This window comes from Babylonia areolata, chromosome 33 (genome assembly GCF_041734735.1).
Source record: "Babylonia areolata isolate BAREFJ2019XMU chromosome 33, ASM4173473v1, whole genome shotgun sequence".
Lineage (NCBI taxonomy): Eukaryota > Metazoa > Mollusca > Gastropoda > Neogastropoda > Buccinidae > Babylonia > Babylonia areolata.
In genome coordinates, this window is record NC_134908.1 from 7,499,604 (window position 1) to 7,561,120 (window position 61,517).

The window sequence follows — 61,517 nt, forward strand, 5'->3', positions numbered from 1 at the left end:
TGTGTGTTGGCTAATTGTCTGGTTTTACCGCACCTAATGCAATTTCTCTTTATGAATTGGTAAAGTTATTCTTATCTTATCAATATCTTAAACTTGATTTTAAATACTACATGGACTGAGCTAGACAGGGCGAATTTAATCTGTTTAAATTGACCTTTCTACATTATTTTGATTTCAGTTCCCCTGTCCTCTTCTTCTTCTTCTGCGTTCGTGGGCTGCAACTCCCACGTTCACTCGTATATATGCGCAAGTGGGCTTTTACGTGTATGACCGTTTTTAACCTGCCATGTAGGCAGCCATACTCCGCTTTCGGGGGTGTGCATGCTGGGTATGTTCTTGTTTCCATAACCCACTGAACGCTGACATGGATTACAGGATCTTTAACGTGCGTATTTGATCTTCTGCTTGCGTATACACACGAAGGGGGTTCAGGCACTAGCATGTGTGCGCATATGTTGACCTGGGAGATCGTAAAAATCTCCACCCTTTACCCACCAGGCGCCATCACTGTGATTCGAACCGGACCCTCAGATTGAAAGTCCAACGCTTTAACCACTCGGCTATTGCGCCCGTCTTCCCCTGTCTTCAAAACGCTATTTAAATTGATTTTTCGTTTTTATTTCCATTGGTCGTAACGCTATTTAATTTGGCTTTTCAACAAAGTTTTGATTTCTGTAGGTAATTTTACAGTTATTTAAACGGAGTTATCAACTTAGTTTCGATTTACCTTGGTCTTCTTACCGCGATCTAAATCGGCTTTTCAACATTGTTCTGATTTCCGTTGGTCTTTTTAACGCTATTTTAACTGACTTTTCAACATTGCTTTGATTTCCGTTGGTCTTCTTACCGCTTTTTAAACGGACTTTTCAACATTGCTGTGATTTCCGTTGGACTTCTTACTGCTGTTTAAAATGGCTGTTCAACATTGTTTTGATTTCCCTTGATCTTCTTACCGTTATTTTGAATTGGTTTTCAACATTGTTTTCATTTCCGTTGGTCTTTTTAACGCTATTTTAACTGACTTTTCAACATTGCTTTGATTTCCGTTGGTCTTCTTACCGCTATTTAAACTGACTTTTCAACATTGCTTTGATTTCCCTTGATCTTTTTACCGCTATTTAAACTGACTTTTCAAAATGCATTGATTTCCGTTGGTCTTCTTACCACTATTCAAATTGACTTTTCAACTTTTTGTTCTGATTTCCCTTTGGTGGTTTAAGAACTGATATGTATTTGGTCCTGAAATGGCTGATTTGCAGTCAGCTGGGCTTTTGAAGCAACATAATTTTGTTTGATTCTTGATCGATGAAATCGTTTACAAGGCACACACACACTCTGTCTCTGTCATTTACAAAAAAAACACCACCCACCGCCCCACACACACACTCTCTCTATTTCTCATTGACAAGACACACTCCCTCACACACTCTCTAACATTTACAACACACACACACACACACACACACACACACACACTCTCTCTCTCTCTCTCTTCAGCATTTACAAGACACACACACAAACTCACTCAAACTCGATCATTTACAACACACATACACACACACACTCACTCACACTCAATCTCTCTCTCTTTCTCACTAAATAATAGTAACGATAAACAGCCAAAGAGCAGCCTGTGCATGTTTATTGGGGATGGCAGCTTCATTCCTTTTCCTCCATCATTTGCCAATAATAACCACACTTTATTTTTTTTGCAAATTGAAAAAAAAAAAGCAAAAAAAAAGCTGTCATCAGATGCAGAACAAAATATCAACAGTGTATGTAACAAGTCTGTTATCGAATCAATGGAACAGAAAATGGAAGGAAATAATGAAGGCTGCCTTTGTCATCACTTCCTTAAAAGAAAGAAGAAGAAGAAAAAAAAAATCCACCACTATTTTATGTAAAGCAGACTCAAAGGTCTTTGAGTAAAAAAACTTGTGACTGCAGTTAAGAAGTGTGCTTCATGTGAAACAGCGGTCACATGGTTTTTCTATCTCAACCTTTTACAATTTCAGCAAACATTTACAATTTAAAACAAAACAAAAACGTTTTACCAAAAGGTCCAACAGTCTTTAAAAAGAAAGCTTTAAACTTATCTCGTTTCCCAATACCTCTGACTAAAACTCATCTTCCCCAGAAACCAGCACTGCAAACACACACTGAAAACACTTTCCATTCTAGGTTTAAAATCATCTCTCCTGCAATGATTTACAATTTTTTGTTCTCCTTCGTTCTATTCCACCTCCCCCCCCCCCCTTTTCCATAGCTAAACAGGAATGGTAAGTACTGCCCTTCAACCAAATCCCAGATTAAAAATTTTATGGAATGGTACACTCCTTTTAACATCCCCCCCCCAACAATTCCCAGAACACACAAGGGAAAACATTTTCATGGAATGATAGCTCCACAAACGTCCAGTCGCTCCATGAAACAACTCCCATGGAATGACCAAGTTCATCCTCTGAGTTTTTTTTTTTTTTTTTCAAAGGCATCGTCCACAGGAATGGGTCCTACACTGCTCCCTTCCCACCCACCCCCAACACCCCCCTCCCCCCCACTGATTTCCCAGGCTTTAAATCACGCCTTCAGAATCCTGGGAATGATAGGCAACAAAGCTTTCTCATCATTCTGAGCAGCGACTCTTGAGAAGACAAGACTGTTTTATGATGTGCTTTCAGTTATAAATACAGAAGCATTCACTGTTGCTAAGTTTTAACCCAGCCGACCCCCTCACAGGGTCAACGTATCAGGGCTGAGAACACCATCAAAATGAATCCTGTAGGACGGGCGCAGTAACCGAGTGGTTACAGCGTTGGACTTTCAATCTGAGGGTCCCGGGTTCAAATCTCGGTGATGGCGCCTGGTGGGTAAAGGGTGGAGATTTTTCCAATCTCCCAGGTCAACATATGTGCAGACCTGCTAGTGCCTGAACTCCCTTCGTGTGTATACGCAAGCAGAAAATCAGATACGCACGTTAAAGATCCTGTAATCCATGACAGCGTTCGATGGGTTATGGAAACAAGAACATACGCAGCACGCACACCCCCAAAAGCAGATATGGCTGCCTACATGGCGCGGGAAAAAACGGTCATACACGTAAAAGCCCACTCGTGTACATACATGTGAACTTGGGAGTTGCAGCCCACGAACGCAGAAGAAGAAGAAGAAGGATCCTGTAGCATCTGACAAAAAACAAAATGAAAAAAACCCCAAAAAAACCCCCCAAACAAGCACACACACACACACACACACACACACACACTAAAAACAACCTGGAAATGAAAATCAGGTGAAAAGACAAGTCACATTCAAAGCACATAAACCTAAGACATGCCTCTGAAGTTGACCATTCCATCAATTCTTAAAAATTCTAGCCACAGGATTAAAATCAAACAAAAAAATCCCCCAACAACCCCAGTAACCTGAACACAAAACAGAACTAAAGATAATAAACAAAATTATATACACATATATAGTATCAGGCATATCCCCCCCCCGCCCCCGCCACCTTCCCCAAATACCAGCAGGCAATTGATTACCCCCCCCCCCACCACCAAAAAAAAATCAACAGAACATAGTACCAATATATATATATATATATATGTATACATATTTTTTAAAAACAACAGTTTTTTTTATCAAGTCCAGAAAAAGAGAACAAAACCCCACCAAAAAAAAAACATTTAACATTTTCTAGAAAAAAAAGAAAAGAAAAAATCAACAGATGAATAGACCAGCAAGGCACTCAATAAATAAAGGATGAGAAAACAAAAAAGACAAAGGAAAAAACTAAAAACAACGACAGTGATGGAATCGAAGAAATTTTTTTTTTTAGCAAAGAAGGTGGGAGTAACTGTTTAGGTTGAAAGAGACCCCTGGCCACCCTTCTTCCCGTACCTCATGTGACCAAACAAAAAAAAACTCTTGTGATAGACTTAACCTGAACGACACACTGGTGCTTTTTGGACATAACAAAATGAAAACTGATGAATGTTTCTCATATATCTTATTGATAGCTAAATTCTTTGTATACAAATGTGGAATCAACAAAGTAAAACCAACATTATAAATGTTCAAAAAAGACCTCAAACAGGCATATGAAGTAGACAAGTATGCCTTTAACATAACTATGGAATATAACAAGTCTGTGGAAAAATGGGCACTTTATAACTGTTTGATACAAGATTAAGCTTTTCAATGCTACCTTGGGACTTTGACATTGAACATATATTGTTTTGCTGTTATAGATTTGTCAGTACTTAGAACTTAATTATATGCTTACCCTATACTTTCTAATGCACAAAACATATAAATTCTGTATCTGTAAACCTTTGTCTGAATAAAAAATGTTGAAAAAACAACAACAAAAAAACAACAACAACTCTGTATGAATGGTGGGCATAATGTTCAATTTTCACTGCTTTTCTTTTATAATTTTTTTTTTCAAAAACTACTTTGATTGTTTTATGAAATGCATCAAGGTCTTTATTGAATCATACTGATAAAGGAATTTATACAATTTTTTTTTCTTTTTTTAATTCCAAAACTTTTCCAGACCCTGAAGTGAAAAAGATATTTTCCTCCAAGACTTTTTCAAGACCTGGAAATGGTTCTGTCACCATCTCACGAGATTCCCAGACTTCCATGACTATGTAGAAACCCTGCCTGAAGTATGACTACTACAACAACTACTACTACTACTGCTGCTGCTGCTACTACTACACATGCACATCCTGAGGTAGGACAACTGTTACTATTAACTGCCACTAATACACACCATGCATATCCTGAACTGGACACAAGAACAAGAACAAAATTTTATTCCATAGGCCTCTGGCCCCTAGAAACAAAAAGAACAATGTAGAATGCCTATTAAGGAAAAACGAAAACATGAAACAAGCCATGCATGCAAGAAAGTGGAATTTCCTAAACCTACAGATTTTCATTCAGTTATTTTCACAACTGACAGCCAGTAAAGAGGGCATTACTCATCTATATTACCTACAAAACTGTTTCGAATTTTCAATGCATAAAAGATAAAAATTCCTAGTTTTAAGCATGCTGTCACATTTTAGCAATTGTGGTAGAGACTGTATGCTACAATAGTCCAGGTATTTATCTCTAATTTCGGAATACAAAGGACAAACACAAATTACATGTTCCTCATCCTCGGTGACTGCACATAAGCTGCAAAGTTTATCCTGAGCTGGACACAGAGCTCGGATGATAACATAGACTCGACAGCGTTGACGAGTTTTGCCTCACCCCTTCAGTTCAGTTCAAACAACCTACAATCACCAGGAACGAAAACAGGTCATATAAACAAAACTACGGTAACGAAAAAAACACACCCTTGACCAATGTCCAAAACGCTCTGTCTAAATTTACAGGGTCAGGATGGGGAGGGGGTTGGGGGTTGGGGGGGTGGGGATGGGGGGGTGGGAGGTTAGGGAATCTCTGAAAGAGAAGACGGAGCATGATGACAGTCAACAATGCGACACTCCTACACCAAATATTCTACTCAGATAGTCAGGATAAAAAAAATATTTAAAAAAAAGAGAGAGAAAAAAACACAACAAAAAACAAAACAAAGAAATAAAACAACAACACAACCACACACACACACACTTACACCTGATAAGCATTAACTTAATAATTATAGACTGTGGCAAAAATACCCCCCTCCCCCCTTATCTCCCCTCCATTAAAAATGTATACACAACCAAAAACTGCTCATACATTCTGGGTACACACACACACACACACACACTCTCTCTCTCTCTCCTATTTTTTCTTTTTTTCCTTCTTTTTAATTCTTATTTATTTATTTATTTTTTATTATATTATTATTATTATTTTCATTGATGACTTGATGTAAAAAAAAAGCAATTGCTGCTTATTCAATTTACCATCATGAAATAAAATCTTGACTTGACTTGACTTGACAAAGTCATCATAACAGTGCACTTGTTATCAAATTCAAACAGAGACATCATGATGACAGTTCCAGAACAAATATAAGTGAATGAAACTGGAACCCAGGAACTGAAAAAAATAAAAACAAGAAGCCAGACTAGGAAAAAAACAACAACACCAACACACACACACACACACACAAAACACCATCCTAACAGAGTGACAAAAAAAAAAGGAGGAAATTTCCAGTACAGAACATCCAAACCAAAAACTAGCAAAGCACAGAAAAAACAAGAGAGGCAAGGCCTTCAAGACTCACTTGTGATACACTTAAAAAAAAAAAATAAAAAAAAAATCCAAGCTTTTTATGTATTGAGTATAATTTCAAAATGTAATGTTTAAGATGAGAAAGATCAGTTTAAAGCAAATTAAGTCCCCTAGCATTAATTACAGAGTAATTTCCCTTTTTTTTACTATCTGCACCAAAAACGTTTGCAAAAATAAATAAAACTTCCATGCTGAGCAAAAGAAGTTCCTGTTTGAACAGAAAATGATAATAATGACTGCTCTTGTTGTTGGGTCAGAATATCAGATCAAAGTGCCAAGTTTAGAGAATACAAAAAATATAAATATAACAGTAAATGCAGTTTGCATATAATTAGGCTTCATTTTTTATTTTTTTGTGCCCATACCAGAGGTGCAATATTGTTTTAAACAAGATGACTGGAAAGAACTGAATTTTTTCCTATTTTTATGCCAAATTTGGTGTCAACTGACAAAGTATTTGCAGAGAAAATGTCAATGTTAAAGTTTACCACAGACACACACACACACACAGACAACCGAACACCGGGTTAAAACATAGACTCACTTTGTTTACACAAGTGAGTCAAAAAGAAGAAGAAAATATTAAACACAGAACATCCAGAATGTGGGGATATCATTTACACGACAGTCCCCAAAGCCTAATGGAAGGAAGAAAGCCCCTGACTTATTTATAACACTAATAGTACCCCTTCAAATCAAACTGGAACAATAATACTGACTTGCAAAAAGAGGATGAAAACGATCACTGGCTTCACCAGCTTTTGACTAGTCGGCCAGAGCTCTTGACTTAACACGCACGCACCTCGGAATAATACTGACCCACACGGCACCAGAAATTGTACGCAGTGTTCCTGTCTTCAGCACAGTCGCAACAGTAGTTCTTAGGCCGATTGTTTGAAAAACAGCGACTGGACATATCCACAGTTTTTTACGCACTTGTTTGCAAACAGCGATTAGATGTATTCACAGTTTTTTTTAAGCACTCGTTTGCAACTGTGATTATACACAATCAGTTTTTAAACACTGTTTGTAACAGTGACTTTTCATGTTCAGTTTTTAAGCACCCATTTGCAACAGCAATCTGACATATTCACAAATTCTTTGTACTCATTCGCAACAGCTATCTGGCATATTCAATTCAAAGCATTTGTATGCAACAGTGCTTTGGCATATTTACAGTTTTTATAAGCACTCATCTGCAACAGCAATTTTACATAACCAGTTTTTAAGCACTCATTTGCAAACAGTAATTTGACAAAGTTCAAAGTTCTCTGGCAACAGTGATTTTACATATTCAGTTTTTAAGCACTCGTTTGCAAACCGCGATCCGACATATTCAGTTTTCCAGCACTTGTTTTGCAAACAGCGCTGTAATGTTTTTTCACAATCATTCCCATGACATGGAGGTTGTAAAAAAAGAAAAAAAAAAAAAAAGAAAAGAAAAGTACTTATGTACACTTTGTGACAAGGCTGAATATGAAAAAAAACCTGGCAAAACACACACAATATCATTGAACACATTCGCAGTTTAAAGGTTTTCAAAAAAGGAACTTGACCTCCTGTCTGTTCAAAAACTGAACAGAAGAGTCTTGCATAGTGCTAGTTTTTTTTGTTTTGGTTTTTTTTTTTTTAACTCATCTTGGCTTTCCACATGCATCGTTGATTCAACCCAGGGGAGGCAGTGAGGGAGGGAAGGGGGGTGGGGGGAAGGGGTGTATCATGTCTATTAAAACAGGCAGACACTCACTGCCTGAGGCATGCCTGTCAACTGGCTGCAAATCTCTTTTGTCTGGTCTAAAAAACACGTCTGTACAATTCTGCTTTAGGGTGTCTGGGTATTTACATTACGTGTGTGTGTGTGTGTGTACATGTGTGTGTGTGTGCACGCATGCGTGTGTGAGCATGTGCGTGTGTGTGTGTGTGTGTGTGTGTGTGTGTGTGTGTGTGTGTGTGTGTGCCTGTATTTGCGTTTGCTTGTGCGCGTGTGTGTTTTGTCATTGACACATTCCATTTGTCTTGCTAGTATTAAGCCTTGATTATAGAGCCCCAAGTTTTTATTTTTGTTAACCTCCATCCACCCCCCCACCACCCCCGCAGTCCCCCACTCGCCCCCCTCCCCCCATGAATGCCCCCCCCGCCCCCCATATTGACGTTATCTGTCAGCGCTTTGGGCCACAGTGCTCAGAGCTAAAGCATATTACAAATACCCGTCATTATCAAAATTACCAAAAAAAAAAAACCCCCAAAAAACACAACAGTGTCAGTCAGTCAATCACACAACAGATTTGTAACCTGGGCAATGAACCCTCACTCAAACTAACTCTGAAAATCAAAAGTGAAAAGAATAAGGAACCTACCCCCCCTCTCCCGTCCCCCCCTCAACTTTTCCATCCTTGGGTTTTAAGCCGTTGTTATTCCCACTCATGCTCAGGAACACAGAGGCATGCATTTTGAATTAAAACCCTGCCGTGTACAAAATTTCTTTTACAATTATAATATATAATAAACATTAAAAAATAAAATAAAATAAAAAAATCTTTGATTCGTTGCCGTTGTCAGCTCTCTCCTTATACAGTGTGATTAGGGATCAGATGTCTGCATGCACTTGCGTTAAAAAAAAAAAAAAAAAAAAAAATCACATACCCGTGCAATGGCTCACATGCGTGTACTTACTCGCATCACACACAGTTCATGTTTCAAGAATCAGTTAAAACTGAACCTCATTTTCTGTCTGTATGAATAAGGAAGGTCAGTCTGAAACTAATAAACACACAAAGTTGGCTGCAGGCACCACAAGAAAAACCACAACAAAAACAACAACAAAAATCCTGCAAAAGGGGGGCAGTAGACAAGTGGTCATGCGCCAAACTAGGAACTGAGTGTCCATAGGTTTGATTCCCACACAGACTGAGACTTTAACCCCCCACCCCCGCCCCCTCCCCCCCCCACTCCTGCCCCACATCCCCTCCAGTTCCAGAACAAATAAAAGTGAACGAAACACAGAAACCCAGAAACTGAGAAACCAAAAACAAGATGCCAGACATTCAAAAAATGAAAAAAAAAAGTCCCAACATTTCATTTCAAACATGCTCACATGCTTGCCTATACACACACACATTTTGATAAAGCTCTTGGCTGTCGGTCACTGGCTGTCGAAGATCAAAGCAATCACGGTTTTTGTATTTTTGACATCAGCTCAAATATAAGGCACTTTCAAAAAAAGATTATTAAAAAAACCAACAAGTTTATCAAATGTGCTGTACGAAGTTATACAATCATCAAATAGCACAACCAGCAAGGTAATCACCTTAAAGTGGAAGAAATTTCTGTTCAAAAATCATTTTTTAAAAGTGAAATCTTTGGCAAAAAAAAGAAAAAGAAAAAAAAGAAGATTAAATTCAGCAATACACAGACCCCCCCCCCCACCCTTCCCCCCCACTCCCCTCCAGAAGAACATCTAAGCAACATCACCACAGCTAAACAACCAACCAACCATATCTTTTCTGGGGGAAAAAAATCAACCAGAAACCAACAATATCAAGTTAAAAAACACAATTGTCAGAACCTTTTTATTTTGATGGGTTAGTCCAGGGAATGGATGACGCGTCAACAAAACAAAGAAATCAGTCCCCACAACGCACACACACACACACACACACACCCACCCTCTTAGAAAAGGCACACACACACACACACACCCTCTTAGAAAAGGCACACACACACACTCTCCCCTGGTCAACCTTGACTGTAAACGTTTTGTCAGAAAAACCAAACCACTCTTAACTCACTCAGTACGGCCAGTCCTCTCTTCTCCTCTACACAGACCCCTCGGATGTCCAGTGGGTGTCTGAATGACCCAACCTTTAGCTTCCGTCGTCAGAACTGTGGTATTCTTTGTCAACATTCACCTCTTCAGTATAAGAGCGTTCTGCTTGCAATATTTTGATGATGGTAATTGGGATGAATCGCTGTTAACGTCGTCTCTTTCGCCGTTCGTATGGAGAGAGTTAACCCCACTACTCTTGAAAAAAAAACCCAAAAAATGGGACCAAGACCAATAGTGGGTGGAAGTCATACCTGTACAATTTTTATCTCACAAAACAAAAGAAGAAAAAGAAAACCAAAAAAGGTAGACATTAAGTACACCAAACTCCACATCCAACGAAGTAAGTACCCAAACTTTACAAAAGGTCAACTTGGTGGGTGGGTGGGACTGAACGAACGAACAATGCGTATGACCTGACAGTCGCAAGTCTTTCACTTAGCACCATGCATTCAGCTTTTGCGAAAACTTTGTGAGGTATATGTAACAACTCAGCTGAGATCGACTGGGAAGGGGTAGGGGGGAATACGGAGGGGACGTGGGGTGTGGGGGGCGGGAGGGGGGAAGAGGGAAAAGTAAGATAAAAATCAGCCGTCAACAGGTGGGTTACTGGTGTATAGCACTGGACAAGAGGGAAGATGGGGGCAGCATCATTAAGACTTTTTGATTTGGAAAGATTGAAAAAAAAAAAAATCATGTCAGAACAGTAGTTTTGGTATGAAAAAGAAAAAAAAAGAAGAAATTATAAAAAACGAAAATCAACACAGGCTCATATACACTACCCCTCACCCAAAACCTGTCTCCTTTTTCTTTTTTTAAAGTGAGTAGGGCCCGGGACTAGTGATTGAATGGTCCGTTTAAAATCGTTTCAACTGCTCTCTCCTCCACCCAAGTCAAAAAAAAAAAGAAAAAAAAGAAGAAAAAAAACAAAACAACAAAAACACCAAAAACCCCACCCAACACCCCCTCACAAAACCCCCAACAAGAACTACATAAAAAAAACAACGCAAAATCACCCTCCCAACACAACCAAAAAACCCCCCCAAAACCATGTCAAATACTGCAGCAATGCCAAGGCCACTTGGGAACTGTGTCAAGGTCACTCGGAGAGGACAACATAGGGGAGGAGGGGGGGGGGAAACCTTTTTTCTCTTCCCCAACACCCACACCTTCCAAATCATTTACATGACACATGCACACTCTGACGCTGATGCTGCCTCTGGTGAGTGCACAGGTAAGGCCAAAAAAACAGGTCAAATACTGCAGCAACAGCACTGCCAAGGCCACTTGGGAACTGTGTCAAGGTCACTCGGAGAGGACAACAGGGGGGTGGGGGGGGGGGGGGGGGGAGGAGGAGGAGAAGGCGAAACCTTTTTCTCTTTACCTCCACCTCCCCCAATGTCATTTGCACAACACACCCACACTCTCATGATGCTGCAGCCTCAGATGAGCATGCAAGTAAGGAAAAAAAAAAACAAAAAAAAAACCCAGGTCAAATACTGCAGCAATGCCAAGGCCACTTGGGAACTGTGTCAAGGTCACTCGGAGAGGGAAACAGGATCTAGGGAAAACCTTTATGTGTCATTTACACAGCACACGCACACTCTCATGATGGTGCTGCCTCAGGTGAGCGCGCAGGTAAGGCAGGCGAGAGAACCGGCACCAGCAACGCCGACACGGAAAAGGCCACATCCCAGAATGCACCGCCGCCTTGGCATGCCGCTCACAGGCTTCGGGGCTCGGGAAACGGCGCCCGCACCGCCAGCAGTCTTTGGTGCGAAGGAGAGCCCTGCTGCTGCTGCTGCTGCTGTTGTATTGTTTGCTGCTGCCTGTTGTCGTTTGGCTGTTGTTGAGGGATGCCGCTTTCTTCGATGACGGCGGCGGCGGTGGTGGTGGTGGTGACTGCTGCTGCTGAGGTGGTGCTTGCCGATCGTTGAGGAGTGACTGGGAGGAGGCGGCCTTGAGATGCCCGGCAAACTTTCTGCCGAAGGAGCTGCCGTTGAAGAGATCTGCCCACACAGAGTCTCAGTGTCAGAAAAGTGTCAAAAAAGCGTGCTTGCTGACTGATTCTTCTTCTTCTTCTTCTGCGATCACTCGTATGCACACGAGTGGGCTTTTACGTGTATGACCGTTTTTACCCCGCCATGTAGGCAGCCATACTCCGTTTTCGGGGGTGTGCATGCTGGGTATGTTCTTGTTTCCATAACCCACCGAACGCTGACATGGATTACAGGATCTTTAATGTGCGTATTTGATCTTCTGCTTGCATATACACACGAAGGGGGTTCAGGCACTAGCAGGTCTGCACATATGTTGACCTGGGAGATGGTAAAAATCTCCACCCTTTACCCACCAGGCGCCGTCACCGTGATTCGAACCCGGGACCCTCAGATTGACAGTCCAACGCTTTAACCACTCGGCTATTGCGCCCGTCTGCTGACTGATTGGTACCTGCAACATTGCATCTGCCTAGCAGATGAATACCTGGCCAGCAGCGTTTACCCAGTTATGCCAGTCAGGCCTTGAGTGCATGCATATATATATATTTGTTTATCTATCAATGTAGACTTCATCTACAGTTTTTGCTATTTTGTGTACCTATCAAAGGAAATTTTCTATCTAAAATTACGTTTAAGTAACATACTTACCGTGACCCACTAGTGCAGACTCCGGCAGGGGTCTGACATTCCTGTCCTGTGCAAACTACTATCCGCCTATCGCCTGCGACGCCATTTTCGATACATATGCAGATTAGCTTGTCGTATGGGGCTCGCTGGCTCGCTGTGGAGTGTGTTGTTACAAAATCTCATGAAGAAACTTTCCATTCGACCCTTGACACGTTCGCAATGCCCGGTGCAGCTGCGATTATTATGCTACCCCATGAGGAAAATGTGGAAAAATTTTAATTGTTGAAACCGCTATAGCGTTCTGTCTTCCGGAACGCTACCTTACATCAGGAACGCTATAACGTTCCATCGTCTGGAGTGAGTTAAACACAAAACTCTGTCACAAAAAAACAACAAAAAACAAACAAATAAAAAAAACCCAACCACCAAAACAACACAGTTCAACGCAAATCATCTAAACCGTTACGTTCCTTCAGGCAAACAAGTCTAGGCTGTGCTGAAGATGTCAGGCCCTTCCACTCAATGCATCATCCACAAATTATTACAAAAAAAAAGTCAATAGCATGGAGCACAAATACAATGATGATGACAATAACAACAAGAGAGGCAAGGCCTTCAAGACTCACTTGTGATAAATTAAGTCCCCTAGCATTAAATACAGAGTAATTTCCCATTTTTACTATCTGCACCAAAACGTTTGCAAAATAAATAAAACTTCCATGCTTAGCAAAAGAAGTTCCTGTTTGAACAAAAAATGATAATAATGACTGCTCTTGTTGTTGTGTCAGAATAAGAGGTCAAAGTGCCAAGTTTAGAGAATACAAAAAATATAAATATAACAGTAAATGCAGTTTGCATATAATTAGGCTTCATTTTTTTTTTTTTTTTTGTGCCCATCCCAGAGGTGCAATATTGTTTTAAACACGATGACTGGAAAGATCTGAATTTTTCCTATTTTTATGCCTAATTTGGTGTCAACTGACAAAGTATTTGCAGAGAAAATGTCAATGTTAAAGTTTACCACGGACACACAGACACACGACACACACACACACAGACAACCGAACACCAGGTTAAAACACACTCACTTTGTTTACACAAGTGAGTCAAAAAGGGAAAATAAATCATCATCAAGGCTTCATAACAGTTACAACATCAACAGTTAAAACAAACAAACAAAAAACAAACAAACATAAACACACACACAAATACACCCACTCACAAGGAGATTCTGAATGCAAAGGGGAAGAGCGACGTTTGTTGTCCTCAAAGCTGGTGATGTACGCACAGCGCTGTTTGTGTTTCTTCAGCACCCCTGCATCGGCAAACTTTTTCTGGCAGCCCTGGCACCGGTACGGGCGCTCTCCTGCAACAGTCAGCATCTCCTGACAACTAACTGACATGCACTGTACATGTCTGCTTGAAAAAGCAAACAAAAAACAAAATGAAACAAACAAAAAAAAACCCCCAAAAACAACGACACCAGACAGAGAAAGCAACAACAACAACACACACACACACACATCCACGAAAAACAAAACAAAACAAAAACAAGAGAAGCAAGGCCTTCAAGACTCACTTGTGATAAATTAAGTCCCCTACAAAAAATATAAATATAACAGTAAATGCAGTTTGCATACAATTAGGCTTCATTTTTTTTTGTTTTTTTGTGACCATCCCAGAGGTGCAATATTGTTTTAAACAAGATGACTGGAAAGAACTGAATTTTTCCTATTTTTCTGCCAAATTTGGTGTCAACTGACAAAGTATTTGCAGAGAAAATGTCAATGTTAAAGTTTACCACGGACGCACAGACACAGACAGACAGACAGACAGACACACACACACACACACACAACGGAACACCGGGTTAAAACATAGACTCACTTTGTTTACACAAGTGAGTCAAAAAAGACATCTTCAGCAAATAGTCAAATGTTAGCTTCAGCTAAATGAGCCCTCTGGTGTCTTTTTACACGCACCGAGTTCTATTTGTATGCCAAATTTGATGTCAACTGACAAAGTATTTGCAGAGAAAATGTCAGTGTTAAAGTTTACCACGGACACACACCGACACACACAGACAACCGAACGCCGGGTCAAAAAAACCCCCCCAAAACCAAAACCAAAACCCCACCCCAAAACAAACACACACAAAAATGACAGGGAAAAAAAAAAGGAAAAGATTTTCTTTAAGACACAACCCCTAAAAACGAACTCCACTTTCTATCTAGCACTGACCCGTATGCTGCCGATAGTGACGCTTCAGACTGGACGACTCGGTGAACGTCTTGTCGCACCTGTCACACGCGAAGGGACGCAACCCCAGGTGGGTCTTCATGTGGCGCAGCAGAATGTAGCGTTTTGAGAACACCTGGGGGAAAGGAGAAATGAAAAGTTTTGTGAACACCTGGGGAGGGGGCGGGGGGGGGGGGGGGGGGGGGGGAGGAGAAATGAAAAGTCTTCTGACCACCTGGGGGAAGAAGATATATAAAGTGTTGTGAATACCTGTGTGGAGGAGAAATGAAAAGCTTTGTGAACACCCGGGGAAGGAGAAATGGAACATTTTGTGAAGAAGATATTAAAGTGTTGTGAATACCTGGGTGAAGGAGAAATGAAAAGCTTTGTGAACACCTGGGGAAGGAGAAATGGAACATTTTGTGAACACATGTGTAAGGAGAAATGGAACATTTTGTGAAGAAGATATTTAAAGTGTTGTGAGTACCTGGGTGAAGGAGAAATGAAAAGCTTTGTGAACACATGGGGAAGGAGAAGTGTAACGTTTTGTGAACAACTGTACAAGTAAAGGGTAACGTTCTGTGAACACCTGGGGAAGGAGAAATGAAAGGTTTTGTGACTACCCGGGGAAGGAGAAATGAAAAGAACTGGGAACACCTGTGTAAGGAGAAATGTAAAGTTTTGTGAACACCTGGGGGAAGGAGAAATGAAAAAGTGTTGTGAAAACATGCGTAAGGAGAAATGTAATATTATGTGAACACCTGTGCAAGTAAAATGTAATGTTTTGTGTACATTTTGGGGAAAGGAGAAATGAAATGTTTTGTGAACACCTGGGGAAAGAAATGTGACGTTTTGTGAACACCTGGGGGTCGGAGGAACAAAAGATTTTGTGAACACCTGTGAGGGAGGAGAAATGAAATGCTTTGTGAACACCTGGGGAAAGAAATGTAACGTTTTGAGAACACCTGTGGGGGAGGAGAAATGAAACTTTTTTTGTGAACACCTGGGGGGAAGAAGAAATGAAACATACTGTGAACACCTGGAGAAAGGAGAAATGGAACGTTCTGTGAACACTTGGGAAAGGAGAAATGAAAAGCTTTGTGAACACACCTGCAAGCAGAATTAAAAGACCCCGTCCCTCCAACACCCCTGAACACCCCTCCCCCACCTTCTCCCTCAAAATAAAAGAGTGGTGTTGCACTGTACTGACGCCACTCTCCCCTGAGAAGAGCAGTCCAAATTTCAAAGACAAAGAGAAAAACACTATGCAATACAATGCAAAAGGGTTGGAGCTTCACAACGCATTGGCTGATGCCCATTTGGTCAAATCACAAATGAAAAAAAAAAAAAAACAAAAACCAAAAAAAAACCCACACAAAAGAAACACTAAGTAATTCACCCACCTTCTTACACTGCGTGCACGGGTACAACCAGCAAGACGACGGAGACGCTGCTGCCTCCGCCACCGCCGCCGCCGACGACGAAGAAGAAGCCTTTCCACCCTTCGTCCTCCTCCTCCTCCCTCCCACCACCCCCTCCTCCCCCGCCCCTTTCTCCTGCAGGCAGGACCCCCGCTGCAGGTGCTTCTTGAGGCCCGAGTTCTCCAGGAAGGTCCGGCCGCAGTGGAGGCAGCGGCAGAGGTTCTGGCCCGTGTGCAGGCGCGTGTGGCGCTTGAGGCTGCAGGCCTCCGCGAAGCTCTTGCCGCAGTGCTCGCAGGTGTGCAGCTTCCGCTTGGGCGCCTGGCCAACCCCGCGACCCCCGCCATCGGCATCGCCGCCGCCACCGCTGGCACTGCTGCTGCTGCCACCCCCACCTGCCCGGCTGCGATGCCAGGCCAGGTGCTGGCTGTAGTTGGCTGCGTCTGAGAAAACCTGGGGGGGTGTAGAAAAAAAAAAAAACGAAAAGAAAAAAAAGGATGAGGTAACAGATGAGAACATTGAAATAAAACAAAAGAAAATAAAACACATGGGTGCGGCTGCACTGTGTGAGATGACACGCTCTCCCTGGAGAGAGAGCAGCCTGAATTTCACACAGAAAAATCTGTTGTGACTATAAAAAAAAAATTAAAAAAAAAAAAAAAAAAAAAAAATTCAGTACAATACAATGCTATTCAACACAAAATTTTTACAAATTACAACACAAAGACAATACCAACAGAATGCAATACAAATACAACACAGAAGACAATCCCAACACAACACCATACAAATCATACAACATAAAGACAATACCAACACAACACAATACAAATACAACAACAACAAAAAAAAAAAGACAACATCAACATAGTACAAACACAACTAAAAAAAAACAAAACAATACCATCACAACACAATACACAAACAACACAAATACCATGCCAACACTTCTTCTTCTTCTTCTGGTGTTTGTGAGCCACGTTCACTTGTAGTTGTATGTACACAAGTGGGCTTTTACCTGTATGACTGTTTTTACCCCGCCATGTAGGCAGCCATACTCCGCTTTCAAGAGGGTGTATGCTGGGTATGTTCTTGCTTCCATAACCCACCGAACACTGATATGGATTACAGGATCTTTAACGTGTGCATTTGATTTTTCTGCTTGCGTATACACACGAAGGGGGTTCAGGCACTGAGCAGGTCTGCACATATGTTGACCTGGGAGATCGTAAAAAATCACCACCCTTTACCCACCAGGCGCTGTCACCGTGATTCGAACCCGGGACCCTCAGATTGAAAGTCCAACGCTTTAACCGCTCGGCCATTGCGCCCGTTGATACCAACACAATACAACACAAAGACCACATCAACACAACACCCAAAAACACAGAAGACAACACCAATACAAAAAAACACTAAACACAACAACAACAAAAACAAGAGAGGCAAGGCCTTCAAGACTCACTTGTGATAAATTAAGTCCCCTAGCATTAATTACAGAGTAATTTCCCTTTTTTACTATCTGCACCAAAACGTTTGCAAAATAAATAAAAATTCCATGCTTAGCGAAAGAAGTTCCTGTTTGAACAAAAAATGATAATAATGACTCCTCTTGTTGTTGTGTCAGAATAAGAGGTCAAAAAGCCAAGTTCAGAGAATACAAAAAAATATAAATATAACAGTAAATGCAGTTTGCATATAATTAGGCTTCTTTTTAAAAAAATTTTTTTGTGCCCATCCCAGAGGTGCAATATTGTTTTAAACAAGATGACTAGAAAGAACTGAATTTTTCCTATTTTTATGCCTAATTTGGTGTCAACTGAGAAAGTATTTGCAGAGAAAAATTACGTTTAAATAACATACATACCGTGACCCAACTAGTGCAGACTCCAACAGGGGTCTGACATTCCCGTCCTGTGCAAACTACTATCCGCCTATGCGGAGAAAATGAGAGAACTACAGCCGATAACCTCCCGGAAGTAGGTAACGTCCCCTTTGTCCCCCTGGCTAGCGCCCTCTTTTGAAAAAATAGCAATGTTAAAGTTTACCACGGACACACAGACACACACACCTACACACACACAGACAACCGAACACGGGGTTAAAACATAGACTCACTTTGTTTACACAAGTGAGTCAAAAACAAAGAAGACAACACCAATACAAACAAACATTTAAACACAACAACAACAACAAAAATCATCATCACCTTCCCGCAATCCACACAGCGAAGCTTTGAACCATCCAGCACAACCGATGAATGAGCGTAGCAGCCCCGGGCCCTGTGCTTGCTCAGCGAGCCACTGTCGGCGAAGCCCTTGAGGCACACGCCGCACGCGTACGGCCGCGCCGAGGCGTGCCCCTCCAGGTGCCGCCGCAAGGTGTCGGAGTCCGAGAAGGACCTGGTGCAGACGGTGCAGCGCAGCGAGGGCGTGACCCGGTGCGCCTTCTCGTGCGCCGTCTGCTCCTCCTTGGTGGAGAACACCTGACGAGACCAACAGGGAAGCATGAAATTGATCTCTTGTAAAGAAATCAACAGGTAATATGGTTAGACATGTATAAAAAAAATTTTTTTAAGTTGTTTTTTTTAAATTTTGGTGTGTCAAGTGGATGGTTAGCTCAAATAGGATTTTCACCTTATAACAGAACTTATAGATTTGACACCAAAAAAATGTTAATGTTTACTTATATTTATGTAAAATTGAGGACAGCTTTCCACAAATATCAGTTTTTTTGAACAAATTAAAAACTCGATATAGAATTGAAGAATATAATGCATATATTAACTTTAACCATACCATTTTCTCTGCCAGATGGCTGCCTTACAAATTATTGATCACAAATGATTAGTAACCTGTTCATGATTAACGAAAATTAACCACCCATATTTATTTTCTTTTTATTGATATTTATAAGAAATGATTGAGGTGTTCACTTTCTGTGAATGTGTTCTAAGATACTTGACAGTTTGTATTCCTTGACAGCTTGTGTAAGATCTTAAGAAATGAATGATAATACTCCATGATGATAACCAACCAGTGTATAATCCAGCTGCTTGGCTGTTTCTATCAGAGTATTTATGGTGTTCGTTTGGTTTTTTTGTTTGTTTTTGTTTGTTCTTTGTTTGTTTTTTCTTCTTTATAAATGTCCATTAAGATGCTGCTGTTGTTGTTGTAAAATGTCAACCTACCAAAATGGAATTTAAAAAATGTTTAAAAAAAAAAAAAAAAAAATGTTAATGTGTCAAGTGGATGGGTAACACCTAACACCCTCCCCCCCCCCCCCTCGCCCCAAACCCCACCCCCGGAGAGTTTATTTTACAGGTTAGAGAACAAAAAAACTGTAGGTGTAACTTCAAAATGGATTTTCCCCCTAAAGAACTTATTTTACAGGTCAGACATAAAAAGAATGTTGGTATGTCAATGGTAAGCTTAAACAGGATCCCCCCCCCCCCCCCCACGCCCCCTGTCCCCTAAAGAACAAATTTTACAGGCTAGAGAACAAAAGCGACAACAAAAAACAATAGTAGGTCAGGTGTCGAGTGGGTGGTTATCTCAAAAAGGACTCCCCCACCCCCTCCTCCTAAAGAAATTTATTTTAAGTTAGAAAAAAACACAACCTACTTTGCAAGTTACAGATGTTGGTGTGTCAAGCAGATGGTTAGCTTAAAAAGGATCCCCCCCGACCCCCCAACTCCCCTTCGAAAGAATTTATTTTACAGGTTGGAAAAAAAAAAATGCAGGCGTGTCGAGTGGATGATTTGCTCAAAAAGGTTTTTTCCTCCTAAGAACTTATTTTACATGTTAGACATTAAGAAAAAAAAGAGAAAAAAAAGGAAAAAATGTTGGCATGTCGTATGTGGCTGGTCAGCATAAAAAGGATTCCCCCCCCCCCCCCCCCCCTCCCATGAAAGAACTTATTTTACAGGTAAGACATAAAAAAACAACAACCAGGTAGGTGTGTCAAGTAGATGGTTAGCTCCCCCAAACACACACACACACACGCATACGCACACGCATACACACGCACACAAAAGCAGACACAGATTTACACGCAACACACACTTACACTCATCTAACATCATTATTAACAGCTACACTATACACAGACTAAAGATTGAACACACACGCACACACACACAAGTATATAGATATATACACCTAACACACACACACACACACACACACAAAAGCACAACCCCTACCCCCACATTTTTTGTTATTGTTTTTTTTGTTTTGTTTTTGTTTGTTGTCTAATATCACTTCAAGTGGAAAGACGTTAAACTGAAGACGAACGAACACAAAAGCAGACATAGATCTATGTACACCCAACATTCACTCAAATACACACACTCGTCTAATATTATTCATAGCAATACTAAAGACAAAATAAACAACACACACACGCACACACACACACACACACACACACACGCGCAAACACACAAGAAGACACAGATAACACACCCAACACATACTCGTCTGATAAATGGAATATCATCATTAATAGTCAAATTACAAACTAAAGAACACACACACACACACACGACCACACACACAAACTCAACTCACCATCTGACACTGGGTGCAGGCGAAACCCTCCTCGGCAGCAGCACCCACCACCGCCCCCTCCTCCACCACTGTTGACACCCCCGCCACACCACTCTCTCCCCCTCCTCCTACACCACCGCCGCCAGTCTTGCAGCCTCGCAGCCAGTGCCTCTTCAGGCTGCCCTGGTCCGAGAACACCTTGTCGCAGTTCTCGCACACGCATTGTTGCTGCTGGTCCGAGTGCAGTCTGGCGTGGCGCTTCAGGCTGCTGGCGTCGGAGAACACCTTCCCACACACCTCGCAGTGGGTGAGGGATTCTGGGAAGGGGCCCGGAGGAGTCGTCGCCGCGGGCAACGCGGGCTCCACCGACGAGCTGCTTCTTCTTCTCTTCTTCACCACCGTCATGGTGGGCGTTGTTGTCGGAGGCGGGGTGGTGGTGAGCTCGGCACATGCGCTCCTCCCACTCCGACTCTCAGATGACAGAGACTGCAAGGAAGACGCTGCCGCCAAAGCAGAGCTTCTCTCCCTTCCGATTTCTGGTGATGCTCTGCTGATCGGGTGTTCATCCGACGCACCCTCTCTCTTCTCCGTCATGAAAACGGCCGCCGCTGGGAAAACCTGCAAGATGAAAAACCATCCACGGCGGAACGTACGGACGGCGGCGACAATGGCTCTGTCTTGATAATCATGCGCGCCGCCTCCGGTTCTGGTTCCGATTCTGCCGCTGACCTGTTACAGGTCGTTATCGACATGTCAAACAAGGCAGACCTGGCCGGAGAACGTCCAAACTCTTGCGGGTCGGCAGAAAACACCCGCGAGCCGCCACCGCTCTTCTTGAGCAGGCTGAGGGAAGTGACCGCCTCCAAGACCTCAGCGGGGAGGGAGCCGTCGAACAGCGCCCCCATCTCGCTGTGGTTCTTCTGGACGTGTTTCTCCAAGTAGGGCGCCGACACGAAGAGCTTGCTGCAGACAGGGCAGGACACGGCCTGCTCCATGCTGACAATGGCGGAAGTGCCGGTGCCAGGGGGTGGTGGCAGCAGCAGGGTGGGCGCTCAGGTGGAGGAGAGAGTGGCGGGACAGGTCAGCCTGACTCTCGCACAGCTTGCCGCACGTGTCACAGCGGTGGTGGTGATGCTGGGAATGATGGGTGGTGAGGGCTGCTGAGCTCTCCTCCTGCTTCATGTCTCTGTGACCAACCGCCTGTCGGCTGGGGTCAGGTGTTGCCCGACCGTAAGCCGATGCCGAGTTCTGCGTGCCTTCCATGCCTGATGATACACCCCCGTCGGTCCCTGCATTGCTCCCCCTCCTTCCCTCTCTCTTACACTTCACGCTCGTAAAATCGCTCGCCGCATCTCTGTTGACACCACCCATGCAGGCGACCGTTTTCTCACCCACCCCCACCTCAGAACCGACACCCGGCTTTGGCCCGTTCCCTGCAGCCACAAGCACGACATCCTTGACGCAACCTTCGCTGACCGTGACCGCCATGACCTCGTCGCCGGTCCGCGCGCGGCACTTGACCAGGTGCTTCTTGAGGCCGCTGCTGTCGGTAAAGCCCTTGCCGCAGCGCGAGCAGTTGTGGGGCTTGACGTCTGAGTGGACGCTCTCGTGGCGGCGCAAGCTGCTGGCCTCGATGAAGCCCTTGCCGCAGGTCTGGCACTTGAAGTCCCGCAGGCCCAGGTGGATCTTGACATGGCGCTTCAGCTTGGAGAAGTCCGTGAAGGCCTTGCCGCACTGCGGGCATGCGTGCTTGCCACCCACCGGTCGCCTGCCGTTTTCCAGGGATGAGCGATACTCTGCGTTCTTCTTCTCCTCTGCAGGGGGGTGGTGGTGCTTGGCAGCGCCATGTTCCGTCATTGCCAGGAACTGCAGGATCTGAGCGTTCTCTTCAGCCACCGATGGGAGCTTCTTCTGCTGCTGTGCCTGAGTGAGGAAGGAAACACACAACGCTTGCTTCAGCATCACTTCAGATACATATCGCGTGTACACACACACACACCCTTGTGTGATCATCGTAATGCTGCTAGACTAGAAATGAAAAGAATTCTAAACCTGCATTCCAAAACAACCAGCCAACCAATGTTCTTTCCCTTTTTAGTTTTTTAAAATTTTTTATATATATATACTTGTGACATCACCTTCCACTTGGAATCAGTTCCTGCGTTCTGTTGGGCACTATGCATCACTTACGGTAAATAAAGATTACTGATGAGGGGGGGGTAACTATGCTGCATCTACTCTTGTTTTCTCCCCTTCAGCACGGTAGCAGTTTGCACACAGGACAGGGAATCAGACCCCTGCCGGAGTCTGCACTAGAGGGTCATGGTATAGTGTGTGTGATTAAAAAAAGATTAAAGGCCCCATAGTCTTTTTTTTTTTTTTTTTTTGCTGCCCCATCATCTGCACCGTTTCAGTAGCATTACTTCCAAGCCACTCATTTAGATTACCCCATACATGGCCACACCCGGGTTCGTCCGTCACAGTTCCAGCGTCAGCAGTCCACAAGGAACCATCGATGTTAGGTCGCCAGGAGGCTACACACCAGAGGAGACCCTGCACTGCTGCTGAGTCACTTCGGTGGTGTTCAGTGGTGCCTGTTCTGTTTTAACATACTTAGGACACCACCCTACTAACGACAATAATGGCTTAGTCTCGGAGCCAGACTGAGTGAGCGTCCCTCCCAGAGTGGAGACCGCCACCACGCCCATCAAACAACAGCCACCCCATGAATCTGCCGACACTGACGACATTGACAGGACTCAACCCAAGCACGGAAGTGGAGGGGCATCGAAACTGAGGTCACCATGAGAGCAGGCCCCATAGTCTTCTGTGGCCACTGAGGCACTGAATTTATATCCACAGTGTCTAGGGCTCGGCATAAGATACCGAGGCCTAATCCTCTCCTTGAGAAAAAAAAAAAAAAAAGTTCTGAGGAGTTATCGTAACACATGAAATCAGTGATAAAATAAAAGTTAAGAACATGTCACATGCATATCTCAGTCCTTTTCTTCCCTTCTTTTTGAATTTTCCCCATACACACACACGCACACAAAGTTATTGACAACACACACACACACACACACAGTTATTGACAATACACACACACACATGCGTGCACACACACTTATTGATAACACACACACACACATACTGACAACACACACACACATACGCATATATTGACAACACACACACACACATATTGACAACATACACATATTGACAACACACACAAATATTGACAACACACACACTTATTGACAACACACACACACGCATATACTGACAACACACACACACATATTGACAACATACACATATAGACAAAACACTCAAATATTGATAACACACACACACACATATTGACAACAAACACACACATACACATATTACCAACACACACATCCTGACAACACACATATATTGACAACACACACACACACATACACACACACATACTGACATAACACACACGCATGCATGAACACTCACAACACACATACACACTCATGACACACACACACACTCATAACACACACACACACACACACACTCATGACACCAAACCAACCTGACAACTCTCAATCATCGAGGACGGGGACAGGGAAGGCGACAGGGACTGGGACAGAGGAGGGGGAGGAGGAGGAGGAGGAGGAGGAGGAACCCCCACCCCCACCACAGCCGACCCCGGTGACCCCTCGGCGCCAAAGCTGACAGTTTCCTGGCGACACGCTCGGCACCTCTGGGCCCGACGGTTACCCTCAGAGCTGGAGCTCAGCGAGTCGCTGGTCACTTGGTTCTCCTCCTTCTCCTCCTCCTCGTCGTCTTCATCGTCATCATCGTCGTCGTCGTTGATCACATCACCGCACTCAAAGCAGATCTGGCTGTCGCTCTTTTTCGGGGCTCTGCTCTCCACCTTCTTCTTACTCTTGAAGACAGAGAAGAAAAAAAGAGTATGGATCAGGAAAATTGTATAGAAAAGAAAAAAAATGATTGTGCCAAAAATACTTTAACTCTTTCCGGACGAAGGAATGCTCACGCATTCCTTCACAAAACGTATTCGGTTTCGGACGAAGGAATGGAATAGCATTCTCCGAAAGTAAAATTCCATCATGCGCTGTACACGTGATTTTGTGATTAGCCAAGCAGAGTGCGCTATTCTGGGTCACTCCACAATCGAATAGTATGATTGTTTAGTCTGGGATGTGTGGCCTGTCTCGCACACACGCTGACAAAGTCACTGACCGGTCGTCTGCTCGCGTGCCAGCCTGTTAGCAAAGCGGCCTCTTCTCAGAATGTTGTGAAGCGAACAAGGCAGTGACGGCAATATTTTAGGGTTGCCGAAGTACTTGAAATGCTACAAACTGAAGGGTCGGACATTGAAGAGGTGGATGATGACGAAGAAGAAAGCGAATTTAATGCAGAAAGCGAGCATGGGTATGGTGATTCAGGGTGAAAAATTGGCAGTATTTTCTACATATGGCAAAACTGTAAAAATAAGATGAGAAATTTGATTTTTTTTATATGTAATAGCTCAATACGTAATAAACCAGTTCTGAAAGTTTCATTTTCTTACACAGTATTTTGTATTTTTTGTAATTTTTTTCCAAACCCCTACAAATGGGCCGTCTGTGGGGAAAAGCAAGGGAGAAAACTTGTCGTCCCGAGTGAGTTAAAACAATATAACACTTAAAAAAAAAACACCCAAACAATCGTAATACTTAAAACTGGTCACATACATCACAATGCCAAATCGATAGACACTGAAAATCACAATACTTAAAATGAAGTCTTCTCCTCACCAAACAAACACATCGTTAAAATCACCCACCCACCCACCCACCCACCCGCCCCTCCTCAAACAAACACCTCAACAGCATACACAAAACATTTCAACCCACTCACAATACTTAAAAAATGAATCCCAATACTTAAAAAAACCGGTCACATACATCACAAGACCCAAATAATGGGTACTTCAAAATTGTATTCATGGTTTCATTTAAATTTTTTTTTTTTATCATCATTACTGAATTGTTACTGCTAAAATGTAACTGCATGTTAGTTATACATTTCTTAGTAGTTATCAACCTTTTCTGTCCCCCCCCCCCACCCCCACACACACATACACACACCCCGTCCCCCCTTTTAAAAAAAAAATCGTCTTATATCACTTATACAGTTACAGTGAAAAGACGCTAAACTAATAAACCCAAATAATGCACTGTGTCCCACATCACATGATAGAAGTCACAAGGGCGCACCCTCACCTCCAGAAGGTGGTGAAACTCCAGCATCCTGGGAGCCACGCTGCGAATCCTGTCCGGCACGACAACTCGGGCCCCCTCTCCCTCCCCCTCTTTCTGCACCTCCTCCTCCTCCTCCTCTTCCCATGAGGACACAGACCTTGCCGGCCGCGGACACACCGACGACACGCCCAACGATTCTCCCCGTACCAGCTCGCTCTCACCACGGCTTCCTCCACTGCCAACCTCCGACGTGTAAGATCCCCAAAGAAGGAGCTTCACTGAGGCGTCTCCTCTCAGCTCATCCTGACCTGCTGCTGCTGCTGCTGCTGCCCGGAGCGCGAGCTTGGCCTCGTCCCCGCTGTGCAGGGTGTGATCCAGTCTCGACTCGAGGAGGATCTGATCTGAGGGCTCCTTGTGGAGCACGTCCCTGCCTACTGCTTCTGTAGCCAGGTGCTGAGCTTTGTCGGAGGGTTCTGCAAGATCACTGGCAGTGACGATGTCCTCTCTGCTGCTGCCGTCACCTTCCAAGGAAGTCTCAATGCTGTTGTTGTTCAGCGCGTCTGCCGAAGACTTGCCCACGAACGACCTGATCCGATGGTGAAGGAAGAAAAAATGTTTTTTTTTTTTTAAATATTGGAAAATGGTCAACAGTGATGATGTCAAGATGAAATATTTCTGAATGTTTTTAAACGAATAGCAGACACATACAAAAAACACACAAATGCACACACAGAGATAGCAATGCACACACACAAACACATACACACACAGAGACATAAAGTGATACACACACACACACACACACACACACACATCCAGAGTGCTGGATTCTTGCTCAAGTTTCCTGAGTTTTATCCTTAGTTTCGGCATACCTTGTGGGTAAAGTATGGACATCTTTCCCATCTCCCAGGTCAACATATCTGCAAACCTGCTTAGTGCCTGAACCCCCTTCAAATATGCACATTAAAGATCCCATGATCCATGTCAGCGTTTGATAGGTTATGAGAAACAAGAACAAAACCCACCATGCACATCCCCCTGAAAACAAAAGTAAGGCTGCCTACATGACATGGTAAAAGATGGTCAAATGTGTAAAATCCCACTTGAAAGTTTTTGAGTGAATGTCAAGAGTTACAGCCCATGAACACATACGAAGGAGAAGAAGAAGGAAGAAGGAGAAGAAGGAGGAGGAGAAGGAGAAGGAGGAGGAGAAGAGAGGATGAGGGAGAATATAAGGAGAAGGAGAAAGAGGAGAAGCAGAAGGAGACGAAGAGGAAGAAGAAGAATACAGAAGAGGAGGAGGAAGAAGAAGAAAGAAGTTGAAGCAGAAGAAAAAGGAAAGGAAGACGAAAAAGAAAAAGAAGAAGTAGATGGAGAAGAAGAAAAAGAAGAATATGAAAAAGAAGAAGAAAGAGAAGAAGAGGGAGGAGGAGAAAAGAAGAAGACAAAGAAGAATAGGAGAAGAAGTAATATAATAATAATAATAATAATGGATACTTATATAGCACACTATCCAGAAATCTGCTCTAGGTGCTTTACAAAAACGCTTTTGATAATATAAAACATTATATCTATGTTACATACACACACCAAAATGTGACCACACACACACACACACACACACGCACGCACGCACGCACGCACACACACACACACTGCACACATACATTTTAACATACATGTGTATCTAACAGCTACCCTAACACATACGCACACATAGGCAGGCACAAACTTACATAAACACACGCACACACAATACACATTCATATACATGCATGTAGTTATGTACACATACATATGTATACACACATAGTCAAGCACACCTAACGAAAAAGGAAGTGGACCTGCCACAATTGAACTTATTGCTGAGGGAAAAGGTGAGTTTTGAGACGAGATTTAAAAGATGCGAGGGAATCAGAATGACGGAGGTTATCAGGGAGCTTGTTCCACGTCTTTGGAGAAGTAGGAGAAGAAGAAGAAGTAGAGGCAGAAGAAGAAAAAAGACAATGAAGAAGAAGAAGAAGAAGAAGAAGACGAACAACAAGAAAACAACAACAAGATGAGGATCTCACCTGTAAATCTCCACCAGCGAGTACGAGGTGGAAGAGTCCACCTCCATCAGAGGTAATCTCGCAAAGTCATCGTCATCGTCGTCGTCGACAACATCATCGTTGTCGTTGTCGTTGTCATAGGGGGTGACGTCGTGGTGGTGGTGGTGGTGGCGCTGGTCCCCCCGGGGGGGAAGCAAGCAGACATTGCGCTCGTGTCGCAGCATGGAGGCGCGCTCCGAGAACGGCCGCCCGCAACCCCGGCATGTGTAACGCTTCTCCCCAGTGTGGACGCGCAGGTGGCGCTTGTAGCTGCCGGACTCCGTGAAGCACTTGGAGCACACCTGTGGCAAGGCCACACACACACAGAGATTTAACTCTTTCACGCGACTTAAGTTGACTGGACAGTGCAACGCCACAGGCAACTTTTTAGCTGACTAGACAATAGTGGAGTGATGGCCTAGAGGTAACGCGTCCGCCTAGGAAGCGAGAGAATCTGAGCGCGCTGGTTCCAATCACGGCTCAGCCGCCGATATTTTCTCCCCCTCCACTCGACCTTGAGTGGTGGTCTGGACGCTAGTCATTCGGATGAGACGATAAACTGAGGTCCCGTGTGCAGCATGCACTTAGCGCACGTAAAAGAACCCACGGCAACAAAAGGGTTGTTCCTGGCAAAATTCTGTAGAAAAATCCACGTCAATAGGAAAAACAATGAAAACTGCACGCAGGAAAAAAAAGAAAAAAAAAAAAGAAAAAAAAAAGAAAAAAAAAAGGGTGGCGCTGTAGTATAGCGACATGCTCTCCCTGGGGACAGCAGCCCGAATTTCACACAGAGAAATCTGTTGTGATAAAAAGAAATACAAAATACAAAATACAAAAAATGCACCGCCACAGGTGACTTTTGTCGACATTGAAGGGGTCATTCTGATAAGACCATTTTTCACATGGTAACAAATCTTGACAGCTGCTGCCAGTTTCCCCCGCTTGATAGAACAATGACTAACCTTTTGCCCCCCCGACCGTGTTTGAAGTGAACAAGTCCACTATGTTGTTTTGACATGAACCGAAGCCTGTGACTGACCGAGAGCAATCGTTTCTAAAATATTTGGCACTGGGGAGTGGTTTTCACACAGAGAACTTGGTGGTGAAAGAGGGCGCAATAGCCGAGTGGTTAAAGCGCCTGGTGGGTAAAGGGTGGAGATTTTTACGATCTCCCAGGTCAACATATGTGCAGACCTGCTAGTGCCTGAACCCCCTTCGTGTGTATATGCAAGCAGAAGATCAAATACGCACGTTAAAGATCCTGTAATCCATGTCAGCGTTCGGTGGGTTATGGAAACAAGAACATACCCAGCATGCACACCCCCAAAAACGGAGTATGGCTGCCTACATGGCGGGGTAAAAACGGTCATACACGTAAAAGCCCACTCGTGTGCATACGAGTGAATGCAGAAGAAGAAGAAGGTGGTGAAAGAGTTAAGGCGTCTTCATTTTTTTCTCTTTTTTTTCCTACATTTTTTTTTTCTGCTGCCCTGTCACCTGCACTGTTCCAGCAGCAGCATCACTCCCATGCCGCTCATTCTGAGTCCCTCATCCATACACAGCCACACCTGGGTTTGTCAGCTGTGGTCTCAGCATGAGCAGTCCACAGGGAACCATCCGAGGGTTTGGCCGCCAGGAGGCCACCCAGCAGAGGAAACTCTGCGCTGCTGCTGAGTCAACTGGTGGTGTCCAGTAGCACCTGTTCTGCTTTAATGTGTGTAGGACACCACCACCTACTCAGCCCCCTATTGATGAGAATAATTACTGCTTAGTGAGCTTCTCCAAAGAGTGAAGACCACCACACCCCTCCAACAAGAGTACCCACCCCATGAATCTGCTGGTCCTGGAGACCTTGATCGGACTCACCCCAAGCATGGATGTGGAGGGGGCTCGAAACTAATGGTCATCATGAGCAAAGGGCATGAAAGGCCATAGAACAATTTCTTCACATTTGAGGATACAGTTTTTAGGCTGTCCAGAGAAAGGATTTAATTTTTTTTTTTTTTTTTTCTCCATTTTTTTAACCTTTTACGTTTAATCTAACATACTTACCGTGACCCATGGTTGCAAAGATCTGATTCCTGTCCTGTGCAAAATACTACTTCATCCAACCAGAGAGAGAAATCTTAAGTAGCCTCTCTTGTAACGCAGTACTGCCAGATTGCTTCCCTCAATTTTCCCCACAGACAATCCATTTATATAGGTTAGTAAAAAAAAAAAAAAAAAAAAAAAAAGTTATTACAAGTTGAGAAATCTTCTTCTTCTTCTTCGTTCGTGGGCTGCAGCTCCCACGTTCACTCGTATGCACCCGAGTGGGCTTTTACGTGTATGACCGTTTTTACCCCGCCATGTAGGCAGTCATACTCCGTTTTCTGGGGTAGTTGAGAAATCAAATAGGATCAGTAAAACAATAAGTTATCTGTGGACAAATTATAACATTTTCCATCCTCCCGTGAAAAGTAGAAAATATCCTCAAATTTTTGTTCTGAGCTACACAACCTCCTTGCTGTCATCCCGTGTCTCATCAACATCAGAGCCTTCTGTTGGATGCATTTAAAGAACTGCATATTGCTGCTAAAAAGTTGGCTGTATCGCTCAGCTTGTCTGACGTGTGGCTGCAAAGAAACTGCGTGCAGACTCCAATGTTGACATTTGTATTTGTACTTGCATTTCTTTTTATCACAACAGATTTCTCTGTGTGAAATTCAGGCTGTTCTCCCCAGGGAGAGCGCGTCGCTACACTACAGCGCCACCCATCCTTTTTTATTTTTTCCTGCGTGCAGTTTTATTTGTTTTTCCTATTGAAGTGGATTTTTTTGCGTAATTTTACCAGGAACAACCCCTTAGTTGCTGTGGGTTCTTTTACGTGCGCTAAGTGCATGCTGCATACGGGACCTCGGTTTATCATCTCATCCGAATGACTAGTGTCCGGACCACCACTCAAGGTCGAGTGGAGGGGGAGAAAATATCGGCGGCTGAGCCGTGATTCGAACCAGCGAGCTCAGATTCTCTTGCTTCTTAGGCGGACACGTTACCTCTAGGCCATCACTCCACAAGCACTCTACATGCACATCAGTCACCAAGGCGTATCTCTTGTTTGTTCACATTTTTCTGTTAACACTCAACCCACAGGTCATGAATTTTTTTCTATTTTTCCATAACATGTATGGCTATTTCGGAACAGCAGGCAGCTTTCTACTGGGTGTCAGTCGTGTCCGAACATGACCACCCGAACAGCAGAGGAGGCATCTGCTGTCCTGACTGTCTGGGCTGAAATCTGATTGTAGTGGAGAAAGTGTCTTGCCCCAAGTTACATCCCCACTCTCTCTCTCGGCCAAGAGGGTTTTTGGACAGTCAGCTTTGGGATGGCTCCCAAAGGCCAAATAGCCCCCAAGAGCCAGCACAATACTGCCTCCTAATTTCTGAGTCATAGTCCTTCACAAAGAGACGAAGCTGTAAAAGACTTCCAAATGCAGTGGAGAAACCATTGATCATACAGCTCTCGTGTTGCTGTTGGCCCCACTGTAAGCTTATGTCAGTCTGTGATATAAGCCGAGCTGCGTAACAGCTGGCCATACAACGTAAGCCATCCTTTCACAACTACAATTTTTCCTCAAACGACTTCCAGACCTCAGTACGACTATACGCACAGCATTCCTGATGACTTCCAGACCTTAGTGTGACTATACACAAAGCAGTCTCACCTGGCAGACAAAGGGCTTTTCCCCTGTGTGCGTCTTGACGTGCCGCTTGAGGGAGCTCTTGTCGATGAAGGACTTGCTGCACGCGTCGAAGGGACACTTGTGCACCTTGGCGCTCTGACCCAAGTGTGTCTTCTTGTGGCGGCCGAAGCTGCCCACGTCCGCAAAGCTCTTCTTGCACACCTCGCAGCTGGAAATTGGGGATGAGAGGATTAGTGCGGCACTGCAATGTGCCGTGGCCAAGGCTGGGTGGAAAAATGAATGAATGATAATGGATACTTATATAGCGCCTATCCTCAGTTGGAGACCATGCTATGAGTGCTTTGTAAACACGGAGTCATATGCACAACAGGCTGCCTACCTGGACAGAGCCGACTGACGGCTGCCATTTGGGCGCTTGTCATTTGTTTCCTGTGTCATTCAATCAGGTTTCAGTTACACACATACACTCATTCATACAGACATGAAACATCTTATGTGCATGACCGTTTTGTTCATTTACCCCGCCATTTAGGCAGCCATACTCCATTTTCAGGGATGTGCATCCTGGGAATGCTCTTGTTTCCATAATTCCCCCAAGAAAACACTGATATGGATTGTGGGATCTTTAACATGCGTATTGAATCTTCTGCATGGCCTGTACACTTAAACAGGGTTCAGGCATGAGAAAGCCTACAAACTTTAACTCTCTCCGGACGAAGGAATGCTCACGCATTCCCACACAAAACGTATTCGGATTCGGACGAAGGAATGGAATAGCATTCCTCGAAAGTAAAATTCCATCACGCGCTGTACACGTGATTTTGTTATTAGCCAAGCAGAGTGTGCTATTCTGGGTCACTCCACAATCGAACAGTATGATTGGTCAGCCCAGCATGTGTGGCCTGTCTCGCACACACGCTGACAAAGTCACTGACCGGTCGTCTGCTCGCGTACCAGCCTGTTAGCAAAGCGGGCTCTTCTCAGAATGTTGTGAAGCGAACAAGGCAGCGATGGCAATGTTTTAGGGTTGCCGAAGTATTTCAAATGCTACAAAGTGAAGGGTCGGACATTGGAGAGGTGGATGATGACGAAGAAGAAAGCGAATTTAATGCAGAAAGCGAGCATGGGTATGGTGATTCGGGGTGAAAAATTGGCAGTATTTTCTACATATGGCAAAACTGTAAAAATACGATGAAAAATTTGATTATTTTATATGTACTAGCTCAACACATAATAAACCAGTTCTGAAAGTTTAATTTTCTTACACAGTGTTTTGTATTTTTTGTAATTTTTTTCCAAACCCTTACAAATGGGCCGTCTGTGGGGCAAAGCAAGGGAGAAAACTTGTCGTCCCGAGTGAGTTAAGCTGATTTTGGATTGGGAAAAAAATTTCCAACCTTCACCCACCAAGCGCCAAAACCAGGGATCAAATTCAGGAAACTGGTGAGAATCCAATACTCGAACGAAACAAAACTACCCGGAAAATGAGGGAAATGAGATAACTTCTTCTTCTTCTTCTGCGTTCACTCGTATGCACACGAGTGGGCTTTTACGTGTATGACCGTTTTTACCCCGCCATGTAGGCAGCCATACTCCGTTTTCGGGGGTGTGCATGCTGGGTATGTTCTTGTTTCCATAACCCTCAGAACGCTGACATGGATTACAGGATCTTTAACGTGCGTATTTGATCTTCTGCTTGCATATACACACGAAGGGGGTTCAGGCACTAGCAGATTTGCACATATGTTGATCTGGGACATCGTAAAAATCTCCACCCTTTACCCACCAGGCGCCGTCACCGTGATTCGAACCCGGGACCCTCAGATTGACAGTCCAACGCTTTAACCACTCGGCTATTGCACCCGTCGAAATGAGATAACAATTAACATGCTTTTTTTTTTTTGGACGGGCACAACAGCTGAGTGGTTAAAGTGTTGGGACTTTCAACCTGAGGGTCCCAGGTTCGAATCTCAGTTAACGGTGCCTGGTGGGCAAAGGGTGGAGACTTTTCTGATCCCCCAGGTCTACCTATGTGGAGACCTGTTAGTGCCTGAACCCCCCTTCGTGTGTGTATATGCATGCAAGAAAATCAAATACACACGATAAAGTCTGAAACGTTTCATAATAACAGTCATACAGGTTAACAAAAAAAGTTAAGGACCACTTAGGAACTTGCAAGAAATAACAACAACAACAACAACAACAAAAGAAAAAAAACCAAGAAAATAAAATAAATTAAAAAATAATAATAGATAAATACATAAAAATACTAGTACTACTACTACTACTATTTATAAGGCGTAAAATCTCAATGAAGTTAAATGTAAGCGCGAAAAAAAACCCCAAACAACAATGATAATAAATAAATGTAAAACATGCAGACAAACATACACACACACAAGCATGGCCACTTATAACCTGAGGTGTTTTCTCGCACCTGCACTTTACTATAAAAAAAACAACAACAAAAACAACAGCTATCATTCATACAAACCACTGAACAATTGCCATTTGTCTGGCTGAAACATACATTTTTCAAACGCATTTTTTCAAGCTGTTCATTGCGCACGTGTGACTGAAACAGCCGTCAGTGTGTTCGGTGGTAGACCAAAATGAAGCCTGCATGATGCAAATCATCTCTTAATTGTTTTCACATTTGAACAGTATTTCATACCACGCCCCCGTTCTTTGGAATCAACTTTCCCAGCCTCTCCGTCACTCATCTTCGCGGAGGTCTTTCCAATCCAGTCTGAGAGAGGACCCACCGTTTCCCCTCCTGAATAATTCTCAACAGCTTATCCCTTTCCCGTATGAACTAAAATGACAATCGGTGGGTGAGTGAGGTTTGAGAGTTTCAGAATTCATAGGCTGTATTTTTGATTGTGTACTGTTTATCATTGTGTACTATGACGTGTGTGTGTGTGTGTGTGTGTGCTTGCACACGTGCTTGTGTGTGTTGTGTGTGTGTTTGGGTGTGTGTCTGTGGGGTAAGGGGGTGAATAATTTAATAATGTTTCATATCTTGTGTCTAATTTTTCCTTTTTGATATTTATGTGTGTTTTTTTTGTTGTTTTTTTTTACAGTTCTATTTGTAAACGCCTGGGGTTTTCTTTCAATATACAGCGTAAATGCTCATAACAATAATGAAACATATCTGCTTGAAAGTGTTCCTTAACTTTTCGTGAACCCTATACATTGTTGTAGACATACATACCTGAAAGGTTTCTCCCCAGTGTGTATGCGGACGTGGCGAGTCAGGCTGCACTTCTCACGGAAACTTTTCCCGCACTGCTGACACCTGTGGAATATAATAATAATAATAAAAAGCGTTCATTTGTGTGTGTGTGTGTGTGTGTATGTGTGTGTGCGTGCGTGCGTGCGTGCGTGTGTGTGTGCCATGGAAGCTGTGATACATAGACTAGAAATGAGTGTGTGGAGAAGGGGGGTAGAGGAGGTGCAGGGTAATGTGGTGTGTGTGTGTGTGTGTGTGTGTGTGTGTTGGAGCTCATGTACGTTTATATGTATTTGACTGTGCTTTCATATCTGTGAAACTGCATGTTTGGTGCATATCTGTTATGCATGTGTGGGTGTATGTGTGAATGTGTGTCTTCATGTTTTACATTTATTTGCTTACTTATCATCATTGTTGTCTTATTTATTTATTTATTATTATTATTTTATTATTATTATCATTACTACTACCTTTTTCTTTTATATCATAACTATTATTTATTTATTTGTTTATGTAAGCTTATCTATTATTTATTCACCTTTTTTTTTCTTCTCAAGGCCTGACTAAGCGCCTTGGGTTACGCTGCTGGTCAGGCATCTGCTTGGCAGAGGTGGTGTAGTGTATATGGATTTGTCCGAACGCAGTGACGCCTCCTTGAGCTACTGAAACTGAAACTAATAATATTAATCTGACTGTTACCTTTTGAAACTTCCTCGTGTCAACTCAAGAACCCATGGTGAACGGTTCTTTCCTCTTTGCTGCTCCTCATATTTTGGAACAAACCTTCCCTGTCATATCCGTGCAGCTGATTCTATCTCTAGCTTTTCGCTCTTCACTAATAAAAAACTCAACTTTAAAAAAAACAACTATCCATAAGCACTCTCAGCCTCCTCCCTCTCCAACACCATCCGTGTCACTGTCAGCTCACTTTTGGATGTATGAAGAGTGAGAGAGAGAGGGGCATGAGTGTTTTGAGAAAGAGTGGTCATGAATGATTTATATAATTATTTGTAATATTTTCTTTCATGTAAAGTGCCCTGGGCTCTTAGAGAGAAAGGGTGCTCTATAAATGTATATTATTATTATTACTAATATATATATATATATATATATATATATAAATAAAAGGACATACAGGCAAATACACATGGACAGCTAATACCCATCCCAGTGTCCACGATAACACTCCCTTAACTCTATAACAAAACACTTTAAAACAGCACATCGTAGACTGGAAATAAGAGTTAAAAAAAAAAGAAGAAAAAAGAAGAAAAAAAAGGGCTATCAAAGCTTGCCAGGAAAAAACACACAAAAACACTGATACCTGGTACCCATCCCAGTGTTTATGATAGCACTACCAAAACTCCTCTGCAAACCAGCGCATTGTAGACTGGAAATGAAGGTTCCCCCCCCCACCCCCCAAACCCCTCCCCCAAAAAAGGTATCAAAGCTAGCCAGAAAAAAGAAAGGGCAATAGACTGTAGTGTTTGTAGTAGTCTAGTACTGTCTTGGTGTGTAGTTACACACACATATATATATATATATCATTATATGTGTTGCTGTTTTCATGTGCAGAGGTATGTTATTCATCATGCACTATTGTACACATGTGTTGTTTCATGTATGTCGCTTACGGCCCGTTACATGCGGAGTTTGCGCCATAAAAATTATAAGTGGAGTCTGCGCCATATAAGTACTGGGAGTTTGCACCATATAAGTACCATTTATTATTATCATTAAACCGGGCCAATGATTTCTTTTCTCAGAGCCTGACTAAGCGTGTTGGGTTACGCTGCTGGTCAGGCATCTGCTTAGCAGATGTGGTGTAGCGTATGTAAATGGAATTGTCCTAACGCAGTGACGCCTCCTTGAGTTACTGACACGGATACTGATACTGCTTACCTGAAAAGCTTTTCCCCAGTGTGCAGTCGCAGGTGTTTCCCGAAGAGCGCGGCGTCCGGGCAGGTCTTGTTGCAGACGTCGCACCTGAAGGCCGCCTGCTCCCCAGAATGCACCAGCATGTGCTCCTGGAGATGCTCCCCGCTGGCCAGACCCTTCTCGCACAGGGGGCAGACGAAGCGCTCGGGTGGAGGAGGGGGTGCGGCAGAGGACGGGGGGGTCAGGCGTAGTTCTTCGTCGTCCATGACGCTCGTCGCCAAGGACTTCATCGTCGGGTCTTTGTCGTCGTCGTCTTCTTTGTCGTCGTCTTCTTCGTCTTCTGCCGAGGAAGGTGGCGCCTCCGTTTTGCTGTCCTCCTCACCATCTCATCATTATTGTCCTGGCTGACAGTTAATAAGATGTTATTCTTATTATTTCTTCACTTATTATCATTATTTTTGGTGCTGTCTCATCATCTGCACTATTCCCAGTGGCATTTCTCTCACACACCGCTCAAGATCTTATCCTTCCTTCTTCTCGTCATTTAGACTTGATTTCTAGCGGGTTTTTTTTTTTTTTTTTTTTAAATGTGCCCCAGAATTTGAAGCATTTTTACTACTTCACTGATGATGATGAATGATGATGGGGTCATTGGGGTGGGGTGGGTGGTGGTGGTGGTGGGGCGATGAAATTGCTGCTATAATCATTCACTAGAACTAGTAGAAGACAGTCCAAGGAGGGGTACAGTGTTTGGGGATTTGGAGGGGGGAGGGATAAAGAAAAATAACAACTAAATTATGAAGATAAACAAACATGTTTCATTTTTTTTTTAATAAACTATGATAGTTGATTTATATCTGTAAAAAACAACAACAAAAAACCCCTACCACCACCACCACCAACAAAAAACCTCTAAGTTTATTCAATAACTGCTAATATTTCAAGACTGTCTACATTGGGGAAACTTTACTCATCCAAAATCTTGTCCCATGTTTTGCGTATTACACAACATGGTTCAAAATGATGTCAGTGGTCAACACCCAAATGCCCCTGACTTGAATAAAAAAACAACAACAACCCAACAACATTGAAGACAGCTGGGCTCAGACATGCGTACAGACCACTCTCCATGTAGGGATAGCACAAGGATGTTCTGGTCCAAAAGGTCAGGAGACAAAGACTGCCAGATGCAGCCCGCCAGAATCCGCAGTATTTTTATTTTCGAGTGTTAATTCACTCACAGACAAATACAACATGAACATGAGAGACACTAGAAAACAGATGACCACCAGTGATCAAATCAGTTATGAGCCTTGATCAGTTGATTGATGTGACTTTCTTTCGACATTTCAAAATATCTGAGATGACAAGCACGCCCTCTCCCCCTTGGCCCCCCAACTTGTTTTGGAGCCCTAAGTTATTGATAGACAATACGTCAGAGCAACATAACAGTGATATAATGGGCAACAGCCCTATGACAACTAATAACTAAATCAGTTAGATGTATCTATTTAAAAAAATAACAGTGATATAATGGGCAACAGCCCTATGACAACTAATAACTAAATCAGTTAGATGTATCTATTTCAAAAACTTGAAAATATCTTGAGATTATTCCTCCCTGCTTCCAATGTAAAAAAAAAAATTCCCAAAAGTTATTGACAGATAATGCATCAGAGCAACATAACAGTCATAACTATATATTGCACAAAAGATGACCAGATGTGTCATTCTTTCAACACTAGAAAATGCCTGAGACACGCCCCCTCCCATTCCCGACTTGTTTTGGGTTTTAGTTACTGACATACAATACATCAGAGATTTATCCTTACCGAATTGGACAACACATGACCACTAATTACTAAATCAAAACTAAGATGTGATGCTCTCTGAATAACTTTAAAAAGAAAAATAGAAGAAAAAAAGAAGAAAAGCTGAGCATAAAATCAAAGAACATTAAACCAGCGAGACACTATGATGCTCTTTTAGGTTGTGTGGAAATGGCATACCAGTCTCTTTAGACTGTGCTTAGTTATATGGTTCACTGGTTTCTGTAATTGCATTTAAGCTGAGTCAGCATTCTTTAGAACTGTAGCATTGACTCTCATTTAGTGATTTACTGGTTTAAGCTGTGCATAATTACAACATGGGCAGAAATGGGTAAATACTGCAGTTAACCCTCTAACATTATCCATAAACACACATATGTATACAAGTCACACACACACACACCACACACAAACGTGACAGCTGATATTTGCCTTTATTTTTATTACATGTAATATTGTAGTAATATCAATGCACAAAACTTTCTGGCTTTGCAACTTTCACAAATTACAGTTCACTCACTTCCACTCAGCTTTTCAGTATTCATTTCTTGATACAAAATATTATGCTTGCACGCGCGCACGCGCATGCACACACACACACACACAGTCTATACACACATCTATGGCTTTTAGTTGTGATTTTACTTTGTGAAGTTCCTCTTGTGTATTGTTTATACCACAAATTAATTTATCTTTTTGGGGATAGTAAAATATTCTCTGAAAGACAAAATGTAAAAAAAAAAGGAAATCAACTAATCAAATTTAATTTTACATGTTGAGGTAATAATTTCATTAAAATGATGTAACCACTACCTGTAACATAATCTCATTTGATAGAATTAATTAAATACAATTCAATTTTACTGTCTAAACAATCCAAAGTAACGGTGACGACGATGATATGCCAAAGCTATTCGTCACTCATGGATAGCATCCTCTCAACTGCTCGCGGGAAATCAGCTGATCGATTGATATTCCACTCAGCTCATTCCACACGTAAACACTTGCACGTGGGCCGTTTTTATAGCATAACCGTTGTAAACATTTACATGAAATACACTCACCATAGCCGCGGATAAATTCAAAGCTGGTTCTCACGAAACAAAATGGAGCAACGGTGCTGAGTCTGTACCAGGGGACAACTTGACCTCGATTGTCTCACTGTCGGACGGACAAAGCCCCTGCAGTTGACTTCGGAGGCGGAGGACAAAAACAACTTCAAAAACTTTTTGTCAACAGATTTCTTCCAGTAAACCTTTGCCAAACTCCTTAAACACTCTTCGTGGAGGAAGTAAAATTGCATCTTTAAAAACTGCAACAGCATACAGATTCAGCGACTGGGATGGGGGGAACATCCACGAAAGGAGGCGAAGATATGACAACGACGACGACATAGATCCGCCATCGCTGCTGAATACAGCGGCGTCGTGCATCACCCACCACGACCCAACGGTCGTCATCATTCGAGAAAACTTTAGCGAACTCTTCACAGCCAACCTAATTGATTTTTTCTACACTGTTCATATAAATTTTAAACTAAACTGTCTCTAAATAAGTACTTACCACGTGATAATAACTTTTCGAAGTTTATTTTGATGAACTTTCAACTTTTTTATGTTGGGTGAATGGAGAGAATTGACAGAGTTGTATCCCTTGAGATGGGCTGGGAAGTGGGGGGAGAGGATGGGTTATTCTGATTGGCTCTTCGTGCCCTCTCTTGAAGAATTATGCAAATTTCCTTTGGCCGTGCAAGATTCATTTTCATTGGTTGAAAATGCACGCTCCTTCGCCAGTCTTAAAATAAATAAATAAATAAATCGCCGTACAACAGTGTCATCAGCCAAACAACTGATGATACATGAATCAGTAGCATCTCGTGTTACGTTACAAATGTGCCGTTTGAGGCAAACTTCTCACCCTCAACTCTGTGAAAAGTCCTTGTGCGTCGCACAGGAAAGATGTTCGCCAGGATTCCGCCTCTCCTCAGCCGTCTGACGTTTGTGTGTCAAAGCCTGGGCATCTGCAAACGATTTTCCTGTCCATTCTGCAATGTTGTCGATCTATCGCTTTTTCTGTCTTCTTTCTGTCTCCCTCCCTCAACAATTCCTTGGAGGATTGTTTTAGCAAGGCTATTCGATCTTGATACGTGGTTTCTGACCAACTACTACAACTACCATTTTTACAACAACAACTATTACTACTACTACTACTATTATCAGCGTAGCATTCAGTTCAGATCTTCATAAGGGTCATGCAGTGTGCTGCTTGATGATTTGGCGCACTTGTTCATTGGTAATGTGATGAGTGTATCTGGTGTTAAGTATCCTGCGTTGACATAAGTTTACATTTGGGCCAACAGCAAAGTGAGAGCTGTATTATCAATGGTTTCTCCAGTCAATGGGAAACCATTTACAGCTTAGTCTTTTGTGAAGGACTATGACTCTCAAACTAGGAGGCAAAATTGCACTGGGTCTTCGAGCTGCAGCCTTGTGGGCGAGCTGGCCTTTGGGAACCATCCCAACGTCGACTGTCCTAAAACCCTCTTGGCCGAGAGAGTGGGGATGTACTTGGGCAAGACACTCTCCACTATAATCAAATTCTAGCCCAAATAGTCGGAACAGCAGTTGCCTCCTCTGCTGTTCTGATGGTCATAGTCGAACACGACTGACTATCATATATATATATATATATATATATATATATATATATATATATATATATATATATATACATATATCCTGCGTTGTGTGTGTGTGTGTGTGTGTGTGTGTGTGTGTGTGTGTTGGGGCTCATGTACGTTTATGTGTATTTGACTGTGCTTTCATATCTGTGAAACTGCACTGTTTGTTGCATATCTTTTATGCATGTGTGTGTGTGTGTGTGTGTGTGAATACTGATGTGTGTGCATGTTTTACATTTATCAGTTTGCTTATTTATCATCATTGTTGTCTTTTTTTGTGTGTGCGCAGAGTTGACTTCATCAAGATTTTGCGCCTTGTAAATATTATAATTATTAGTAGTAGTATTTTTATGTATTTATCTATTCTTTTTATTTATTATTATTTTTTTTAATTTATTTTTTTTTCTCTCAAGGCCTGACTAAGCGCGTTGGGTTACGCTGCTGGTCACGTGAGGCATCTGCTTGGCAGATGTGGTGTAGCGTATACTGGATTTGACCGAACACAGTGACGCCTCCTTGACTGAGCTACTGATACTGATAAAACCTCATTTCCAGGGCTTTTTTTTTTCTTTCTTTCTTTCTTTCTTTCCAAATCCGCCGTGAAGGCCCATGTCAGTCTCGCAAGCATACAGGAAGGTGGAATTATATACTGAAACCAGTGCACCCATGAGTCTGATTGATATTGCTGTCTTACAATACAGGTTGCAGCCACAGTGGACAGTACACTGATGTCGCATGCCTTAGCTTCGGAGGACTTCTGGTTCAGACTGGATCCCGGCTTTCAGTTGTGATTGCTGATGGTCAGTGGAGTCCAGGCAGGTGAACTGTTCATGAACAGTTCCTACACTGGTTCTGTCCCTGGACAGCTTTATCAGCAGTGGTGGTGTTGTGGCTGGCGGCCAACGGTAGATTGCCGGCGGGTCTTTTCGGCGCTTGTTTCCATACCGTATCTTAATTGTCGAAGTTCGCGCCCCATGATACTGATGTTTGCATTTCAGGTGTAGTCAGTTGTACGTACTCTTTTTATCACAACAGATTTCTCTGTCAGTGTGAAATTCGGCCTGCTCTTCCCAGGGAGAGCGCGTCGCTACACTGACAGCGCCACCAAATTTTTTGTATGTTTTTCTGCCAGCAATTTTATTTGTTTTCATATCGAAGTAGATTTTTTAAAACTGAATTTTGCTAGAATTTTGCTTTTGCCGTGTTGACGTGAGTCCTTTTAGGTACTGCCGCTAAATGCATGCTGCACACGGCGGGACCTCGGCCTATCAACCGGCAGTCGTCTCATAGTCCGAATGACTTGCGTCCAGACCACCACTCAAGGTCTAGTGGAGGGGGATCGAGAAAATACTGACTGGCGACTGCCAGTGTGATTGGAACCAGTGATGCTCAGATTCTCTCGCTTTCTGGGCAGACGCGTTTACTCGAGGCCAACACTCTATTCAATTCAATTCAATTCAATTCAAATTCAATTCAGTTCAAAATACTTTATTATCTGCTTCAACCAAAAACAGAAAATTTTCTTTAGGCTCACTTAAAATAAAATGCCCGTCAGCAAACTGGCACACCCTTTACTTATCACCATGCACACATCAATTATTATGTAAAAAGAAAAGCATCTACAACTATGATGTTACAGTTTTCCCTCAGTCCCCCCGCCCCGCCCCACCCCACCCCACCCCACCCCCCGGCATTGTGGCAGGAAGTACTATATCAGCACTTCCTGAAACACTCTGTCAGATACCTTCTTGAAGTCTATGAAGACGTGGTAGAATTCCCTTTTTTTTTTTTTTTTTTTTTTTTGCAAAGGGTGAACAGGTAAAAGTTGTTTTTGTGTGTGTTTAAATTTTTTTTTTTCTTTTTATGTTCGATTATACTTCTGCCTCCGTGGAATCAGTCTACTAAGCCTGTTCTTCAGCAATGATATCTACTTGCGGCTGCAGTCTGTTCAGATTTTTTATTTTTTATTTTTTTATTTTTATTTTTTAGCATCAGTTACTTTGCTATCGTAGCTGATCAAATTGATAGTGCTGTAGTTCTTGCGGTGTTGGATATTTCCTTTCTTGGGGAGAGCTGGCTGATGATAATTGATTGGATCCATGCCAGTTTGGGCCATGTTTGCCTGTGTGTGTCATATTGTGTGTGTGTGTGTGTGTGTGTGTGTGTGTGTGTGTGTGTGTGTGTGTGTGTGTGTGTGTGTGTGTGTGTGTGTGTGTGTGTGCAGACATGACAGGGTATCATATGATATGACTGATACTGGCAAAACCTTCACCGACGAATCCGGCCGTCAAAATCTCGAGTACAACTGACATCAAATCACACATGGCTTATAGTATTATTAACAAAAAAAGAAAAGAGAGAGAGAGAGAGAGAGAGAGAGAGGGGGGGGGGGGAGGGGGGGGAGCTACATAAGCCTTATACCAGTAAAAGTTGTTCTGAAGAAATGCAGTAGTGTACGTAATAAAAAAAAGAAAAAGAAAAAAAGACAACCTGTCAGTCTTTCGAAAAGCGAAACTCGCAAACAGAAACAGTATGTAACTGAGCAGGAAAGTGATCAAGAGACTCAGTATATACTTTCAAAAACAAAAGTCTTTGATTTGTTTTGTTTTGTTTTCTCTTCTGCAACGTTCATCAAAATTCTTCTAGTCTGTTTTATCTTTAATACTATGTGCGCCATGATAAGAGTCTCCCGTCGGACCCGGACGGATGAGTAGGCACGGCAGGCAGGCTTATCTGTCGGTGTGTGTCCTCATATGGGAGAAGAGGCCGATTCTAGATGCGCAGCACTTCCCACAGGTGTTCAGGCAAGGGAAAACGTCTCCAGAAGTTGAGCCCTGCTTCCTTCGCTCACGCTTCTCCTTAATGGCCAGCGTTCTCTTGTTTTCAAACGTCTTTATGTCACTAGAGTACAAGCATTCTCCACTGAGCGAGAGCGGTCAAGGACATCAGTTTCCCATAATTTATGTGCGCCGTATCAGTGAAACAGTAAAAGGTGTGTGTGTGTGTGTGTGTGTGTGTGTGTGTGTGTGTGTGATGTGTGTGTGTGTGTGTGTGTGTGTGTGTGTGTGTGTGTGTGTGTGTGTTCAGGTTTGCTTGCTTGTGATTGTATGTATGTGCGTGTTTGTCACATGCTTGTTCAGTTGTGTATGTCAGTTCGTCAGTGTGTCAGCCGCCGTGCGTGCGCGGCCGGAGTGTGTCAGTGTGTGTGTGTGTGTGTGTGTGTGTGTGTGTTTCTTGAGTGGGTAGATGGAGAGGAAAATAAGACGTCAGTTATGGGGGTTGTTTCCCTGTCTGTATCAGGCCAATCTGTTAGTCAAGTTTTCGTAAGCTGATGGGAAAGTGCTGTTTAATTTTGCCAGGAGTTCTGTCCCTTTGATAGCGGTATGTTTTTGTACTGTTGTTTGCTTGTCAATTTTGTTCGCGTTGTGGGCTTTTAGAGGTATGTTTTGAATTTTCGTATTCATTCTTTTATTTTTATTCTATCATCTGCATCTTTCTTGCGCCATCACTTCCACGCCGCTCATTCTTGATTCACAGTTTTTCCTCTCTCTCCTTCTTCGTATCTCTTCCTTCCTTACTCCTGCGTTGGGTTACGCTGCTGGTCAGGCATCTGCTTGGCAGATGTGGTGTAGCGTATATGGATTTGTCCGAACGCAGTGACGCCTCCTTGAGCTACTGAAACTGAAACTCCTTACTCCTTCCTTCCCTCTCTCCTTCACGCATATGCATACGATGTTTTTGTGGGGAATTGTGTATTTTCTATGCCATTTATTTTGTTCTTGTTGTTGTTGCCATGCGATGTGTATGGGTTTTTTTTTTCTCCTTTTTTTTTCAGTCTTCTTGTATTTCCTAGATTAGTTTGTACGTTTTCTTTACGAGGGTAGGATGAAAACAGGCCGACAAAGTTTCGATTTCGATTTCACCCCACCGACCACTACCCTCCATACACGACCACACCCAGGTTCGTCCTTCGCAGTCCCAAAGCCGGCAGTCCACAGGGAACCGGCCATTGATGTTAGGTCAGTCGCCAGGAGGCGCGGCCACACACCAGAGGAGACCCTGCACTGCTGCTGAGTCGCTTCGTTGGTGTCCTGTAGTTTTTCGTTTGTTTGTAAGTATCGTTATTGACATGGCTTTAAGTGAGTGATATTGCAAACAGCTGGGAGTCGTTTCTTCTTATAATCGAAAAAAACACACCCCAAAAACAAAAAAACCCCAACAACCGCATTTGTCTTTCTTGTAATTTCTATCTGAAAATGTGTTGTCATTGAGAATTTACTGGTCTTCACTTTTTTTAAAATATAAAAATCGTCTTTTTTTTCGTGTGTGTGTCTATTAATTTTATTGGAGGATTATGTTTTTGTGAAGAACGCGTTGCCTTTCTTGTAATTTCTATCTGAAAATGTGTTGTCATTGAGAATTTACTGGTCTTCACTTTTGTATAAAAATCGTCTTTCTTTTTTTTGTTTGTCTATTTATTAATTTTATTGGAGGATTATGTTTTTGTGAAGAATGCGTTTTCACGTCCCCCACCCCCACTCTCTCACCCCCACACACGTTATCATTCAAAACGTTGACCATTCTCAGCAGTTGTGCCCCTTTTCGTGCAAGGAGTCGAATGAAGATGGAAGTTCATTTCATTTTGAAGCGTCCTGTGTTGAACAATCTTTGTGTAAAACACGTTTCAAAAATATATCATTAATGTCAATGTTTGTTTAAATTTTGCTTATTGAAGGCATGAACTGACGCTAGTGTATGTATACACTGAACTGCACATGGAGGGAAAGAGAGAGAGAGAGAGAGAGAGAGAGAGCTAAATAATGAAAACACACATACAGACAGTGTATGATTGTGGACTGATCTGCTAACCATGTACTAAAGAAACATTACACAGCAGAAAATCTAAATTCATGCAGCAGTTTTCAATATTTTGTTTTTTTTCATCTTACACATATATTCATCCTCTCAGAGAAATTCATGATTAATAAAAGTACTCACGCAGCCTGAATGAACATTTTCACACTTAATTTAACCCGCCTTTAAATGTATGTATACACAACATGACAAAAATGTTAACGATTATTTCTACAGTGTATGCAACGTGACAAAAATCATGAATGCCTCTGACATTTTTTTTTTTTTTTTTTTAAAGAACATCCCCATCCATTAGTCAAACACAAGCACTCAGAAATAAAGGAACACACACACATTGCGTATTTCACTGAAAACAAGCAGTCTTTTTATTCACACACAACATTCATCTGATCATCTCAGATTTACTGTTTCTGAAAGTGCACACACACTTGATGCATCCGCTTATTTTCACTGATATGAACATGCACACATACACGTACATGTACACACACACTGATGCCTACACATCATTTTGATATGCACACGCACACACGGATGTATACACATTATTTTTATATGCCCACACACATACACAAATATATATATATATTCATGCACACACAATCAATTCACAAAAACACAGACATATCATCGATGACATATGAAGAGACTATGACAAAAACATCAATGAACACCTTCAGGCAATTGATAAAAAAAAAAGAAGAGAGAGAGAGAGAGAGAGAGAGAGAGAGAGAGAGCAAGCAAGCAAATTCAATTTTCCATTTCATGATGGATGAGGCAAAGTAAATGTTCTGGGTCATACACACTGTATCATACCTACTGAAAAGATAAAAAAAAAAAAGGAAAAGAAAATATCCAAAAGGAAAAACAAAAACCAAAAAAAAACAACAACAAAAAAAAAACAACCCCGAATAAAAATCAAAACCCAAAAAACCCCAATAAACAAAATGACAGACCAATGCATAGGACCAAACATAACGGTCAGCCCTTGAAAACTTTCTTTGATACATTATAAAGTACCTATCCTCGGTCAGAGACCAAGCTCTTAAGCGTTTTACAAACATGGGAGGAGTCATCTGCACAACAGGTTGCCCACCTGGGTCGAACCAACAGACCACTGCCTTAAGGCGCTCATCATTTGTTTCCTGTGTCATTCAATGAGGCTCAAGTCACTTTCACACACGCACACAAACATTAGAGCAACAAACAAATCTTTACCCTGTGTTAGAAGCAGATATTCCGTAAAAAATGTTGTGTGTAAGTAACAGTGGAAATTAATAAAAGATCAGTATTTCGCACATCAAGCTTTATTCAACCCCCCCCCCCCCCCAAAAAAAAAAAACACCAACAACAACAAACAAACAACAAAAACCAACAACAACAAACAATCTGATACAATTAAGATCATGTGAACGAGAAGTAAAAGGCCATCATAGTTGTCAGCCATAATTAAAACCATCTTGATGGCTTATACCTAAATACTGTATTTTTGATGTAATACATATATAGATACACACACACACACACACATATATATATATGATAAAAAAGAAAACAAAAAACAACAACACTGTCCGACAGCAAATATTTCGGCGCTTGCCTTCTTCAAGTGAATGAATATATATTTATTCTAACATTTTTTTTTCTTACATATGAGTCTCCAGTGAGTATACCATTCTACTGTGATTCACAAGGCAGTACATAATCTAGACATTGCACTCCCACGTTCACTCGTATATACATAAGTGGGCTTTTACGTGTATGACCGTTTTTATCCCACCATGTAGACAGCCATACTCCGCTTTCGGGGTGTGCATGCTGGGTATGTACTTGTTTCCATAACCCACCGAACGCTGACATGGATTACAGGATCTTTAACGTGCATATCTGATCTTTTGCTTGCATATACACACGAAGGGGGTTCAGGCACTAGCAGGTCTGCATATATGTTGACCTGGGAGATCGGAAAAATCTGCACCCTTTACCCACCAGGCGCCATCACCGAGATTCGAACCCTGGACCCTCAGACTGAAAGCCCAACGCTTTAACCATTCAGCTATTGCACCCGTCGACAAGTTTACAATTCTATTAGGATTCACATGGTCAAACATATGTATGAGGGGAGACGATACCATCCCGTATATCTATCCAATTGGAACAAGCATCAGTCTCTGGCAGACATGGATAAAGACAATATTTCTTTCCTTTTTTTCTTCTTCTGCTGCCCCATTTCATCAAATTTGGAGCGACGGGCACAATAGCCGAATGGTTAAAGCGTTGGACTTTCAATCTGAGGGTCCCAGGTTCGAATCTCGGTGACGGCGTCTGGTGGGTAAAGGGTGGAGATTTTTCCAATCTCCCAGGTCAACATATGTGCAGACCTGCCAGTGCCTGAACCCCCTTCGTGTGTATACGCAAGCAAAAGATCAAATACGCTCGTTAAAGATCCTGTAATCCATGTCAGCGTTTGGTGGGTTATGGAAACAAGTACATACCCAGCATGCACACCCCCGAAAGCGGAGTATGGCTGCCTACATGGCGGGGTAAAAACTGTCATACACGTAAGAGCCCACTTGTGTATATATATGAGTGAAAGTGGGAGTTGCAGCCCACGAACAAAGAAGAAGAAGAAGAATCAAATCTGGAGCAAGAATTCGGTTTGGAACCCTGGCAGTAATTAAGTGTGCATTAGGACAGAGACAACCTTTGTTGTTTCTCTTTGTCTCAGGTCTGCTTCTTCTTCTTCTTCTCCTCCCTTCCTCCACCCCCCACACCTTTTCTTCTCTGAGAGTGCCCTTCATGTCCACCGGCTGTGGTATACACTACACTGCGGAGGACAACCTTCATTCCAGCTAGCATATTCTGGGCGCCTACAGAGAGGGCGCAAGGTCTGCAACAAGACGCTCTTGATGTTATGTGTTGCAATGTCGTGTATTCTCAATATTTGTTCATTTAAAAATTAAAAAACCACAGTACTGTACATTGACTAGCTGTATCCGGGAACATGTCACAACCCCCCCCCAAAAAAAACAACAACAACAACAACAACAAAACACATGTCATTAAAAAATATACATTAGTACACATGTCACACACACACACCCCCACAAAATTACACCAGTACACATGTCACCAAAAACTACACTGGCACACACATTTCACGAAAGAATACACAAGTACACTTTTCAAGAGAGAAAAAAAAAAAGAAAAGATAATACAAATCAGAACATCACTGTTCAGCAATGAAACAGGCTGCAGGTGTGTGTGTGTGTGTGTGTGTGTGTGTGTGTGTGTGTGTGTGTGAGAGAGAGAGAGAGAGAGAGAGAGAAAGAGAGAGAGAGAGTGTGTATGTGTGTGTAGGGCTGAGGGTTCTGGGGATGGGGTCGGGGTGGGGAGAAAGATGAGGTGGAAAAATCCCTAAAACCACAGCAGACATAGAGACTGCTGTGCGCAGTGTACACAATACACAAAACACGCTTTCCTTTTCAAACACAAAGAATCACTGCATCCAAACGATTATATAATATATATATATATTTTTTTTTTTGGTTGTTGTTAAAGAAGGAGGATCAGACCCAACTGTCCATGGTGGTTGGCGTAGCATGAACACTGTGAACTGTATAAAGTCTTATTCATGCTTGTCATCAATTTTAGGGGTGGGGTGTAGGGGTGTGTGTGGGGGCTGAGGTCTGTGGGATCAATCGTCTTTCTGTTACGAAGTATGACTATGAGTAAAACCATCCAGCAAAAAAACATCAACAAAAAACCAAAAAAACAACAACAAAAAAACAAGAGAGGCAAGGCCTTCAAGGCTCACTTGTGATACACACAAGCTTTTTATGTATTGAGTATAATTTCAAAATGTAATGTTTAAGATGAGAAAGATCAGTTTTTTGAAGCAAATTAAGTCCCCTAGCATTAATTTCCCTTTTTTTACTATCTGCACCAAAACGTTTGCAAAATAAATAAAACTTCCATGCTTAACAAAAGAAGTTCCTGTTTGAACAAAAAATGATAATAATGGCTGCTCTGTTGTTGGGTCAGAATATCAGATCAAAGTGCCAAGTTTAGAGAATACAAAAAATATAAATATAACAGTAAATGCAGTTTGTATATAATTAGGCTTCTTTTTTTTGTGCCCATCCCAGAGGTGCAATATTGTTTTAAACAAGATGATTGGAAAGAACTGACTTTTTCCTATTTTTATGCCTAATTTGGTGTCAACTGACAAAGTATTTGCAGAGAAAATGTCGATGTTAAAGTTTACCACGGACACACACACACACACAGACAACCGAACACCGGGTTAAAACATAGACTCACTTTGTTTACACAAGTGAGTCAAAAAAGAAAAAGAAAAAAAAGCAACAACAACAACAACAAAAAAAGATCGAGGAATGAAACAGATCCCTGAGATAAAAACGAACCATTTTGCTCACTCACTGTTCATTACATCTCACCCAGTGCAACAGGCACACGCTTTTTCACTTTCTTCTCTATAATCTAATAATGTTAAAATCATTCGCCAGCTTTTCATAACTCTTTCATCCCAACTTGCTTTCGTCCTCTGGATCTCTTTCCCCAAAGCAAACTTTTGTACACGCATGTCAATAAATACAAAGCAACTTTTTGTACACGTGTTGTCAAAAAAATACACACACTGTGCAGCTAGTTAGTTGCACTTTTCACACGCGCTCTTTCAATTACGCAACTTGCATGCACGCACAGTTTTATCAGTTGCACAAAACACTGAACAGCTGAGTGTATTACCAAGTTGCACTGATTAATAGTAATAATACAAATCAACGATGTGCCTTTTTTGTGGAAGAGGTGGTGGTCACAATGATTGCAGAAAACAACGACAAATTTTTCACACTTCTATGATTTCTTTCACAAGTGAAGGGTCGAATTGCTTGATCATACACACTCCGACCCATACCCCCCCTGTCATTTTTATACACACCACAGCCAACATTTTTCACACTCCTATTATAAATGATGTCCAGTTTCTTTCACAGGCGCAAGATAGCATTTCTGAGTCCCTGCGAACAACGCATCCATCAGTTAAACAGCTCACAACTGCAGTAAATGTCCACCACACACAGCCTCCCTGACCAATACCACACCTTTCAGTTATACACAGAACATGACAGCATTCTGAGTCCCTGCGAACAATGCATCCATCAGTTAAACAGCTCACAACTGCAGTAAATGTCCACCACACACAGCCTCCCTGACCAATACCACACCTTTCAGTTATACACAGAACATGACAGCCACCATTTTTCACGCTCTTATGTCCAAACACCCCAACCCATACCAGCCCTTTCATTTATACACACACACAACATTACAGCCACCATTTTTCACACTCCTATACTCGTCCAGTTCCTTGTACAAGCGCAGAGCAGTGTTGCTCAATCCCTGCGTACATTGCGACGTGGTCGCGTCCTCTTTGGCGCTTTCTCCTCCTCTTCTTTCTCCAGCTGGTCCATGCCCGCGATGGCGCGAACGAACCTGAACTTCAGCAGCACCAGTTTGAAGAAACACACCCATCCTGTGGAACCAAATCAAAATCAGTTTCAGTTTCTCCAGGAAATGTCACCGTGCTCAGAACAAATCAAACACACATGTGCTACACATCACCTGCTAGGCAGATGCCTGGCCAGCAGCAAAACTCAATGCGCTTAAGTCAGGACTTGGTATAATTTGTGTATCCGTGAGTGCAGATTTCTACTGCAGAATTTTGCCACAGGACAACGTTTATCTTGCCATGTGTTCTTTTTCAGAGCACCAAGTGCGCACTGCACACGGGACCTCAGTTTATCATCTCATCCTAATGGCTGGATGCTCAGTTTGATTTTCCAGTCTAACGTGGGAGAAAGCACCTTCTTCTTCTTCTTCTGCGTTCATGGGCTGCAACTCCCACGTTCACTCGTATATACACGAGGGGGCTTTTACGTGTATGACCCATTCCCACCCTGCCATGTAGGCAGCCATACTCCGCTTTCGCGGGTGTGCCTGCTGGGTATGTTCCTGTTTCCATAACCCACTGAACGCTGACATGGATTACAGGATCTTTAACGTGCGTATCTGATCTTCTGCTTGCCGTATACACACGAAGGGGGTTCAGGCACTGGCAGGTCTGCACATATGTTGACATGGGAGATCGTAAAAATCTTCACCCTTTACCCACCGTCACTGTGATTCAAACCTGGGACCCTCAGATTGAAAGTCCAACGCTTTAACCACGCGGCTACTGCGCCTGTTGGGAGAAAGCACCAGTCCAGGATTCAAACCCAGAAAAGACAAAACCTCCAGGACATTGTTTTCAAAACAGAACACAACAATCAGTATCTTGTTGAAAACTAAGGCTGATGAATTACGTTAATTTACAAAGTGCAAAGTTTAACTTTTTGTGTTGTTACTGTACTGGTAATTTTGAAGTAGTGTATTAAACATTTAACAAGTTCTGTCATGGTTTAACCCTCAACTTTAAAATCTGAAAAAGGCTGACCAGCAAGGGGGACTGGGGTTTGTGGGGGGCGGGAAAGAAAACAGAGAGGGAATAGGACATATCAGGGTCACAGGCACCCACACGTGCGTGTGCATGCGTGGAAGGTTGAGGGGGAAGGGGAGAGGGTATTCACTTCCATGAATTATGGGAACACATGGTACTCAACATGCATCCAACCGTGACAAGAATCACCACCAAGACTTATAAAGGTCAAGGTGTATGCTATTGTTGGTTATATAATGCCTTCAAAACCACGACAACACATAACCTGGCCATGAGCATGTCTGGACCATACCAGAGAATCTTCTGCTCTGTAGTGTACTGTATGTTATGTCAAATAAGCAAGGTGGAGATATAATACCAAAGAACAAAGAATCTGATACCAGTGAGTTACACACAACTCATGAAGAATTACTGATTTACCTGCAATTGTTTTCCTCCATTACCACACTGCTCTATTCAATAACTGATAAGAATCTGGCCCAGTGGTGGATAACACCTATCTCTATTAGTCTATATCAAACAAAAGCCGGAAAGGTCATTGTTATGTTATGTTATAGGGTTGATAGAAGTAGAATAATACAAACTCAACACGACTGTGTGTCGGTTCATGACTTTATTCTAACCATATCCCAGGGAAGTGCTGTTCCCTTTAAGTGATCTCCCCTAGTCACTTACAATAACACAACTAAGTAAGACAAATGTTACAGTCATTCGATTAACACTTTATCTTTGTCATATGTCATAGCCTTTTTACATAATATGCTTGGGTTAACTTTATAACAATGTACCTCACATATATGCGCGGAGGCCGAAGCTGTGCTGGGCACGTCTCATGCATATCTGTGTGGTAACGCCATTTGTAGTTAAACACGCGGCGCACGCATCTGTGTGCCGATTTTTGTTTCGAAACAAAGACTGCCTGTCAACGGTCTGAGGGGAAAAAATGCATGGAATTCCACATACCAATCATCCGTCTATTTTCGACCTGTTTCTGCTGACCTAGTCAGCGTTATCCGATCGAATCCCCAACTTTGAACAAAGGACTCAAGACCAGTCATTTTGCTATCAAGGATGGCGTCGCAACGGACGAGGCAGACGGTCGTGTCACTTGGAGAAGTGCTTCAAGAAGTTGTTCAGAATGGCTCTGGCGATATGTACTGTTCAGAAAATGATGAAGACAGAGAAAATGAAGATTTGAAGAAGTGCTTCAAGAAGTTGTACAGAATGGCTCTGGCGATGAAGGTACTGTTCAGAAAAAGAAGATGAAGACAGAGAAAAAGAAGACAATATACTTGAAGATGTTGTCGTTACGGATGACAGTGAAAATGACGAAGAAATTGACGATACCGAGGAGACATGTGTAGGTAATGGCGATCCTGATTTTTAACTCGAAAATGATGAAAGTGACAGTGACAGTGACGATTCCATGGTTGTTGATGATTGAAGAAATAATGAACCAGTCAACAACAATGTGCAACATGCTGTTGGTGGAAATCAGAGGCAGCAAATGTGGGTGTGCAACATCAAGAACTTTCCGTGTTCCTGCTTTCGCTGGTCAGTTTACATTTTCATTTGTCTCTACTTTTTGAGGCTCTGAATTTAGATCATGCACTGTTCAAACCATACCGTGTGTGTGTGTGCGCGCGTGTTCAGTTAGTCTGTGTGTGTCAGTCTCAGTGTATATGCTGTGAATAGTCATTGATTGTTGAATCAGTCTATAATACTATGTCTTTGTGATGTGGTTAGCCTGTAAACACACACACATACACATTCAGTTTATACTGTTTGGGCTGTTTTTGGACGGACAGAAACTGAACAGAACAGAAAAACAACAAACTTTGTGAATCTTCAGTGAAGGAGACAATTCTGCGCCGAAAGTGACAGTGTGTGCTTCCCATCATCATCTTTTGTTTTGTGCTTGTGTGTGAAGCTGAATTTTACATTATTTTTCAAGATTACCTCTCTGGATGCTTGAGACGGGTGAAAGATTTTATTATTACATTATTATCTGATGTATTGACACGTTCTTTGCTGTGTTTTGTGTTGATTAATAAGTTTTGCTTTTTTCCACTTTGGGTGTCTTTGTTTCCTTGCATGGCTGATACGAAAGAGGAAGAAAACAGTAACAAAAACACAACTATGTGATAGATGAAAGATTCTTTTTTTCCAATGAAACCAAACACTTATGCTGAATCTGTAATGAAAGGTAACAAATTTCCTCTTGAAAAGAACTTAAAAGTAGCCCGTTTCCAGGCTACACACGGCCATTGAACACCTCGCGTGAGGCGAAAATCCCCCCAGCTGAGGTACGCGGTGATAGAGTAACAGCTGACTCATTATGCTACACAATTACTTTTAGTTAGTTTTACTACATTCCTCCAAACCACCGCTCCCTATTTTCACTAATTTAATGATTCTACCTTTAATAACGTGTATTAACAAAACAATTTCACGACTGAAGAGTTATTTACCTATATACCTACACTTGTTTTCATCCTCTATCATATTGCTGTTGAGCCTGTTTGCCATTTCACAGCAACACATACATGTACGTGCCTGTCTTTCATTTTCAAAGTGCGAATCGGTCTTGTCAATTTTCTGAGTCAACAGAAAGGCAAAAAATAAAGTCAAGTCAAAGAAACTGTCTTACCGACAATAATGAAGAAAATCACCCCCAGCAGAACCACAATGGTGGAAAGCAGGTTGTTTTCAGCGTTCTCCATTTTGGGGCCTGCTCTTTGCAACTGGACTTTCGCGTGGCTGTCCGGACACCTTTGTCAAGTGGTCTGTCACAGTTGTGCCCCCTTCCCGACTTCCGCTCACATTTTCGCTCTTGAAGGACGGTGGCACTCCGCAATTACTTTGAAAGGTCACGGCGTTGTAGCATTTCTTTCAAAGTCGTGAAAAAAAAACATAAGGAAAATTGAAAACTGGATCTTCTTTGCCAAAATAAGAACAACAAGCCCGTCAACCATATGACGAAACCAAAAAGTGTGCAAGCAACTTTCTTCAAGCTTTGTATGTAAAACGTGCTTGAAAAAAAGAATGCCAATAATTAAGTAAGAGTTTAATTGCCGGTGTGCAGCTGCAGCTCAAAATAAAGGAACACACACACACACACACACATATATACATATATATATATTCAAGGCATGGTCTTTAACCGGCGTTTGAAATATCGTTGATGTATGTCTTGGCTCTTCAAAATAACGATGACGTACTGATTTTCCAAAGCGGTATGTTTCCTCAGTCATGATTTCACCTAACACGGTGTTGCCTACTACTCCTACAGAGTTTAACTCTCTCCATACGAACGGCGAAAGAGACGACGTTAACAGCGTTTCACCCCCAATTACCATCATCAAAATATTGCAAGAGGAAGGCTCTTATACTGAAGAGGTGAATGTTGACAAAGAATACCACAGTTCTGACGACGGAAGCTAAAAGGTTGGGTCATTCAGACACCCACTGGACATCCCGAGGGGTCTGTGTAGAGGAGAAGAGAGGACTGGCCGTACTGAGTGAGTTAATTGACGATAAACCACAAAACCGGAGAAATGCCGGCATGCCTTGTGGAGGCCTGAAGACAAGATTGTCTTGAGGCATTTCTTCACTGAATGACACAGAGTACATCAGTGGATTCTCAGTCTCGGCGCACTGCTCAGGAAGACTTGGTCGAATGAATCAGTGTCACGTTAATGAAAGATTTTGAATATGACACCAGAGTTACAGCTGTCCTACGTACATAAAAAAACCAAACTAACTGAGCCTCGGCGAATATTCTGGTGATCAAACTGTACTTGCACGATACAGCAAGAAGGCTGATGTCACTTCCCAGTGTATATGTACACGTTAATGAAAGATTTTGAATAACACCAGAGTCAGTACAGCCGTCCGACGTACATAAAGAACTAACAAACAGCGAATATTCTGGTGATTAAATTATGACTTGCACAATACAGCAAGAAGGCTGATGTCATTTCATCCCAGTGTATATGCACACGTTAATGAAAGATTTTGAATAACACCAGAGTTACAGCTGTCCTACGTACATAAAAAAAAACACAACTAACTGAGCCTCGGCGAATATTCTGGTGATCAAACTGTACTTGCACGATACAGCCAGAAGGCTGATGTCACTTCCCAGTGTATATGTATACGTTAATGAAAGATTTTGAATAACACCAGAGTTACAGCTTGCAGCCGTCCGACGGACATAAAGAACTAACAAACTGAGCGAATATTCTGATGATAAAATTGTACTTGCACAATACAGCAAGAAGGCTGATGTCATTTCATCCCAGTGTATATGCACACGTTAATGAAAGATTTTGAATAACACCAGAGTCAGTACAGCCATCCTACGTACATAAAGAACTAACTGAGCCTCGCGAATATTCCTCTGGTGATTAAATTGTACTTGCACAATACAGCAAGAAGAAGGCTGATATCATTTCCCCATTTATGTTTAAAAAAAAAAAGAAAAAAAAAAGAAAAAAGAAAAAAAAAAAGCGGATACAATTTCCCGTCATATCTGCAAAGAAGCGAGAAACTCTCAGAAAACACACACTCTCTCTCTCTCTCTCTCACTCACTGTGACACACTGAGCGTCTAGTCACTTGGATGACATGATGATAATGATGATGATAGTAGGTTAAATATTATTATCATTATTAGTTGTTGTGCTGTGTGGTTGTGGTGTTGCTGCAGTCAACACCACACCATGCATCATCATTACCGCCATTGACGAAGGTACTATAGTATTCCATTCAGAGAGAGAAAAAAAAGTTTCCTTGCAGCGACTGAAGCTTATGCATTCTGGCAGATCATAAGGCTCACATATGATTAGTGGACAGACATTTTCTCAAAGTTATTCACACATCCCACGCACATGTTTCTCATTAATCCTTCCTGTGTTGTGAACTCTCTCATATCCATCATTACAATATGCACGAAGCAATTCTGAACAACCATGTGAACTCTTAAGTGAACGACACGTGAAGTTGTTTTAAGAAAAGAATACTCACACACAATATACTTTTATTTCAATATTCATCTCACTGCACCCACACTATCTCAGTGTAATAATTGATACATGAATTATCCTTGATATTTGAGGCACATGTTATCATCCTACCCAACACCCACAAAAGGAAGCACATCAGAGAGAGAGAGAGAGAGAGAGAGAGAGAGAGAGAGAGAGAGAGAGAGAGAGAGAGCATCATGATAAATATTTTCCCAGTTTAAAAAAGTGTTCACATTGGTACTCGTACTTGCAATTCTAGACGCTTGTCAGTTTCTGCAAACGTCTTCACAGGCCATAAAATTATATCCTATCCACTTGACAATGCCAAATCAAATGCAAAACTGATTCTTCCACACATTTCCATGGATTGCACATAATGAAATATCTGACAGTTTATATCGTCAACACATATTTTGTTTTTGTTGAAAACGCTAGATTTTGATTTTGAAATCTTTTTTATGTTAAAATTCACATCAGTCGGTTTCCAGCGAACTCTTTTAGCAAAACCTGTTTCCTGTTTAGAGGTAAAAACTGGTTTTGAACATTTTAAGCAAAATGAGTTTAAAAAAAAGTAAAAAAAGTAAAAGAACTAGAATTCCTTGCCACTTCCTATACAAGGTGGACTAACTATAACTTGGTCGTGATAGTCTTACTCACCACATTTTTTGCCCATCCATACAACACTTCTCATAATCAACGTGAACATAGCCATTCATCAATCACATCTTACATCTACACAAGACTAAGCAGCTTTTTATAGAATTCCAGCAGCACCTATATGTACAAATAAAACAAATAAATCCATCAAATTTCGATAAGTTTTTGTTCAAAAGCTGAAAAAGTAAAAATGATATGTGTATTATGAAACGAAGTACAACTACTACAATGATTTTCTTCGTTATCTTTCACCACCAATAACAAACACTTTCCCCAAATTCTTTGTTGTTGTGAACACTTGTTACTTCCCTTAACTCTCTCCATACGAACGGCGAAAGAGAGGACGTTAACAGCGTTTCACCCCAATTACCATCATCAAAATATTGCAGTCGGAAGGCTCTTATACTGAAGATGTAAATGTTGACAAAGAAAACCACAATTCTGACGACGGAAGCTAAAGGTTGGGTCATTCAGACACCCACTGGACATCCGAGGGGTCTGAGTAGAGGAGAAGAGAGGACTGGCCGTACTGAGTGAGTTAACTTTTCTGTTTATCATTATTTGTATAATTTCTAATTTTGTCATCGACAGATCAAGAAAAGAAACTCTAGAGCATTTTCGGATCCTTTCCAGTTCACAATAACTATAATTCCTCTTGTTATATTTCGGCACAATCCATACACAAATCTGTTGAACCCCTCCCCCCCAACCCCCCCGAAGTTTTTTTTTCTACACTTTTCTTCCACACCGGCAAAAATGTATCATTACATGTATGCTTTGTCTATGTAGTCATAGACAGAGCAGGAGGAAAGAAAGTTATTAGCATTTTCGGATCCTTCGCAATGTAAGTCTGTGGACTCTTTTCCTCCGAAGTTATTTTTTTTTACATTTAATTCCGTTAAAAAAAAAAAAAAAAAAAAAAATCGAGCGTGTTCATGAGTGGTAATATATTTTTGATAATGATGGCTCGTAATAATAATAATAATAATAATGCATAGTTTTTCTATGGCGCGATATCCAGCACCAATGCTGCTCAAAGCGCCTTACATCATCCAGTTGACTATAAACATGCCTTTAAAAACACATCAACCGCTAGTCTGACAATGGAAAACATCCAGTGTGTTCATATGAATGAAAAAGCACACTTAAGAGATGAATAAGATTATAAAAGCTATGAAGTAAATAAGGCTTTGATTAAAACAAAATGCATTTGATAGATCAAACACACACCCACGCACACACACTCATATAGATGTCCCTCCCTTATAGACACACACACACGCTGGCATTAAATACCAACTGCACTAAAAAACAAAATTGCATAAGCATAAAGATATTTCTTATTTTCTAACATACGTTATTTCCCCCTCCATTTCTCGCACTACTACCACCGCTGCTGTTGTTACTGCCACTATTGCTACTGCTGTTGGCCGTGGGAATGCTACTATTACTGCTGCTACTGTTGCTGCCCAGTTAGCGCTTTTTCTAAACAACTACACGTTTATCACAGATGCATAGAAACCAGTTTCTCCCTCCCTCTCTTTCTCGTGTATTTTGTTCGTATTTTGATTGTGTTCTTAACCGTAGTTGTGTGTATGTATTTGCTCCCCCCCCTCCCCTCTTCCCCTTCCCCCCCCCCCCAACCACTCTATGTATTTATTTGCATGGTCATTCCCCCCCCGCCTCTCCTCTCCCCAACCTCGTTTTTGTGAGCTGGTTGACAAAAAAAAAAGTCCGTTGAGAGTTAGTTCCCTTTTTCCCCTTCCACAGGTTAAAAAAAAAGAAAAAAAGTTTCGTTTGCGATTTCGATATTTCTGTCTCTCATTCTGTGTGTGTGTGTGTGTGTGTGTGTGTGTGTGTGTGTGTGTGTGTATCTAAATAATTATTGCTCTATCTCTGTCTTTGCCGTTTTGCTTCTCTCTGTGTTTCTCTCTCCCCTTCCCAACTACTTTCTTTCTCAGTCCCCGATTTCTCTCTTCACATCCCGTATCAGAGTCTGTCAATACTGATTTCTCCCATGCACTGTCCTTGCTGCTCAGTATTTTTTTGTCTCACTGACTCCCACACTTCTGCTCCTCTCTATCTTTGACCTCTATGTCTCTGTGATTATCTCTGTTTCAGCCTCCTTAAATTCTTCTTTCTATCCTTGGTCTGTTTCTCAGTATCTCAGTCGATCGAAGTCTGCCTGCCTGTCTGTCTGTCTGTCTGTGCCACGATCTCCGTTCCGACTTTCCTGGCTAATGTCATCAGTCTACAAATGAAACCCCTGGAAAACAATTCGCCATTTACCTGCACAAAGCATTCAAAATCCGCAGTAAAATAATGATGTAGCTAATCGTTATGATTTGTCTACACTGTTGATTTCATAGTCATTTGATTTATGCTGTACTCATAGTTAATCAGTCGTTATCATTTGTGTCTACATTGTTAATTTTGTAGTTAATTGTTAGCCGCTATGTTGAACTGACTGTCCTCAGCCAGTGGAAAAAAAAGAAGAAGCGACAATACATTGTTAATTTTGTAGTTAAATGTTAGCCGTTGATGTTGTACTTTTCTTCTAACAAACTCCATGTTACCAGAAGTTCAAATACTAACCTTTTCACAAAATTTTGCAGAACAAATATTCGTAAGTTTTCTTTTAGCTTTAGAGCAGTTAAAGGATGGAATGCACTGAATAAATTCAACAAAAACAGCTAAAACTATTGACCAGTTCAAGAATCTTCTAGACAATGACTCTAAATCATTAATAAAACCATTCGATTTTGATGAATGAACATTAAAAAAAAAAAAAAAAAAAAAATCATACGCATGTACGCAACCCTAAACTATTTCTATTTAAGAAGGGGCGTTGAAAAGCCACTGAAAAAGACTTAAAAAGAAAAAAAAAGTCCCAAATTCT

General features: G+C 42.1%; 1 protein-coding gene and 1 long non-coding RNA gene across 2 annotated transcripts; both read right to left on the reverse strand.

Moving 5' to 3' along the window:
- Positions 1-11,041: 11,041 nt before the first annotated feature.
- LOC143276853 (uncharacterized) lies at positions 11,042-39,990 on the reverse strand. The gene is made up of 15 exons (XM_076581510.1): positions 39,925-39,990; positions 37,056-37,435; positions 35,136-35,219; positions 31,943-32,129; positions 28,221-28,540; positions 26,170-26,734; positions 24,471-24,827; positions 21,794-22,822; positions 20,921-21,628; positions 18,559-18,834; positions 16,501-16,802; positions 16,335-16,449; positions 14,935-15,067; positions 13,916-14,059; positions 11,042-12,075 (listed from the first exon to the last, which is right to left on the reverse strand). The coding sequence occupies exons 2-15, from the start codon at positions 37,319-37,321 to the stop codon at positions 11,648-11,650; spliced, it is 4,914 nt and encodes a 1,637-aa protein (XP_076437625.1). The 5' UTR covers positions 37,322-37,435; positions 39,925-39,990; the 3' UTR covers positions 11,042-11,647.
- Positions 39,991-50,538: 10,548 nt separating this feature from the next.
- LOC143277046 (uncharacterized) lies at positions 50,539-55,717 on the reverse strand. The gene is made up of 2 exons (XR_013053666.1): positions 55,586-55,717; positions 50,539-51,972 (listed from the first exon to the last, which is right to left on the reverse strand). It is a non-coding gene; the product is annotated as an uncharacterized LOC143277046 (long non-coding RNA).
- Between the last annotated feature and the right edge of the window lie 5,800 nt (positions 55,718-61,517).

What these genes read in the sequence shown, in the direction of transcription:
- LOC143276853 (XM_076581510.1), bottom strand. Translation starts at nt 37,321, where the DNA reads ATGAAGTCCTTGGCGACGAGCGTCATGGACGACGAAGAACTACGCCTG. An exon ending in ACTGGGGAAAAGCTTTTCAG is followed by an intron (nt 35,220 to 37,055) that starts GTAAGCAGTATC and finishes TATATTCCACAG; the next exon opens with GTGTCAGCAGTGCGGGAAAA. An exon ending in GCTGTGTGGATTGCGGGAAG is followed by an intron (nt 16,803 to 18,558) that starts GTGATGATGATT and finishes ACACCCCCCCAG; the next exon opens with GTTTTCTCAGACGCAGCCAA.